The sequence below is a fragment of the Perissodus microlepis genome, chromosome 3, assembly GCF_051167445.1.
Source record: "Perissodus microlepis isolate ML-2025 ecotype Zambia chromosome 3, ASM5116744v1, whole genome shotgun sequence".
NCBI lineage: Eukaryota > Metazoa > Chordata > Actinopteri > Cichliformes > Cichlidae > Perissodus > Perissodus microlepis.
The window spans coordinates 11,477,254-11,548,848 of NC_140463.1; the positions used below are offsets into that span (position 1 = coordinate 11,477,254).

The following is a 71,595-nucleotide window of genomic DNA, read 5'->3' on the forward strand; positions in this document are numbered from 1 at the left end:
CGCTACTCTGTTTTTTGTCAGACTTGAAATAGCCGAAATACCTTCACACTACAGAACTTCTGTGGCTCTTCCGTTCGACAATCTCTCCGGCATTGGAACCATCATCGGTTTTCTCTTCGGTAACCTTCGGTCACGCTCTCGGTTGATTTTTCTCTAGTCGGCACACTCATTTCCTCCATTACCCGGGCGGCACGGCGGCTGGCTGTTTCCCAAACAAATACACATGTGCTGTACGTAACAAGTCACCTGACGTGACGCTGCGGCTGTGATTGGTTCGGCTCTGCGCTAGTTAATTTGGATTGGCTGTTTTTTTTTTTTTTTTTTTTTTTTTTTTTTTTTTTAAGAGGACAAGCGAGATGAGGCTTATCGCAATAGTTTAATTTTTCTATCGAGAAAAAGTTATTTCGCAATACATATCGTTATCGTTCTATCGCCCAGCTCATTCATTCATTCATTCATTTATATTTATATATATATATATATATATATATACATACACATACACACACACACACACACACACATATATACATACATACATACATACATACATATATATAAACCTCAAACACTCTTCTGATCATCAAGATCGAGAAATTATGCAGTCAAAGAAAAGTTTTAATACATTTACACTTTACTCTTAATTTAAGGTTAGCAGCCTTTTAGAGCACCAGTCAACATGAGCTTGTACTTGTATATTATTTACTGTGATGTGCCCTCATGGAAAACTATGACACTGTTTTTGTTTCAGTAATGCTGCCTTGTGTTTATGTTCCATAGTGCACACAACAATGAGACAAGCTCAAGGTATTTCTTTGAGCTTTGTGGCAGCTTCCTGTGACAGTTTAGTAATTAAACATTGAGCTACTTTATCAGCCTCTAACACGGTGCAGTACTTTTCAAAATTTGCAATAAAACTATTCCTGCTTAAGGTGGAAACAACAAATTGTGTTTCACCAATTAAAACCAAACATCAAGTACAACCAGGATACATGGAGGGGAAATGCTTGTGATATACGACCAAAATGTAAATGACTCCACCAAATATCGCTGTAACACTCCTAGATCCATATAACAGGAAAAGAATGGAAATTACTGATGTGATTGTGTGGTTGAAAAGCAGTGCTTAAGCAGCTATAGTGCAATATTATAGTAACACAGTTACGTGTTCAGTAATACAGGAAAACACCACCTAGACTAGTTTATACATTTGGTTCATCTCTTTGGAAAATAACAATGGAAAATTCCCTTCATTTACTCATAAATGCTGCTGCCTGCATGAATAAAATTGCATTCACTACTTTTTTTTTTATTTTATCATAAAATAATTATCACATTTTTTGAGAAATATTATGATATAATTTTGAGGCTGTATCATGAATTTACCTTCATACAATAAGTATTTTCATAGTTACAGTCCGTTTAAGTAAACAGAGGGCTGGGCCTGTCCTTATACACAGTGGTTACAGCTGAGTCTCGTCATGCTTAATGGATATATGTAATGGATATTTAGTAGATTTATTTAGTAACTTAATAGTAACTAATAATAATAAAAAGGAAATGTTTTACGTTTAGTTTCTATTGAAAACTAAAACCCCTGATTTAATTAATTGTCCTTGTTTCAACAAAGACCTCTTCTTTCATTTGTTAAATTGTTAAAGTTGATTTCTTCTATTATACGACACAGCCTGTTTGTATATATTTGTTAGATCTTTTAATGCATGAATTTTTAAAGGAAAGCTTGAATTTAAATGGTAAATGTAATTCAAGTGCCTGTATTTGTATAGCGCTTTACTAGTCCCTAAGGACCCCAAAGCGCTTTACACATCCAGTCATCCACCCATTCACACACACATTCACACACTGGTGATGGAAAGCTACATTGTAGCCACAGCCACCCTGGGGCGCACTGACAGAGGCGAAAGTCAAAGTCACACTCCATGTTGTTGGTGAGTATTGTCCCAGCAAAACCTTGACATTATCCCTTGGTCAAAACTGTTTGCAGTACAGCAGCAAAAAACCTTAACTGCAGATGCTGAAATTTAAATACAGAAAAGAGGTTTAATCACACTGTCTGTAGTGACATTAATCCAGTCAGGGAATTAAAAAAAACAACAATAAAAAACAAACAAAAAAACAAACAAACCCAAAAGCAAACGTAATTTGGGTTACTTTGAGTATTACAGGGGATTTTTTTTAATATACAATGCTGTTGCATGGTGAATTTCATGTGTTACAAACATCTCCCCTCTGTGTCCTGGTGATAACATTTTAACTCCTGTGATAAAAGGTTTGAGTGTGTAAACAGTTAGCTGCTGAGTCAGAGGTCATGGGTTCAGCCATCAGTTATTCACTATTCACATGTTTTATGGCATTAGTTGTTGACTTTGATATAAAACTTCATGAAGTCAAGGACTGCAAAATGCATATCTGACTTCAGCCCAGTGTGTACTCGCTGTGTTGTTTTGTGTAGGTCAGAACAGACAACATTCAATACAATACAAGGCCAAAACTATAGCAAACCTAAACTACATCATCTGCCTGACTGTTATCTTGATCAGTTGGTCTGATGGTCACGTTTACTATGAAGATTTATATTAACTCATCTCCTTTCATAAACAGTGGTTCAGAGAAGAAGATAATAAAGTCATGTAAAGTAAAGTACTGGAGCTTTTGTTTTCAGTATTTAGAGAACGCAGCCAGCTCAACTTTGATCACGGCTGCAGATAGTTCACATTCTGGTCTGTCATTACGACGGTGTAGAAGAGACAAAGACGAGCTCATTAACATAAAAAAACCCCACTTATTATATTTTCACTTTATAAGAGAAAGTTTGGCTTTGTTATGCACAGAAACGGCGTCAGCATTAGTCCGTCTGCAGTTCTGCGTTTCCAGGCGTATCAAGAATAGTTTCGATCACAGAGATTAGCGCCAGTGTTTCAAACATGATCGGTATGGATAGTATTTAAATAATGTATTATTAAATAACTCTGGCTCATGCCTCCCTATGTTAAAGAGGAATGTTGTTTTTGTTTCTCACCTGCAGACACAAACACGACGACACAGAAAGCACCAAACCAGAAGAAGGGCGTAGATGTTAGAGCAGCCATTTCCGTATATCCGTGTATTCCATGCCCGGAAAACCCGAGTTGTCTTGCGGAGGCGCATGTGTGTGTGTAACCAAGAACTAAGATAACTCCCCCTATAGGACATGGCCTTTACTAAAACTTTGATGATGATGATGATGACGTTTTTACTACAACATGCTGATTTCATCGAGCTGTCAAATATGACACTGAGGTTTCTAAGGCTCAATTTAACAGAAGGCTCTAAGCTGATATGCTGCCTAATTTCTGGAATCATATGGTCAGGAGCAACAATTAAAGTTTCTCTTTAATCAGAGTTTAGCTGGAGGAAGTTGTTGTTTAAAAATTGCTTGATTTTTGTCAGGAAATTACTTAAACCAGACAATTTATAAAAATTAGAGACTGAAAAAACAGTATAACTAAATGCCATCAGCATAGAGATGATAGGAGATATTATTGTTGCGCCTAATAATTTGGCCTAGGGGGAATATATAGAGTACAAAGAGAATTGGACCCAGGACAGATCCCCGAGGTACCCCACATGGCAGAACAATTGATTACTTGATTTATACGAACAGAAAAAGTCCTTTAGATAAATAGGACACGAACCATTTTCAAACAACACCCGTAATCCCGAAATATCCTTAAGCTTGTTTATTATGATACTGTGATCTCCAGTATCAAAAGCAGTGGTGAGATCTAACAGAACTAGAACTGTGTACTCTCTGGAGTCTGCTGCCATCAAAATGTCACTAGATACTTTAAGTAAAGCCGTTTTAGTAGAGTGCCAATTGTGGAATCCAGACTGGAAAACATCCATGACATCATTTTCTCCAGGAAATAGTTCAGTTGTTCTGCTACGGTTTCTTTCCAAGATCTTTGATATAAAAAGCAATTTGGAAATTGGCCTGTAACTGTTTGAAAAGGATGGATCCAGATTAGGTTTCTTTAATATTGGCTCAAACACAGCTTGTTTAAAGAAAAGAAACTGGGAACTGAGCCAGTAAGAAGAGAAATATTTATCATTTCCAAAATACAGGGGCCAATAGAGTCAAACACACTAATGAAAAATGGGGCAGGAAGGACATCAAGATGTCCTGTAATGTAATAGGAGTAAAGGCGGACCAAGTATCACAGGTAAGCAAATTGTAAGCTTGATACTGAGAAGATGATGGAGAGATATTTGACCTGATGGCAGTGAGCTTATTTGTGAAATAATTCAAAACTCGTTAATATCAGATGTTGAGTAAACTGGTGCATGAGGAACAGAGGGAGAAACAGTCTTAATTGTGTTAAACAACAGTTTAGGATTTTTCTTTTATGAAGCTATAAGGTGTGAAAAATACTCTATTCTGGCATTTTTCCACATGTCATTTAGTAAGAAAATTGATTCTTTAAGATGTAACCTGTGAACCTCAAGCTTGGAAGCCTTCCACAAACGTTCTAGCTGCAAAAATTGCGAATAAAAATGCTGCCAAAAGTTAAAAGACTCCGTGATAGTGAAGAATTCAGTAGCTATGTTACAGGATGCATCATCGATATGAATCTCCCAGCATTACATCTTCTCCAATTAATTAATGGATGTCAGAAGGTCGTTAAATTCAGTTAGACAGACCCCAGAAGGTCCGGGAGTTTGGTTAATTAAAATTCAATAAAGGGTTCGCAAAGAACCAACCTTAATCATCTGCAGCTCAAACGAAGAAAAGGAGTCCGAGTTCATCAGCCTGCATGTGAATCCGAGTCCTCCGTCACGGCCCGAAAGATGTGGAGTTCCGATGACGGCGCTTCCAGCCAAGTAGATTTCTTTCAAGTGAATATAATCCATGCTTTGCTGCCACGTCTAAGTTTAACACATAAAGTTTAGAGATTCCTTCACAAAGTGATCGTTTAAAATAAACGATTTGAACGAGCAGGGAAAACCGGATTGATGACGCTCGGTTGGCACTCAACAGCTGAGTGCTGTGGCACTTGAATTAAACCCCTGTGCGCACCCGTGCGCGTACCTGCCGCGATGGGCGGTGACTCCAAGGCTAGGCGAAGCTAACATCCATGGTTGTCTATCGCTACTGCCAGCAAAGCGGCGGACAGATGACTGACGAAAGGTGAGCATGCTGCCATCAAGCCATGAATACTGGGCTGCAGACTGAGGAGTAGCGTCCCCAGGTGACAATAAATAGACTAGTCGCAGTAACCTGGAATCTCCCCACAGCAAGAAGCTAACCTTCGATACTTCCCCGTCTCACCTTGACACCAGCCCTGGTTCCCCTCCTTCATTTCTGCGGGTTGAATCCCACCGGTATGTACAGTAGCGTGCATTCAGGTGAGGAACATATAAAAGGAGGAGGAAAAGTTTTTCTGTAACTGTCCCATCTGTAGCTCTCCATTTAATCTTTAATGTGCAACAGCGTGCCCTGATCGTAAATTCTAGCAGCAGAAACAAAGTTTAGACACAAAAGAGTAAAAATAATATTGCAAGCGACAATAGCTGCACTGTAAAATATAACTTGTTTCAACTTAAAAATATCAGGTAAAGGGCTGCCTTAAAATTTTAAGTTAAGTCAAGAAATAGAGTTTGTTCTTGTAACACAACCAAATGTTATGTTGATGAAAAATCACATGTTGTCTAAACTTTCGTCTTAGTTTAGTTGACTGAGATTTGTTAGTCAGTTCAACTCCTTTAATTGTCATTTTTACTTGGGAAAATCCTTTCAGCTAAATTAAAATAATCTATTGTTTAAACTCTTGTCCTAGTTCAGTTGACTTGGGTTTTTTAGTTAATTCAAATACTTTAGTAGTTCTTTTAACTTAGGAATCTATTTTAGCTTTACTAACATAATCTGTTAGCTAAGTTGATTTAAGTTTATTAATTAACTGAGCTCCTTAAGGTAGCTGAGTGAACTCGTAAATCAGTTTCATTTTAATTATCAGAGTTGATTGACTGGATGTAAAGAAAAATGTGTATTGAACATCTTAAGTTTTGTTTTGTTTTTTTTAAGCTTTCTAACATCCATTTCAGCAAAACTACCCGTTAGGTTTATCTTAGATCTCAGGTTTAAATATCTACATTCCTTTAAATTTTCTGTTGTTTACAGAAAAAAAAAAAAAAAAAAAAAAAAAAAAAGATTCCATTAAAGTGTATCTGATCATTTCAGGCAGAAAGTTTGTTTTAAGAACATGACAAGACAATTACTCATGAGCACCCAACATTCACCATTTATTGTGCCATCTTAGTCGTCTGAGAAACAGAAAAATCAGTGACGTAGCTCATCAGGCTCACAATCCATCAAAACTCAAAAGTTGCTCCCTGTGAAACAATAAATTTGAACTTGGTCTTGAGCCCAGTTTGGGTAAAGATTAAATTCTGAGCAATACTCTAGGAGCAGTAGTGATTCTTGTGAAGTAATAACATAAAGTCTGCATTAATGTAATGTATCAACGGGACACTTGCTATTTTAGAAAAGTTATTCTTTACATTTGCAAAATTTTTAAACTTCATTGTGCTCAGTCACACCTGTTAGCATAAAACTTGAAATATTAAAATAGTACAAAACCTTTGATAAGTGACAGTAAAGATCAGTTTATAACAACCAAGACATCAAACTCTTGTATTTGTCTTCGTTTACAATTGCAACAAATTCCACAGAACCAATATCTCTGAAAATGAGTGCATGCTTCTGAAACATTTGATAATATGAATATTTCAGAGACATTAGTTTGAGTCTGCTCAACTGCAAAACAAAGGAAAAACTACTGACTTGCATGAGACAAGCATCTGCAGAGTCCACCATTATATTGTTGTTCACATAAGTTTCTTAAACCATGAACAAATGAGTAATTGTCTAATCTGGAATGTAAAGTGTAGTCATTTAGTGACATACAAAAGTGAGAATGAGAACTTGCAAGAATAAAAAAAACAAACAATAAAATAAAAACTGTCCTTAACACTAAGGCAATTGTATGCTGTAAGCATACAATTACAGTTCTGCATGGCGTTCTGCAAGAGTCTGTTTCTTAGACCATGCACTAGTGAGATGCACTGCCTTCCACCAATGTTCATTAGGACGTTCTGAATGACTTCAAAGATGCCCTTAAGTTCTGTTGGATAGTCTATGTTGAGGTCAAAAAGAAGACCCATCAGCATGGAAATGGCACTTGAGACATCCCTCACATTAGACAGGATTACTGCCGCCTCAAGGACAACCAACACATCGATGATGTCTTCTTCTTTCACCATCACAATGCCAACTTTCATCCTCTTAGAAAACGTGTCTTCAATACTTGTCGGCTATAAAAGGGTTCAAAGACAAAAAAAGAAAAGAAAATTACACAATTACACAATATCCCTTGTGCTTAAGAATTCATGTCTTTCCAAAGAAGAGCCATACTGATGCCTTGGATGATGGTGATTGGCTTTGGGTAACACTTATTAGTTGTTAAAGTTTTTTCAGAATGAGATATGCACCCCCATGTTACAAATCCATTTCTTGCTTTAAACAAAGACCGTGTTCATAAATAACTGAGCATGTCTTCAATTGCAGAATTCAAACAATTTTCAATTAAAATGGCCTGTATTTGTATAGCGCTTTATTAGTACCCTAAGGACTGCAAAGCGCTTTACACATTCAGTCATTCACACACATGGGTGGATGACTGAATCGTGGCTCAAGAGTTGACAGTTCGTCTTATAATTGGAAGGTTGCCGGTTCGAGCCCTGGCTCCGACAGTTTCAGTCGTTGTGTCCTTGGGAAAGACTTCACCTGTTGCCTATTGGTGGTGGTCAGAGGGCCCGGTGGTGCCAGTGTCTGGCAGCCTCGCCTCTGTCAGTGCACCCCAGGGTGGCTGTGGCTACAATGTAGCTTGCCATCATCAGCAGTGTTGGGAAGGTTACTTTTAAAATGTATTCCATTACAGAATACATGCCCTAAAATGTATTCTGTAACGTATTCCGTTACGTTACTCAATGAGAGTAACGTATTCTGAATACTTTGGATTACTTAACATATTATCATGCATTTTACAACTACGTGAATGTACTATTGCTGTGTGATTTATTACTATTACTGAAGGTCCGTGGCTCCAAACCGTAGTAAAGGGACCTCTGACTAATAGGGGTTCGGTGTCGGGCTCGTAGCCGAAAAATAGCTTTACTTTGTTGTGTGGGTCAACTCTGCTTGCCAGAGACAGAGAGAGGCGTTGAAAGGCTGCTCCAACAGAACTTATTGTTTCGGAGGAAAACACGAACAAAGCCTACAGTCGAGTTTTAATAGCTTACTTACAACTGGGCTTGTCAGGCACTCTTCTTGGCTGCAGTGGTTATTATTATATTTACATGCGTCCAGCTCCCGTTTTTGCTCGATGACAACTCGTACTTTTCGACTCTCCTTTTTCTCCCACCTCGCGCTCACAGACACAGAATGAGTATGGCAGTCCATTCTCCCTGCAGCAGGGACTACACTGCCCATGATGCTACATTCTGCATTCTGCCTATTAGCTTAGCACAACAACAACAAAAAAAAGGCGCTCTCTCACCCAGGAAACACGCAGAACGAGAGCATCACCCTGTAACCATGGCAACCGCAACGCTGCCGCAACGCTGCCGCCTGCAACAACAGAACGTAGCTGTCAAACAAAACCGAAACAGTCCTGACCCGCCACAATATGAAACAGGAAAGTACCGCCGTGTAATCCATTTATTTCAACAAAGTAACTGCATTCTAAATACCACCTTTTTAAATGGTACCTGTAACGGAATACAGTTACTCATATTTTGTATTTTAAATACGTAACGGCGGTACATGTATTCCGTTACTCCCCAACACTGATCATCAGTGTGTGTAAATTTAAATCTACTTATGCTACATATTGGCTGTGCTCTAAACCAAATCTGGCTGAGAATACATGAAATGTGCAAACTGCAGCTACACTACAGGATCAGATTGTGGCTCCATAGACAATGCTTCTTTAATCAGTTTATTGATTAAAGTTTATTTTTCCCCCTATATTAACAGCATAAAAAAAGAGCATATAGAGATGGCTGAACAGGTTGCATAATTGGCACTGAATATCAACATCCACCTTTACCCAGCTGCCCAATGACTCTGGGCCAGTAACCTTTAATTGCTTACCCAGTCTACACAGTCTCTTTTCCAGGGTCCAGGACATCTCACCAAAGTATTGCCCCCCACAGCTGTAGCAGCCACTGCAGCCCCTTAAATATCCTAATATCTCTGCCATTACAATATACAATGTGAGAAATCAAACGTAAAGCTGAAGTGAACAGTACAACAGCGAAATGTCAAAGACCCTGGTGAAGATATGAATAAACACAAGACACTAATTGTCATGAATCGCTGTGCGGCAGGCAGGAGTTGGACCCAAAATGCAGGACTCACAGACTCAGGGGATGAACTCAAAATCACAGCTTTATTTGCTGGTCACAGAAAACGAGCATACAAAACTAAACTAAACTAAACTAAACTGGGAAAATGTAAACTCACACTTTGCAGAGAGGCACACGAGGACACACACAGCTTGAGGGACAACACGACACACTGACTCAGAGAAACACAGGGTTTAAATACACTGGGAAGTAACGAGGGGAATGAGACACAGAAGGAGAGCACAGCTGGGGGAAATCAGAACTGACGAGACAAGGAAGCGTAAACTGAACACATTCACATAAGACACGGACCTTCAGAGTAAAACAGGAAGTATGACACAGAGACGCGAACGTGACACGGTGGAGACAGCAACTAAGAAACACAGAGGGCAGCTACTAAATACTCAGAGAACTAAACAGAATACAAGAAAACCAAACTAAGACACTACACTAAAGAATAAGCTGGGACAACAAAGAGAACTAAGAACATAATACAAAAAACTCAGAGGCACAAGAAACTCAAAACACTGGGTCACTGACCCAGGACCGTGACACTAATAATATCAATGCTAGCTTGCCAGTTAGTTTCTCTGAAACCTAGACCAAATCCAGTGTCAAAGATCTTATAATAATACATTTGGTGAGGAAGAAGTACACATGTTATCATGTGGCATCTATTGTTTCATAGATGCCACATGTTTAATTTAAATTAGATTCTTTAGATTCTTTGAGACCCAAATTTAAGCAAACCGTCATCTGAGGCCCATTAGAGAAAACACAAACACACAAAAGCAAACAAACAAAAAGATGCACTTTACCTGCCGTTCAGCGAACAAGGAAGTTCAGAGAACAATAAGCTCTGTCTTGAAATCTTTTAAAGTAGAATGATTGTGTGATGTAAAACTTTAGTAAACGTGCGATTAAAAGAACACTGAGTAAAAGGACAAGTAACAATTTCCTTATTCCTCAGATGTTTAGCTTGATGAGCAATACTGTTTTAGTCCAACTGCCTCATTAAAGTTACACAACAGGCTTTTTACGTTAAAGCCAGCAAGTCCATTACATACTCCCTTTTTATATCTGAAATACTGTGCACATTCTGTGCATATGTAGTGGACAGCAATTTACCCAAAAGAGTGCAAAGTTTGCAAGTCCACCTCATTTAAATGACAAAGTCAGATGTGATCATCTAGACCTGTGAAAATAAATTAATGACAAACCTGCAGTTATGGATGTTATTACAACCACAAGAACCTAAACAGTCTGCTCCATTGCTTTTGTTAATGACTCATTTGTTGGTAGCACGTCTGAATATTTAGTTTATGCCACCTGCATGCGATCATCAATAGTGCAATATTACTTCTTAAGAAGTACCCTGACACTACAATCTTTATATCATTTGTTCTACAGAGCTATTAAGTTACAATATAATCTGTGGTGTTTCCAATATGACAAAATGCACAAATTGTAACTTACCATTTGACTCCACTGACAAAAATAAATCCCCAGCATCAAGTTTGGCTTCACAGACCTAAAATAAGTAAAATAAAAATATATGTTATAATTAGATTGTTTTCGCCATTTATTCATGTTTGCTAATTTTCTGACATATAAACAATGTTAGTTTTGTTACAATACAGGGAATGCAGTTTAATTAAAAGGTAAATTATGCAAAAAAAAAAAAAACTTCTGCAGTATACCATGCCAAAAATCAGTGTCTCTTATGCCAATTATTTTATCACTACAGCTCTTTTAGTATGGAAACTCACACAATCTAGTCATACTGATCACAAGAGTTCAAAAATAAGTTAAAATAGTGAGCTGTTGTTAAGCATAAAGCATTTCAGGGTAACAAATAACTGCACAATATAATTAAAGCAAAAAATAAACACACTGGAGGACTATCTGATAAAAACTAATATAATGCTGGTTTGTAGACCATATTTTGTCTCAATCCTCAGTGCACTCTTGCAGCTTAGCATGCAGCAGTTAATAACAACTTAAGTGATTACATAGGGGTAAACAGATGACAACAAGCATTGGAGTCCTGCCAAAAAGTTCTTTTTGAACCCAGTCAGTTATTGGAAATATTGCCAAAATGAACTTCCACCAAAATACAAAAGTGTGTGGTGATGCCCAACTAGCTGCTGCACAAATATCAGCTACAGGCACCCCTTTAAAACGAGCCCATGAGGTTGCCATCCCCCTGGTGGAATGAGCTCTCACCCCGTGGGGCAAAGCAAGACCTCTGGTGCCGTATGCCAGTGAGATAGCTTCTATAATCCAGTGGGACAGCCTCTGTTTGGACAGAGCTCTACCTCTATTTGGATTAGCGAAGCAGACAAACAGCTGGTCACATAAACGCACATTCTGAGTGCGCTCAATGTAGGTGCATAGCTCACGCACTGGACAAAGAGAATGCATCCTCCTCTGCTCCTCAGATGCAAAAGGAGGGGAGCAAAAGCTCAGCAACTCAAACTCCATTGAGCTATAAGATGCAGGCATGATCTTGGGAAAATAGGCAGCATTTGGACGCAATATGACCTTGTGGCCATCAGGAGAGAACTGTGTGCAGGAGGGATGCACAGACAGCGCATGAAGGTCACCCACTCGCTTTGCCGAAGCCAAAGCACGAAGTAATGCAGTCTTATATGAAAGAAATTTCATATCCACAGACTCAATGGGTTCAAACGGGGGCTACAAAAGACCTCCAGCACCAAAGACAAGTCCCAAGCAGGGACACTGGACTTAAGCACGGGCCTCAGCCGGCGAACTCCTTTCAGAAAACGTATGGCGAGGGGATGTGCACCTGGTGTCACCCCGTCAAAGCCAATATGACAAGCAGATATAGCTCCTAAATAAACCTTAACCCTTTAAGACCTACCATAGAACCAAGTCCGCCAGAGCTTACTTTATATTTTTACATGCTGTAGAGCCATTTTTGGGAGCATTTCAAGTTGCTATACATCAATACAACTGTTATAGCCCATATTTTAATAATATGTATGCATTAAGTCCATAGTAACTACATTAATTGCAAAAAAGTGCAATAAACTACAAAAGAATTGAAAATCGTTTTTGTTTGTTTCTTTTACATATATTTCTACTTAGAGAAATTTAAGAGGTTTATCCCTCAAAACTTTAAATACAAAAAAGTTGCAAAAAATAGTTTACAACAACAGGAAATTTATTTTGAGTGTCTTCATAGTTTTATTTTTGAGATACACCAATTTTTATATATTGCAGGAAAAACGAAAAACAATCCTATGATGCAAATTTGCAAAGAAAACAGCATGTGCATCAAAATAAACTATTTCCAGCAGTGCAATTCGACTTCTAAGCATCCCAGAAACTATTCAGAAAAGCATAAAGTCAAACATGACTTATAAAAACACCAGTATATGCTTTTAAGGCCTACAAGTAAAAAACTAAATTTTCCGCGAAAATGATGTCACTTCCGGTTTTGGACAGGAAATGGTGGACATGCGATCGTTCGCACTGACGTCTCTTTCAATGTGGGAAGTGTTATGAACAGCTGATCGGATCGGCAAAGCGTGTTTCTGGAATATTATGTTTTTGTTCCTGCAAGCGCTTTTATGCAATTTTTGCAAAGCTATATGTGGAAGGAAACCTTGACCTAGGACAAGCTGATGGCATAAGATGTCAGCACAATTCCTCCGGTTTCATATGCAAAAAAAATTAATGCGCTAGCTTACGTGGATGCAGTGCTACCGGGATTTAAAAATAGTTACGCAAAACGGAGCGTGCCCGCTCTGACCGGCTTTAAAGGGTTAATTGTCAAAAATTAAAGGCCCTTATCCAGCAGCTCCTGCAGGAATGTTAAAAGATCCACAATAGAGCACTGAAATGGGAGAGTGTGGCGGTCCTGGCACCATTGCTCGAAGGCTCGCCATTTGTAAGCGTACAAGCCTCTAGTAGATGAGGCCCTAGCGCTCTGAATTGTCGCTATCACACTAGGCAATCAAGTTTAACCTCTCAGCAGGTAAGCATGAAGACGCCACAGATCTGGGCGCGGATGAAACACTTCTCCTCCCGCCTGAGAGAGGAGATCCCTGCGAAGAGGGAGCTGCCAAGGACTCGCTGCTAGCAGGCTGATTATCTCTGCATACCACAACTTTGTGGGCCACCAAGGGGCCACTAGAATCAGAGAGAGGGAATACGACGCACTCTCTCTAGAACTGGAGATATCATTTCCACTGGGGGAAATGCATACAGTAGCACGTCTGGCCATTGGTGCGCTAGCGCGTCCAAGCCCAAGGGTGCATCGTGGTCGATTATGGAGAAGAACAGGGGGCAGTGAGTATTTACCCTGGAAGCAACAAGATCTATTTGCGCCTTGCCAAATAGATCCCAAATCTGAGCCACTATTAAAGGGTGTAACCCCCTGGAGAGAAGTTCTGGCCCCAGGTTCAGACGGAAATACTTTAGAGCTAAGAACACTGCTAACAGCTCTAAGTGGATGATGTGCAGCTGGCGCTGGGCTGCGGACCAGATCCCTCTCACTGATGCACACTCGCACAGCGCTCCCCACCCTCTTAGGGAAGCATCTGTGGACACCACCTGGCGAAACAACACCCTCCCATTCCGAGAGCCCTGATGCAGCAGCCTGGGCTCCCTCCAAGGACGGAGAGCTAGTATGCAAGACGCGGTTACCGGCAGCCTCCTCCGGAGGTGAAGCGATGCACACAAACGGTGAGAGAGAGTCCAGCGTTGAAACGCTCTCATTTTTAACAGTCCAAGTGGCACTACGGCGATCATAGATGCCATCATGCCCAACAACCTTAATATCGTCTGGAAACGCAGTCTGCGTCCCAGCTGAAACTGAGCGAGGCAGCGATGAAACGCGGCCACTCTGTGTTCCGACAAACGTGCGTGGCTGGAAAGCGAGCATATTTCCAAACCGAGAAAAGTAATCTGCTGACTCGGGATTAGCGAGCTCTTTTGAAAGTTCAGAGAACCCCAGTGTCTGAATGTGTGACAGAACCAGCGACAGCTGTGTCTCCGCCTGCTCTCTGGAGCAAGCTACGAGAGCCCATTCGTCTAGGTAGGCTAAGTTGCGGATGCCTCTCTCTGAGGGGCGCTAGCGCTGCCTCGGCACATTTCGTAAAGGTGCGAGGAGCGAGCGACAGCCCGAACGGCAGCACTAGGTATTCGTAGGCTACGCCCTCGAATGCAAACCTCAGAAACTGCCTGTGTTTCGGGTGTATAACCACATGAAAATAAGCATCTGTTAGATCGATTGTTGCAAACCAATCTCCCGGGCCGACTGCATTCAAGAGCTGTCTGAGTGTTAGCATCTTGAACCTGTACGTTTGTAGATACGTGTTCAAGACTTGCAGGTCGAGGATGGGACGAAGCCCTCCCCCTTTTTTTCGGAACAACAAAATAACGGCTGTACCAACCTTTGTCTGTCTCCGAAGCGGGGACCACTCGTATTGTTCTTTTCTGCAATAGCGCCTTTATTTCCTCTCTGAGTATCATGGCCGCCTCGGTGTTGACAGTCGTGTTTACGACTGCAACCAGTAACCCATGGCAACGGTTTGCAGCACCCACGGAGAGGGGGGCACAAGCGCGCCACTGAGGGAAGTGGGCAGCCAGCTGGCTGACCTGCAGCACCGTCGGCGGGGCGTTGTCGCCCCCCAGTGTGTCTGCAGGGGACTGCATCACCTGCCTGACCTGGCTCATTCGGCTGAGCATTTGTGATTGTTTGAGAATAAACAACACTCTTTATTGATTGTAACATTGAAACATGTACATTCATACATTTTGTTGGAGGCACCTTTTCTGGGGCACAACAATGAAAAACAGCGGGAACACTCGATGTGGTCACCTGAACATTTAACACACCTGAACAGGGAGTTACCTGAGGCATTTTGTGTGCAGGGGTTTTGTGCTTGGGAGACAGTGTTAGGAAAGTGCAGCGCCTTCTAGGGCTGACAACCTGAACAGAACTTAAGCGGCACCTCTTGGGCGGCAACAGAGGGGTAAAAGCAGCGTCTCTCTGCTGCTGGACCCCTTCTCCACTCGAAACCACAGCTAGGAGGGCTGAGGCTTCTTCCTCCTGGGCATCGGGTCCCGCCGGGGGCCCGAGGGTGGGTCTTTGCTCCAGGCCGACTGGCGTGGAGCTCGGGCCGGAGGATGTGCTTTCGCTGGCGGCACACCCACTTCAGCAGTGGGCGCCGGTCTCTTGCCAGTCGGCAGAGGAGCGGCGGGCCTGTGAGAGCTAGCTGCGGGCTTGGGTTTCGGCTGACGTCTGGGGATGATGTCGCGCAGAGCTTTTGTCTGCTTCTTCCTCAGATCGAATCTAGCCTAAATGGCTTCAAGTGAATGTCCGAATAACCCAGCCGCAGACACTGATGCGTCCAGATATACAGCTCTGTCCCTATCCGGGACGTCAGAGAGGGTCAGCCACAGATGCCTCTGCGCCACTACTGTCGAAGCCATCCCTCTGCCCAGGGAGAGCGCTGCACAGCGAGACGCACGGAGGATGTAATCTGTGGCGACTCTGACCTCGTTAAGAAGAGGTGCCAGCGGGCTGTCATCAGGAACCAGCGATCCGAGCTCCACCAGGCACATTGCCTGGTACGTCTGGAGCATGGTGACGGAGCTCATGGCGCGAGTAGTGCCGGCCCGAACCCAATAAATCTTCTCCAGCTGCGAAGCAGAGAATCTGCAGTGCTTGGACGGCAGAGTTGCGGGGCCGCCGACACAATGGTTATGGGACGGGGCCAGATAAGCAGCCAGAGACGGCTCCATAGGGGGTGGGTTTGCTAAGCCAGCCCCCTCGGCGCCGTCCAATTCCATGTGCTGTCCATAGCCGGGCACAGTGACGCAGGTAGACAGAGGTTTGTCCCATGATTCTGTTAGCTCGCAGAGAAAGTCTGGGAACAGGGGAAGGCAGTTTTTGACCGTTGCGGGCTCCGGTGGGAGGAAAAACCCCGCGAACCGCGACGGCTTCTGAGCTGACGGAGGAGAGGGCCAGTCCACCTGCAGCTTCTCAGCAGCACGGCGAAACAGGGAAAAAAGAGAGGTGTCATCGTGGCCGACCGGCGCAGCAGCGGCGGCACATTGGGCCGACAATGAGCTCTCCTGCTCATCCTCTGACAAACCATGGATGTCCAGGCCGATGTCCAGCACGTCATCGTCCTGGGGAGCGCTGGCGGGCTTCAACCCAGGCTGAAGCCCGTCAGCGCTCCTGCATGGTTCCGGCTCGTCATCGGCTAACCCGTCAACATATTCCAAGTGGTCAGCCCAGCTAATTGCGGGGACATCGACCGGAAAATCCTCGTCGGGGCCGGGGCTCCAGACTCGGAAAGGAGAGGGTCATGCCGTGCGACAGCCGAGCGTCCCAGCACTTTTTCCACAAACGTCACCCGTCTTTCCAGGGTCGAGCGCCGGAGTTGGCGGCAAAACGCACAGACAAAGCAAAACGCTGCACGGGAAAACTTGAAATTAGCGCTCTGCGGGCAGCCTACACACCAACTGCGCGGTGGAGGCTAACACCAACAGGGGCAGTTAAGCTAAGTTCAAGTCGGCAGACAACGGAGCTAACAAGCAGCAGCTAGCTAGCCCAACTCAGCAGAGGTGTTCTCAGCGAGGTGAAGCGCATAAGAACTGAGGGATGACTGTGAGGACAGCGGCTATATGTGCAGGCGGGGCCATGCGCGTGTCATCACACGTCATCTGCCTTAAAGGCGTGAATAAACGCTTCTTCAGCCAGGACACGCGAGGGCGTGACATCCCATACTTATGTGTTGTACCGAGTGAATCGACTGAAAGGGAACTTGTTACAGCATGTAAAGATGTGCCATCCTCTGATGTGCCTGTGTAACCTAAACATGCTGAAACTAACAGGCATGTTATCGATAAACACATGTTAAATGCAGCTGAAGTGTTATTATGCTTATATCCATGTAGAAGTCAAACATCCCCCTCTAGTGGCGTTTGAATTAGCGTTCTGTCTGTCTGTCTTTAGTGTGTCTCTGCACAGCTGGAAGACTTTTTTTTTTTTTTTTTTAAAAAGACATACCGTAAAAATGCCTTTGAACCAATAGAAAAGCTGGTGCTCAGAGGAAGAGGGCGGGCTTTACTTGGTGTCAGTGACAGAAATGAAAAAAAGCTCAAATGAGTGAGAAGGACGATGAAGGAAACATCTGTGCTGTGTCTGCTCTGTAAGTAGAATTTCTGTGTTTGTTTGAATTTTTGTACTTTGACTGTCTGCTCTCCTGATAACTGATGATGGAGGAGAAGACATGAAAAACAAATCAGGCTGAGTTCAAGTTCAAAACACCATGAGGACCAACTGCAGGTCTGAACTGACTCTTTATCTTTGCTCAGGAGTCGAGGAAACACAGCAGGCAGTGAAAAGATCAAATCATTCACTCATTATATCAACACAGCTGGACAGTGGACACATAACTTTACTGTGTTATTTAAATGCAGTGGATATTTTGCACATGATCATTTAAGTGCAGCTTTTTGGATAAAAACTTGTTTGAAGACTTACTCTTCTACCAGCTGGGGTTTTTTCACATGAAAATGAGCAGATATATCAAAGAGACGAGTTTGTGTGTTTGTCGGCTGTTTGTGTGGAGTTCTTTATCTTCAGCTCAAATCAACCTGAGTGTCATTTCTCTTTAGTTCTGATCTCACTGCTGAGCTGCACAACAAACCAAGGTCAGTAACCTTCTTCTGTCACAGTTTAAACCTGATAAATGCTCACTGATATGACCTGATTGGGTTCATGTTTCACAGTGGAGCTCAGTTCTGAAAAAAAAAAAAGTACAGTGGAACCCCGATTTACGAAATTAATTAGTTCCTGAGGGTCTTTCGTAAGTCGAAAACCCATCGCGCCTTTTGAGTGAACGATGAGCTATAGGCTAATTGCTAACTGCAACAAAAATACGTTGTTCAAGTGGAACAGCAAAGCGCAAGTACAAAAGCCAAGGGGGTTGTCACATGATTCGGAAGGCATTGTATACATAGGCATTCTGGGCTCAGCCAATCAGAGCCTGCGGATTTCGTATACCGGGCATTTTGCCGTAACAGGGGCAGAAATATTGCCGTTAAGTGCCTTCGTAACTTGAATTTTTCGTTAAATGGGGTATTCGTAAGTTGAGGTTCCACTGTATAACAAATCATCAGTTTTTAATTTTAACCCTCACAGCTCGTCTGACTGTGAGTCCCAGCAGCTCTCAGTTCTTTGAAGGAGACTTTGTGTCTCTGAGCTGTGAGGAGGACGACAGCTCTGCTGGATGGACTCTGAGGAGAAACACAAGCAAACAACAGAAGAGTCAGTGTAGAGATGGGTGGGGAAAACCAGCTGGTTCTACTTGCAACATTAGTGGTGTTCTCCAGTTGGACAGTGGAGTTTACTGGTGTGAGTCCAGAGAGGGCCCCATCAGTAACATGGTTAACCTGACAGTCACTGGTAAGCTGAGTGTGTGGAGTTAGTGTTGATGAAGCTGTGTGTAAATGGATGAAATGCTGTAGTTTGTCTCTGTGTTGAGGTGGATCAGTGATCCTGCAGAGTCCTGTCCTCCCTGTGATGGAGGGAGATGACGTCACTCTGCTCTGTAAAACAAAGACCACTCCCTCCAACCTCCCAGCTGCTTTCTATAAAGATGGCTCCCTCATCAGGAAGCAGCCTACAGGTCACATGACCATCCAGCATGTTTCCAGGTCTGATGAAGGCGTCTACAAGTGTGACATCAGCGGTCATGGAGAGTCTCCATCCAGCTGGATCACTGTCACAGGTGACACACTCACCTGTCTGTGTTTCTGCAGGTTTCAACATTCACAATGTGACGACAACTTAATGACTGTGTTTGCTTTATTTTAGACGAACACACCACCACACCTCCACCTACATCCTCTGCTCCTAGCTCCACCTCCATCACTCTTTCTCCATCACTCTTTCATCCTGTAATTCCCGTGTTGTCATCAGTCTGTGTTGTGGTTCTACTGGTGTTACTTGTTCTGATGGTGAGACGATGTGTTCACAGGAAACCTGAAGGTGAGACTCAGACTTCCTGAACTTTCAGGTTTGAGTTTGTTTAGTAGAATAAAGTTCACATTCATTATGATCACAGTAACAACTTTTATTAAATTTAATTTCTGTTTATATATTTAATTTATATTGTTGTTCATTTTGCATAATTTCAGCAGATCAAGCAGAAGTTGGAGAAGATGACATCATCACTCATGTCATGTACAACACTGTCAAGATAACAAAAGCCAATCTGATGAAGCAGAGGTAATATTTGAGTTTACATATTTTCTTCAAGCCATTTGTAATGTAGTAAAGTTAGTTAGTGTTCTATTTTTAATCACTAAAGTGAACTAATTCTGTTAGTCTTTGGGGGCTGACTCACTATTGATGCTTCAAGAGGATAATAGAGGAACTGCATCTGCTTATTTTTGAGATTTGTAAATCTTTACTTCAGCAGAAATTATATTTAAATTACTGTTGAATTGCCACTAAATAAATACATCTCAATGGAAGCTGTATAACGCACTACTTCACACAGATTAGGGATGTAATTTCCAAAAACATAGTGAGTAATAAGAGTTACTTCTAGAAGGACTTCAGTGCAGTTTCCCAGTTTGGAAGTGAGGCCATACATGTACATTGTGATGACAGTCTTTATTATGAAGATGTTTTCTCTGACATTTTCTGCTTCTTGTATCTTAAACTGAATTTAATATGAGTGCAGAATCAGATGTAGGTTTTTGAAGCCTGATCTTGACTTTAATTATATGATTAATGATTTTAAGGTCACTATAGAGTATGTGAGGGATGATCAGAAGTATATAGTGATGTATAGTAAATGTGGATTCTAGGAAAAGTAAATGGACATTTTCCTGATTTAGTGTTATCAAAACTGGAATTCACAATGTTCAAGTTTTTATTTTTTGTGATATTTGATCTTTTTCAGATTTAATCATGTGTTTAACTCTGTGCTTACTGATTGTTGTTCACTGTGAGCTGGACTGTGTGTTTGTGGTCTGTGGTTAACTGAAGCTAACAGCTCTGCAGTCGTCCAGCATCCTGTTTCTGATAGAAAGAAAGAAAAAAAAACACTTCAGAAACTCAGTCTAAGAGATTTGAAAAGATTAAGTTTAAAGAGGATTGTGAACCTAAGAGCAGGCACTGACAACTTACTGAGTGAGGGTTTTTTTTATAGTGGAAAGCAACATATAAACCAAGCCAGGAAATGGCTATAACTTAAACTAAGAAAAACCTAAACTGGGAAAGCTAACAAGGAACATGCAACCAGCGACAAAGAGCCAAGAAAAACTTGAAACACAGAGGGACCAACAGGGGAAGACAAGCAGACAAACCAGCAACAAGCAGAGGAAAACACAGGGCTTAAATACACAGGCAGGACAACCAGAGCATGGGGAACCAGTGGGAACACAGCTGGAATTGATCTGCCATAACGAGACAAAGGAAGCAGAGCAGAATACATTGACATAGGACAAGGACTATCAAAATAAAACAGGAAGCACAAGACATTCAGAAAGACGCAGACTCAGTCATGACATATAGAGACATATAATATGCACAGAAAACCAGCAAGAAACCAAAGCCATGAATCACAAATAATCAAGCAATATAAATTAAGCAAACACAAAACACTGGGTCATAGACCCAGTACCGTGGCAGAGACACATAACACTTGTTACATGGTTTTAATTTATTTAAACACCCTCACTCATACTTTCCTTAAATGCTATCCTGTTTTAAAGCTGTTTATTTAAAAATAAAAAAGGGAAAGAAGATGTTCACAGAGTATAATTCTAGCTTTTTGCTTGTGTTTAATGGTAGCATGAGGTGGTCCCTGCAGCCCATTCTGGTAGTCGAGCACCTTCAGGAGGGTAGATTCACATGTGCTGTAACAAGGTTTGCTTTGTTCAGTGTTATTTATATAGTGCCAAATCATAACAAAGGCTCACAGACTCCAGTAGGTAAAATACCTGGAGATGAGACAAAGCATCAGCCCAGCAGCAGTACTGACTTTGCTCCTTTGTGTTCCTACCAGAAACCTACTAAACTCTCACTGGTATCAGGTGCTGACATTATTTCAGTGGGACCTGTGCTCACAACCCAGCACTGTGCAGATCAGAGTTCAGAAGTTGTCTGAACAGTGACAAGAACAGCAGGAAAAAGCAAAACTGAGAAACATCAGTCAGACATCAGAAGAGAGCAATGATCTGTGAGAACCACTGACTAAACCATTCACCTTTTTGAGTTTAACTTCTTGTTGTGTCTCCACTGCTGACACCTTGATTTGCACTGAAGCAGCTGAAATAGACACACAATGGTTTCGTTTTCCTCACTGGATAGTTTGACATCCCTGAAGTGTAACTGATTTTGTGTTATAAAGTTTAAAACTGTTTAGTGGTTCCTTTTTTTCTGTTACAGTGTATCTTAAACCAAGAACACTTCCTGTTTCTCTGCTCTGTGGCTCCCGCTGAACACATAAAACTTTATTTTACAACCACAATTAATTAGTTTTCCTAAACCAGCTGATCTAGATTTAGAGACAGAGGGTCAGACAGAAAATACTTAGTAAAAATAATTTGTTAAACTTTTTACTTCATTCCTATTTATGTTCACAGAAATGCATCAACATATCTGCCAGTTTACCAGTGGGACTCACTGCTGTGTTTTATGGAGAATAAAACATAAGATGGCATTTATTAGTTCCAGACTTGGTATATTCACATAGTTACAGCAGGAGAATAAACACGGTAGGAATATAAATAGATGAAAGATGTGTGCAGAGACCACACAGGACATTCAATAATGTTAGAAATAACCGATAATCACTAAAAGCAGCTCAGATGTGTCTGTAATCTGTCTGTCCTGACACTAGCTGTTAGCTTTATTATCAGGAATAATTTACTTTTATTATAAGACATAAACAGAGAGACTGAAAAGACAGATCATTAAAGAAAGAGCATTAACTATTCATTTCGATCCTCTCAAACTGTTCTTCAAAGCATGAATCATTTTTAAAGTTCTGCATGTAAAACCACAGCAGCTACTTCCTTCTGTCAGTCTGATCAGTACTTCATTGCAGTGTGTGCTGGTTTGGCTAATAATATTATTCATACTGTGAGAAAGTGTTTGCTTTGTGCTCTGTGGTGAAGTATCTCAGGCTGCACTGAAACAAGATGGCAGCTTTGTGGTCGTCCAGCTTCTTTTTCTCAGAAATGCCCATATAATCTCTGTTTAGATATTTAATTTATATTATTCTTCATTTTGGAAAATTTCAGCAGATCAATTGAATGCTGGACAGGATGACATCATCACTCATGTCATGTACAAAGCTGTCAAGAAAAGAACCACAGCCAGTCTGGCAAAGCAGAGGTAGTATTTGAGTTCACATATTTTCTTTAAGATTTTTGCTCCTTTGTGTTCCTACCAGAATGTTTCTAAACTCTCACTGGTATCAGGTCCTGGCATTGTTTCAGTGGGACCTTTGCTCACAACCCCGCACCGTGCAGCTCAGAGTTCAGAGGTTGTCTGAATAGTGACAAGAACACCACACATCCCAGACTACGAATAAATAAATAGATAAAAAATATAGATCAGACTGTAATGTGTGCAGAGACCTGACAGAACATTCAGTAATGTTAGAACTAACCAATGATCAGTAAAAGCAGCTCAGATGTGTCTGTAATCTGTCTGTGCTGACACTAGCTGTTAGCTTTATTATCAGGAATAACTGACTTTTACTATGAGACATAAACAGAGAGATGAAAAGACAGATTAGTAAAGAAAGAACATTAACTGTTCATTTCCAGCCTCTCAAACTGTCCTTCAAAGCATGAATCATTTTTAAAGTTCTGCATGTAAAACCACAGCAGCTACTTCCTGCTGTCAGTCTGATCAGACCTCTCACTGCAGTGTGTTCTGCTTTGTTAATAATATTATTCATGCTGTGAGAAAGTGTTTGCTTTGTGCTCTGTGGTGAAGTATCTCAGGCTGCACTGAAACAAGATGGCAGCTTTGTGGTCGTCCAGCTTCTTTTTCTCAGAAATGCCCCCCAGTGCTTTGTGGTCAGCAGCAGGTGTTTAGAGGAGGAAACTCTGAAAAGCTGATGCAGTTTGTAAACATCATCACTTAATTGTTTCTTAATGCTGCAGAAAGTAAATTAAGTGTTGCTATAGCTGTGTGTGATAATAGTATAGATTTGCAGTTGTTGTACCTCACTAAATTAAATGTATGTTATTGTGTAGTGACTGATTCAGTGGACTCAGCAGTGAGACCTGAAAACATCAGTTATGGGCAAACAATCATCAGAACAAGGAGGCCCAGGTACAGCTGATCTTTATCTTTAATTTTGAATACAGACAAGCTCGCTGCTCAACCAGTTTCCAGTTATTATGCTAGGCTAAACAAATTATATTCCTTTTTCCTAAAGCACATAGTTAGGGCTGGATCAGGTGACCCTGAATCCTCCCTTAGTTATGCTGCAATAGGTGTAGACAGCTGGATGGATTCCCTGATGGTTTGTGGACATGAATTCCCATGTTGCGCTGAGTGTTTCGTCTTCAGTCACCTTTCTTACTCAATGAAGCAAGTTTAATAACGAATGGCCTCTCACATCCCTCAGCTCTGAGGTGCTGCCTGCTGAATCTAAGCTGTATCACTTCCACTTCCCCACCCTGTCAAACTGTTTGTGTCATCTAGTCCAATCACCTTCTCCAGGCCAATCAGCATTTATGCCGCGTACTTTAAATCTTACTGCACATTGGTCATTCTCCTTTGCAGACGCCTTTATAGCACCCACCTCCTCCCCATCTCCACCTCTCATTACTCAAGCTCCATTCAAGCCACCTGGATCTCCACCACAAGCATCTAGACTCCGGGGGGGTTCTGCTCTAATCCCTTTCACAGCTGGGGTTCCATTCTGCCAAGACAAGCCATCAGAGTCTAATCACCAAACATTTATCTATATTCTCTTAATCAATAAATCATGTTAATTCTTTCTAATGATCTGTCCTTACTGAACCGTGTGTTAATAGACCTCTCTGCATTGAATCATATCTGTTATTAACCTCTGTCTCTCTTCCACACCATGTCTTTTATCCTGTCTTCCTTCTCCCACCCTAACCGGTCGCAGCAGATGGCCCCGCCCCTCCCTGAGTCTGGTTCTGCCAGAGTTTTCTTCCTGTTAAAAGGGAGTTTTTCCTTCCCACTGTCGCTTGCTCATAGGGGGTCATTTGACTGTTGTGTTTTTCTCTGTATGTATTACTGTAGAGTCTACCTTACAATATAAAGCGCCGTGTGGTGACTCTTTTTGTGATTTGGTGCTATATAAAAAAATTAATTCATGCTGTTAGTAAAGTTTTAATTAATTCAAATGCTTCCTACAACAATGCAGCAAAGGTTATTATAGTATACATTGGAATATAGTATATACATTTTATACATAAATTTGAAGCCAGTTAGTGCAGTGTTGTTGTGGATTATGTGACAGTTAGTCACATTCAAAGTGATGAGTCACAACTTCTGAAAGTTATTCTCAGCAGAAACTCCTCTTTAATTATCTGACCTATTTTCCTGCAGCCATATATGAATTTAAGGTTATATATTTGTTGTTTGTCTCATGTTACCACAGGGCTCATTAAGGCATAACCCGTTCAACATGTGGGTAGTAGAGAAGGTGAACAGATTCACCTTTTGTGTTCAGTATGACTCTGAGTCGGTCTGAAAAGAAGGTGCTGTCAACATTCATGTGTTACTTGTCTTTTTTTTTTTTTTTTTTTAAATTGCCAGAAAAATAAAATTCATTTTTGGAACTGGGCTCTTTATTGAACTTTACGACAAACACACAAATACCTAAATATCAAAAACAACATTTTTTACACTATCGAGGACTTTTGTAAAATTTAGAATATGAGAATTTTCTTTTGCAAATAATGTAACATACAGTTGAAAGATGCCTGGGAAGTGAACAGTAAACTAGATTCCATCATCTTCACGGGCCATTCAAAGTATGCAGGGAAGGATCAAGGCTGAAAAACCTGGACTGATTATATTTAGGCATCCAGGCCCCCAGGCAACGTTGCATTAAAAACAGTCCTGATTGCATGGTGGAAATCATGCCATGTTATCAAAAATATTGAATGTATTATAGACATATCTGAGAAAAAGGGCCACTGGTTTTACTAATAAAGATCTGCACTGGTAAAAAGTTTCAATAAAGTTAAAATTCAGACTTTCTGAACAATATGAATGCACACACAGTAAATCCTGCATCATTCAGGCCTAAGAGCTCAGGTATGAAATACGGAGCCTGAGGAGGGTTTTCATGGCTCCACCCATTTGTTACCATGCAAATATAACAAGCAAAAACGGAACAAGTGTCATGACATTCAGACACTTTCAGCTGTATTTAAAAACGTTAGCTTAATGTAGACATAAATTAAACCCAGATATTTAGTTATTGTGCAATATTGCCAGCATTTGAAAGTCTTCATACTTTCAGATGAAGAGGAAATGCCTGCTTTAACCTCTGTATTACTCTGCTGCACTTTATTCTCTGTCTGCTTCCTGTTTATCTCTGCAGGTAAGATTACATTTTAAAGACAACTGGGTTTCCTGATTTACAAAATAACTGATTTATAAAATAACATCACTAAGAATTCTCTTCATACTGATGTTTTAAAGTGTGTTTAAGGGGGCTGTGTGACCTGCCAGGTCAGGAAAGCTCCGCGGGCGAACTGTGTCTGAGGATGCTTATCAGTAATCATTATTCAACTTGTAACATTGTCTGCGAGGGCCCTTTGTTACAGCCCTCTGTTACAGTGGTTATCGGCAGAAGTTAACATGCTTTACAAACATTAAAATGTAGCAGTCAGTAATCAGTGTAAGGGTGGAGACAGTGATCTTTGGGCATGGTGGATCTGTTTGGAATATATTAGCCTACTGTAGCTGTCACAGTTTACATAAAAGTAGTCCAGTAAACCTTTAGACCAGGATTCTCAAACCTCATTTATTTTTTTTTTATTTCAAACATTGTATAACAAGACAAAACTGAAAACATTTTTTCTTTTCATATTTAACAAAATGAAAATGCAGACATAAATGTACACATTAGGTACCCATATGTGGGTATGTTGATTCTTACTGCCCTGCATCCAGTAAAGTCGCTACGGCCAGTTTATGACATCCTGAGTCTGGTAGGGAAGTTTTCATGCTACCGTGACTGACACAAGATTAGTCATAGAATCTAAAAAGTGATATCATTTCATGAGAAAGACACAATAGAAGATCGTCGTTAATGACACAAACGTGCTCCCATGAAGTGTATGGAACAAGTGGGTGTTTCTCCTGCTGATGATGTCCGATCCAGGTACTGATGTGACTGTATGAGCACCAAGTCCCCTTCAGAGGACTCTGTCCATTCCAACAGAACATCCCAAGTAAACCGGGGAACTATGAGATAAAAACATGGGCAGCATGTGATGCCAGGTACAGCTGTACATGGAACATGCTAGTGTACGATGGCAAACCGTCTGTCCTGCAGTCAGGGTACGCGAGTTGTCCCTAACATTGCAGAAGGTCTCCAAATGAAAATGATACCTGTAAAAACTTGTTTACTGTATATGACCCTTGGCCTGCAACTGCAGAAAGAAAGCTGTCCATGATGGAACCAGTACAGAGGAATAAACCTGAGCTTCCTCCTGCATTGTGTCAAATATGGACACACCTTTGATCTCATGAAAGTTTGCCTTCACTAAGACCCATGCCCTGGTGTTCCTACCATGCCAAAACACAGAAAAATGTCAGGTAATGAGTTGGAATAAAGTTGAATAAAACTTTGAAACAAAGAGATGGATATTATCTTATACCCTATTCTTTATAAATAGTCAAACCAGACACGTTCATTTTTGACCCCAGAGAAAAATAGATGTGATTATTCGCTGCCAGTAAAAAACCTGAAGTGGTTTAAAAACAGCTTTCTAAATCAACTTTGGCATATACGCGTCTGTGATAATCTGCTAAAGCAACAGACTCTGATTGTTAACGATAATCACAATAACTGATGATTTACTTTTTACCCAAACAAAGTTGTCACGGTTCTGGGTCGGTTCGACCCAGCATTCTGAGTTTATTATGTTTTGGGTTTATTTTTGCATTATGGGGTATTTTGGGGTTCTCTGGTGTTTTGATTATTTACGATAGATTTTATTACTGTGGTTCTGGTTTGGGGTTTTGTTCACAGGGTTTGTGTTCTCATGTTTTGTGTGGGTTTAGTTCTGTGTCTGGTCTGCGTCCTTGTGTAGTGTTCTTGTTTCCTGTTTTATTGTGAAGGCCTGCGTCTCATGTGAGTGTGTTCAGTTTTACCTCTGTCTCGTCTTGTTGATTACTCCCAGCTGTGTCCCCCACCTGTGTGTAATCTCCCTGTGTTTCTCTGTGTGTATTTAAGTCGCGTCTTCTGTCTTTGTAGTTGCTGGTCTGTCTGTGTATCCACCCTGCTTCATCTGTGTGTTTCCCTGCTGTCTACCGTCATCCGCCTCTGCTCGCTGTCTTTCATGTTCATGTTCATGTTCATGTTCATGTTCATGTTCATGTTCATGTTCATGTTCATGTTCTGGTTCCTGCTCCGTAGTTTAGTTGTTTCCAGTATAGTTTAGTTTCTCTCTGTTTGTCATTTTTTCCCTGTGCCGTGTATTTCAATAAACCACCTTCTCACCTTTACAAAGTGCCTGCATTTGGATCCAACTTCATTATCTCCACACGGCTCATCTCACTCACCGTGACAAAAGTAAAAGTTAATTTAAATGAGGTTTTATCAGACTTAAATTTGAATAAAGAAATAGTGTCAAAATGTTTGAATTAAGCTTTAATTAAAAAATTTTAATGCTTAAAAAAACCCATTCTCACTAAAGTTTAACATATAGCACTCTGTGGTTAGTCAAAATGATCTAAACATTTACATATTTTGTTGTCTCATTTTATTTCCACTCAAAAACAGGGTATACTTTATATCTATGGCAACCGAGAGGACATTACATGGGCTGAAGAACTTGTTTTAACTTTGGACTCAACAAACAAATCGACCTTAACAAAAAAAAGTAACTTCAAGGGCCAAATTGCATTATATTTCTTCATGTCAATATATGGGCCTCCAGTAGGGGTGACATTGGCTCCAAGTGGCCTTGAGTTTGAGACCCCTGCTTTAAACACTCCTTTGTCACAACATCACATTTTGTGGAATACAGAGTTCATATGTTTAACAAATTAAGATAAAGTTGGTAAATTGTGTAAAAAGTAAATAAATAAATACAAATCAAATTCAAAATGTGACATAAAGTCATATCATATCACACAAATAGAGTAGAATATCACAGGCATTACATATTTATAGGATTTTTTAAAAAAATGGACGAAAAAAATGGTTTGCTTATACATTCATAGGAGAACCTTTGACCTTTTTTTATTAGTCCTTTATTTATCCAGTTTAAAAAATCTCATTGAGATTAAAATCGCATTTCCAAGAGAGACCTGGCTTTTGACCACCCATTTCTTAATTTATTCCCAAAAAAGACAAAAATAAAAAACCCAGCTGCACTTTGAAACCTCTCTGAAACACAAAAGGTTAATTAAAAGTTAGTCAGCAAAGCCCCCTACAACCCACTTCTATGGGCTCATAGAAAGTCTTCCAGCCCCTTCCCCTGTACTCCTGCACTAGTTCCTGGTACTTTCCTCGTTTCCTTTCATTGGCCTCCTCAATCCACTCTTCCCAGGGCACTGTGAGTTCCAGCATGATCAGCTGTTTTGAGGCCTCAGAAATAATTATCATGTCTGGCCGGAGTGATGTTTTTGCAATGTTCTGAGGGAACTTTAGTTGTTTACCCAGGTCAGCTTGTAGCTGCCAATCAAAGGCTGTGTTGAGGAGGCCAGTTGTCAAATGTGGGCGCACCTGGGGTTTCTCTCCAGCCTTAATAAAAGAGATTGCCTTCCTCGGAGCATGATGATGCTTGCTGGTGCTGATTGCTGAGGCGATCTTTTCAGCAACTACTCTGAGCACCTGGTCGTGCCGCCAACGCTACCGACCATCGGCCAGGGCCCTTGGGCAGCTGCTAAGGAGGTGTTCTAGGGTGCCTCTTCCAGAGCACAGGGGACAGGCAGGTGTCTCGCTCTTTACCCACAGATGGAGGTTTGCTGGGCTTGGCAGAGTGTCGTATACTGCCTGCACTAGGAATCGGATCCGGTGGAAGTCTGCCTGCATGATGTTTGCCCAGGTGACCTTGCGCTGCAAGGTGCTCTCACACCTTGTCCATGCTCCCTGCCGCTTAAGGCCTACAGCTCTACTTACTCGCTCCTCCTCCACACCTGCTCGGACCTCTTCCTGGAGTAGCTGGTGTTTCTCCTTTCCCTGTGCCCTACTGACCTGGGCCTTTGGGAAGTACCCTAAGCCTGCTCCCCCTGTTGCTAAGACCCCCACCAGTGTTTTCTGCCTTAGGCGTGACTCCGCCACCTCAACTGCCTTCTCAGCCTTCCACTTTCTTCCTGTCCTTACCAGAATACCTGCTGATGCCACCTTGCAGTCTTTAGAATCTCTGTACTGTAGGGCTTCTCGTGTGCGAGCCACCTTGAACTCTTCTGTGAGACCACTGAAGGGTAACTGCACGCTGTTGCTTGCCCCATACAAGGCAGCACTGGTGAGACTGTGGGGAAGTCCCAGCCACTTACGAAGAAAGCCACTGATCTTCCTTTCAAGGGATTCCACAGTAGTTATTGGAACTGTACAGACAAGCAAGGGCCACAGGATTCGGGGCAGGATGGACTGCTGGTAGATCCAGGCTTTAAATCTTCCAGGCAGGCTGGACTTATCCACCTTAATGAGCCACGCTCCCAGCTCCTCATTTGCCTTCTGAATGGCAGTAGAGTCTTTCAGGCTGGAGTCAAAGAGTTTCCCCAAGCTCTTAACTGGTTGTTCCGTTATGGATGGAATAATGGTTCCTGAAATTGAGAACCGGAACTTGTCCGTCACCTTGCCCTTCTTCAGTACCATCGATCTTGACTTGGAAGGTTTAAAACTCATCCTTGCCCATGAGATGAGTCTCTCAAGACCTTGCAAGATCCACCTACCCCCGGGAACTGATGATGTTGTAATGGTGAGGTCATCCATATAGGCTCTGATAGGGGGCTGACGAACACCTGACCTTGTTAACGGCCCTCTGCACTCCACCTCCGCAGCCTTTACCACCATGTTCATTGCCAGGGCAAAGAGCATAACTGAGATGGTACAGCCTGTTATTATACCTTTCCCGAGTCTGTGCCAGTCTGAAGTAACTGCCCTAGAAGTGACCCTAAGCCTGAAATTGGCGTAATAGTCCAGGATCAGGTCCTTGATCTTGCTGGGGACATGGTGGAGGTGTAAAGCATGCTCAACCAGTTTGTGTGGGATCGACCCATATGCATTAGTCAGGTCCAGCCACAATACAGCTAGGTCGCCTCTGTTCTCATGGGCTTCTCTTATAAGGTGTGTAACTACACCAGTGTGTTCTAGGCAACCAGGAACTCCTGGGATCCCCCCCTTCTGAACTGATGGATCAATGTAATTGTTTCTAAGGAGAAACTCAATTTACTACAATTTTCATTGAAGTATTTCATAGCTTTAAACTTTACTGATAGGAGGGGGGAAAGATAATATTGTAGTTGCTGCCATTGTGCTCTTGCTATTCACCTCTGTTTTCACCTTAAACTAATTAGTTGAATCATGGTGAGACAAGAGAGTGAAAGGTAAAAAATATATTTTTATCTGATTTTAATCCTCTTTTTTCTCCATTTTAAAGTTAATTTATTAATGGGCTTTAGCCTAAAAAGAAACGTATTTTTTTATGGTTAATAAAAAAGAACACAAATAGTTAAGCTGGTGAACTCCTTCAGTGATCTCTAGAATCTCTGAACACACAAACACACACAGTCCAAAGAACAGGAAGACGATAAGCAGCTCTGCAGTAAGACTAAACTTGTCTTTAGAAGTTATGTTTACATCCAATTAAATTACTACAAAAACTGTTTTTGATTTTCATCGTAGTGAAGCAATCAATACATGTACTAGACCACAGCAGGCAAAATATTACAAAGGCTCTTTTTGGAAATTACTTTTTGACACAAGGTATAGCTTCTCTCTCCTTCATTCCCCCCTTAAGTGAGAGAGGCAGATATGAGCTGAAACACAGGAATCAAACCAGGGACGCTGCTGTTATGGAGCTGAACTGGAACCATTCAGACACTGAGGCCCTCTGAACACATTTTAATTACAGCTGTGCAGAGACACACTGATGACTGACTGGAACACTATGATTCACATTATACATTAACACCATCCTCACACATGGTTTATATATGGCCACTAGAGGGAGATGTTGGACTTCAAATGCCACACTATGATACTTTCTTCGTTTGTTGTAAAAAAAAAAATGCTGTGCAGTTTCTGATACAATGGCAGTATTATATTTCACTGTGATTAAAGATTAACTTCACACAAATATATAGTTTGCTGAAACAGACAGTGGAAACAGGTTTAAGGAGTCTGTTGGCTTCCTCATTAGGCTGTAATACTTCTAATGCTAGTTTCAGTCATTATGGAAATTATTGTTTATAAGGTTATTGTTTATAAGGTTGGGGAAATGTGCAGTCAGCTGAGATAGAAGAAGTCACTTGGATGATGAAATGTTTCTCCTGCTGAAAACGCTACGTCCAGATGGACAGAATCAACTTTTGGGAATTTCACAATATGAAACAAAACATGTCACATGTACAGGCCCAGTATCTGATTTAAAAACACAAGGACTTCATGTAAGTTTTAAATTTCCAGTTTATCCCACTGAGTAGTCCTTCCCTTTAAATCCAACCTGTCTTCTTCCTCTCATGTGTTTTTTCTGATTTTTCTCCATCTCTGAGTAAAGTTAGCTCTCTTTCTTTTGTCTCCCTCTGAAGTACAGCAACTGGGCCTTTAGCTAGCAACACACTGTGCCACATACTGCACACAAACAGTTTGTGTGTTTGCTCATGTTTGTAGAGCTTAAAAAACTGCTTATTGTCTTTGCAAAACAAACAGGTGTAGGAGCGACTCTTCCATGGTAACACCCTCTGAGTTTCAGCAGCTGAGAGCCGAGAGGAAGGGGTGAGTGAGTCCTTAGCCCTGAATGAGGCGGAGGAACTGAGTGATTAGTTCATGCTACGATTCTGCACAAGGAGGGGGTGAGTAACTCAAATGTGCTGTTAGCATGTTAGCAGAGCGATGCTACTGTGAACTGAGGAGCTATTGTCTTGATGCCAGCTTCTACTCCAATTCAGAGCAGAAATGTTTCTGTTAAGAAACTGGCTGTTGTTTCCCCCCCACCCACAATTTTAATTATAAGCTAGATATATTTCTGCTAATGAAATTCGTTTGCTAACAGTAACAGGGACGAGTCAGTGAATGAGTGAGTTGGGCTTGTGAATCATGATTCACGAGTCAGTAAAGTGACTCTGGAGTATTGAACGATTCATTTATGACTCGCACATCACTACATGATAGTATATACTGCCAGCAAAACGGCGGACAGATGCCGGATGCAAGGTGAACTTGCTGCCATCAAGCCTTGGATCCCGGGCTGCACACTGAATGGTAGTGTGCAGGAATCTCCCCACAACCAAGAAGCTAACCATCGGTACTTTCTCAGTCTCACCGGCCCTGGTTCCCCCTTTTCTTTTCGTCTGATTGAATCCCACCGGTATGTACAGTAGCATGCACTCAGGTGAGGAACATATAAAAGGTAACTGAAACTGAAGCTGCTGAAACTCAGAGGGTGTTACCATGGAAGAGTCGCTCCTACACCTGTTTGTTTTGCAAAGACAACTGTCCCATCTGTAGCTCTCCATGTAATCTTTAATGTGCAAGCGCGTGCCCTGATCGGAAATTCTAGCAGCAGAAACAAAGTCTAGACACAAAAGAATTAAAATAATATTGCAAACAACAATAGCTGCCAGTGTAAAACTATACCAGCGAGCTGCACAAGCGGCGGAGCCAAACACGGCCCCATCTTGTCCGACATCTGTAGCTGCTAAAAGTTATTTATCAGATCTCTGGCAGTGTCTCTGTTCACCCTCACACTGTCTGTCCTGAATCCAATCTACAGCCCTGTTCGTGTGTCCTCTTGTAAGAGTCCATCTCTTTTTTCCAAACACTTGAGATTGTTCTGTGAGACGCAGCAAAACTTGTTACACCATGTATAGATGTGCCATCATCTGAAGTGGCTGTGTAACCGAAATGTGCTGTACCTACCAGCCATGTGATCTATAAACACATGTTAAATGCAGCTGAAGTGTTATTATGCTTATATCCATGTAGAAGTCAAACATCCCCCTCTAGTGGCGTTTGAATTAGCGTTCTGTCTGTCTGTCTTTAGTGTGTCTCTGCACAGCTGAAAGATGTTTTTAAAGACATACAGTGAAAATGATTGTATCACTTTGTGTCTTTCCACAAACAAAAAAAGTGAGTCCCCAACCATTGTCTTTGAACCAATAGAAAGCTGGTGCTCAGAGGAAGAGGGCGGGCTTTACTTGGTGTCAGTGACAGAAATGAAAAAAAGCTCAAATGAGTGAGAAGGACGATGAAGGAAACATCTGTGCTGTGTCTGCTCTGTAAGTAGAATCTCTGTGTTTGTTTGAATTCTTGTACTTTGACTGTCTGCTCTCCTGATAACTGATGATGGAGGAGAAGACATGAAAAACAAATCAGGCTGAATTCAAGTTCAAAACACCATGAGGACCAACTGCAGGTCTGAACTGACTCTTTATCTTTGCTCAGGAGTCGAGGAAACACAGCAGGCAGTGAAAAGATCAAATCATTCACTCATTATATCAACACAGCTGGACAGTGGACACATGACTTTATTGTCTTATTTAAATGCAGTGGACATTTTGCACATGATCATTTAAGTGCAGCTTTTTGGATGAAAACTTGTTTGAAGACTTACTCTTCTACCAGCTGGGGTTTTTTCCACATGAAAAAGAGACGAGTTTGTGTGTTTGTCAGCTGTTTGTGTGGAGTTGTTCTTTATGTTCACCTCAAATCAACCTGAGTGTCATTTCTCTTTAGTTCTGATCTCACTGCTGAGCTGCACAACAAACCAAGGTCAGTAACCTTCTTCTGTCACAGTTTAAACCTGAGAAATGCTCACTGATATGACCTGATTGGGTTCATGTTTGCAGAAACTCTCTTTGACAAATGTCTGACAGATCATCAGTTTTTCATTTTAACCCTCACAGCTCGTCTAACTGTGAGTCCCAGCAGCTCTCAGTTCTTTGAATATGACTTTGTGTCTCTGAGCTGTGAGGAGGACGACAGCTCTGCTGGATGGACTCTCAGGAGAAACACAAGCAAACGACAGAGGACTCAGTGTGGAGATGGGTGGGGAAAACAAAGTAATTCAGCAAATTCTTCCTGTAACATCATCTACATTTACACATCAGACAGTGGAGTTTACTGGTGTGAGTCCAGAGAGGGTCCCATCAGTAACATGGTTAACCTGACAGTCACTGGTAAGCTGAGTGTGTGGAGTTAGTGTTGATGAAGCTGTGTGTTAATGGATGAAATGCTGTAGTTTGTCTCTGTGTTGAGGTGGATCAGTGATCCTGCAGAGTCCTGTCCTCCCTGTGATGGAGGGAGATGACGTCACTCTGCTCTGTAAAACAAAGACCACTCCCTCCAACCTCCCAGCTGCTTTCTATAAAGATGGCTCCCTCATCAGGAAGCAGCCTACAGGTCACATGACCATCCAGCATGTTTCCAGGTCTGATGAAGGCCTCTACAAGTGTGACATCAGCGGTCATGGAGAGTCTCCATCCAGCTGGATCACTGTCACAGGTGACACACTCACCTGTCTGTGTTTCTGCAGGTTTCAACATTCACAATGTGACGACAACTTAATGACTGTGTTTGCTTTATTTTAGACAAACACACCACCACACCTCCACCTACATCCACACCTCCACCTACATCTACACCACCTCCTGGTTCCACCTCCATCACTCTTCCTCCATCACTCTCTCCTGCTGTTCTCTCTGTGTTGTCATTTGTTGGATCAGTCTGTGTTGTGGTTCTACTGGTGTTACTGGTTCTGCTGGTGAGACGATGTGTTCACAGGAAACCTGAAGGTGAGACTCAGACTTCCTGATCTTTCGTATCTGAGTTTGTTCAGTAGAATAAAGTTCACATTCATTATGATCACAGTAACAACTTTCTTAAATATAATCTCTGTTTAGATATTTAATTTATATTATTCTTCATTTTGGAAAATTTCAGCAGATCAATTGAATGCTGGACAGGATGACATCATCACTCATGTCATGTACAAAGCTGTCAAGAAAAGAACCACAGCCAGTCTGGCAAAGCAGAGGTAGTATTTGAGTTCACATATTTTCTTTAAGATTTTTTGCTCCTTTGTGTTCCTACCAGAATGTTTCTAAACTCTCACTGGTATCAGGTCCTGGCATTGTTTCAGTGGGACCTTTGCTCACAACCCAGCACCGTGCAGCTCAGAGTTCAGAGGTTGTCTGAATAGTGACAAGAACACCACACATCCCAGACTACGAATAAATAAATAGATAAAAGATATAGATCAGACTGTAATGTGTGCAGAGACCTGACAGAACATTCAGTAATGTTAGAACTAACCAATGATCAGTAAAAGCAGCTCAGATGTGTCTGTAATCTGTCTGTGCTGACACTAGCTGTTAGCTTTATTATCAGGAATAACTGACTTTTACTATGAGACATAAACAGAGAGATGAAAAGACAGATTAGTAAAGAAAGAACATTAACTGTTCATTTCCAGCCTCTCAAACTGTCCTTCAAAGCATGAATCATTTTTAAAGTTCTGCATGTAAAACCACAGCAGCTACTTCCTGCTGTCAGTCTGATCAGACCTCTCACTGCAGTGTGTTCTGCTTTGTTAATAATATTATTCATGCTGTGAGAAAGTGTTTGCTTTGTGCTCTGTGGTGAAGTATCTCAGGCTGCACTGAAACAAGATGGCAGCTTTGTGGTCGTCCAGCTTCTTTTTCTCAGAAATGCCCCCCAGTGCTTTGTGGTCAGCAGCAGGTGTTTAGAGGAGGAAACTCTGAAAAGCTGATGCAGTTTGTAAACATCATCACTTAATTGTTTCTTAATGCTGCAGAAAATAAATTAATAGTTCCTATAGCTGTGTGTGATAATACAGTACTGTTGCAGTTGTTGTACATGCAGTAATTTAAATGTATTTTATTATGCAGAAACTGATTCAGCTGACTCAGCAGTGAGAACTGAAGACGTCAGTTATGGAAAATCAACCATCAGAACAAGAAGGCCCAGGTACAGCTGCTCTTTATCTTTTACTTTACACAAATACAAGCTCGCTGCTCACTTTGTTTCCAGCTGCCATGCTAAGCTAAGCTAACCAAAAAATATCCTGACCAATGTCAGACTTGTGAACTCTGACAGTAAGTTTTACTAATGGCCAATATACAGCATTTAGGTTTGTAATATTTGTACTTGACTAATTAGGTTAAAACAAATGTGAAATAATCTGCAGACTGGAAAAAGAACCTGATTTTTTTTTTTTTTTTTTTTTTTTTTTTTTGTAATTCAGGTGTGGCAAAGAAAAAGCTGGTTTACAATGGACCTGTTTTGCTTTTCCTAATTTCCTGTCATATGTTTTTTTTGTTTTGTTTTTTTCATTTGTGGACTGATTTTAAATTCAGATTTAAAAAAAAGAGGGTTTTGTCCTGCCCTAAAAATCGTAGAAATATGGTATCTAACCAGATTCTTACTCTGGATGGCATTACCTTGGCCTGAAATCAAAATCCTCCTTCTCACATACAGTCTTTAATAATCAGGCCGCATCTTATGTTAATCACCTTATAGAACCTAACGCCCAATAAAATACTGAGGTCAGTGTATGTCCAAGTAATTGCTGTGAGCTAAAAGCTCTGGCTGCAGACTGCCCTAAACACTCAGTTTGTTCAAAGTTTTACACCCTTGCATTTTTATGATGCCAGAGAGAGAAGATGGCTGATATTATCATATTAGCCGCAGGAGCTCCTCTCAAATGCAGTTCAAACCTTGTGTTGGAGAGGGAGAGCCAATCAGAGGAAAGGTGTCTTAGAGGGGGAGGGGCTAAAACTGTTTGTTTCACAGAGAGGATGAGCTGAGGTGCTGCACCAAGGCCTAGTATGAGATACAGAATGATTATTTTAAACTGTGTGTTTTTGTTCAGATCTTAAAAAAGTGCCTGACGTCATCTGCTCTTCAGTCCACCAGTCCAACTGACGTCCAGCTGCTGGTCTCTAACTGGTCCCCCAAACACTTTAGACCAGAGGACGTCAACACTGATCTTTATGTTTCATTTTTTTTTCTCACTAAGTCAGAAAAAAATAACATCCTGCTTTAATTTGACTTTTTAAAAAGTGACAATGACTTTTCTTGCAAATTCAGCTCTGGTAAAATAAATATGTAATTTATTTATGTCCTCAATAACTTTACTGTTATTTGTATGTTCTGTGTTTGTTGAATAAACCCTTGTTGTCATGTGCGTTTCACATGTGGTTCTGTGGGTTTCACGAAAGTATCAGGTAGAAAATCTGAGTTGTTATTGTTTAGTTGTGGCACAAAAGCTTCACTACAAGATTTTTGTATTTGAGACTGAAGAGGGTTGTTTTTTGTGTTTTTTGTTTTTTAAGCCAAAAATGTAGAAAATTATGAAACTTACATTTTACAATTATGGTTCATGATATTATGTAAGTATAGAAGTGAATAAACCTGGTGCTGTCAGTAATGATCATTGTTTGACTGACTGATTTTTAATGTATTGTTCCTTCCACTGGGAAACATTCAGTGTCAAAATATATAGTTTAAGATGAAAACAGAGATTATTTATTGTATTTAGTGTCTGATGAACTAAAGACTCATGAACATGTGACTTAGACTGGACTTCCTTCTGGATCACGTCTCCTGGACCAGCTCAGATATCCTCCTCTTAACCCTCTGACTGAAGCTTGAAATGAACGATTGGACTTTAATGTCTTCTGCCATCTACTGGTGAAGTTGGGTATTACAGCACAGCAGCTGCTTTTTATACGACAACAGTTTAATTCTACAAAGCTGCTCAGACTTCTGCTTTACCTTCCTGTTGTGTTAGGGTCAGCACCGACCCATTTTAAATTTTAAATGCATAAAAAAACCCACATTTGTTTATTGTATCAAGGCTTTTTGACTTTGTCAGCAACCTCTATTTCTACAAAATAAAACAAAAACAAAATCTTTTCACTAAATTATAAAATGCTCTAATTGAAATTATGACCTTTGTGTTGTTAGGGTCAGTTTCGACCCAGTTATAATATGTGTACAAAGAAATAATTAGAGCCAAAACTGAAATCATAAGTGCACTGTCAGCTGACACGCTGACAGCCAGCTCCTCTCCTAATCATATGAACTTTAGGGGATTCTCATTTTGCGTGGTTAGGGTTAGTATACCTGCATGAAAACAAAACTAAGAAAGACGGGCATGTCAAGGCATGTGATGTGAATTCACTCATTTGAGTAACCATTTGACTTCCAGAGTGCACATTTACATTTTGCAGCTTACAAAAATGAGAAGAAGATTTACAGTGAGCCAAGTTCTAGATCCTATTTTTGGTGAAAATGAAGGAGAGGACACAGAGCAGCATAGCGATGAGAAGGTTTCTAAGGAGGAAGACAATGTGGACTATCATCCAGAAGACACAGACCCATCTGATCAGAGGAGGAGGTCGCTGGTGCTGAAGCTGCTCCTGCTGAAAGATTCAAGTCCAAAACTGGTAAGATCTCATGATGTACATGGCAGGGCAGCTGCTGCAAATGTCATCAAAATGACCCCTGGAATACAAGGTTTACTCTGACCAGAGTCAGTGACATGAAGACATGTTTTGAGCTATTTATGCCATTGTCACTAAAAAGGATCATCATTACTATGATGAACCTTGAAGGAAAAAAAAGTCAATGTAGAAAGATAGTTATGAGGAATACCTGGATGCTTTCATTGGTGTTCTTCTTCTTGCTGGAGTGTACAGATGCTGCAATGAGGCCACTGATAGTTTATGGGACCCATCGTCAAGCAGGAATATTTTCCAGAGAACAGTGTCACTTCACACATTTCAAATGATATCAAGAGTCCTCGGATTTAACGACAGAGAGGCCAGAGCGAGATCTAACAAGCTTGCTCCCATCAGGGATGTCTGGGAGAGATGGGTCCAGCTTCTTCCACTGATGTTCATCCCAGGGCCAGAGGTGACAGTGGATGAACGTCTTGTTGCTTTTCGAGGAAAATGTCCCTTCCGGCAATACACACCCAGTAAGCCAGGGAAATACGCCATAAAAATCTGGGACGCCTGTGATGCAAAAACCAACTATGCCTGGAATCTACAGATTTACACAGGCAAAGCTACGAGTGGCATCGCTGAGAAGAACCAATGAAAATGTGTGGTCCTCGATATGACCACTGGACTGCAGGGTCACAGTATCAGTTGTGACACTTACCAGATATGACCTCGGACAAGAACTTTTCAAGAGGAAACTTCACAAAGACACAGCTGTATCATCAGGAAGTGACAAAAAGCCCACAATTGCCCATGACTATAACCAAAACAAAGGAGGAGTGGACTTTTTCCAGATTATATTAAAGATCTACTGCTGAAAACAAAAAATAAATTATAAAAATACTTTTTTTTGCCTTTTCTTGATGTAATGACACCATAGATGTCATTTTAGTTATTAATCTTAAAATGAAAAAAATCAATCAAACAAATTTATTTAAGAGATGTGTCCTATACCCCTCAGTATTAGTCAGGTAACACAAAAACCTTTTATTTACTAATATGATTCTCTTGAGGTTAATTTTACCATTTTTTTTTTAATTGAAATCGAGGGGTAAAGTGACAAAAAAGACCCAGAGGCCCACACCAAAAGTATTAAAACCAAGATTTTCATAGATAAGAAGCCTAACAAGGTAACCAAGAGATGAGAAACAAATTGGATGATAGCTTATTGTTTTTAGTGTATTTTATAGCTGATTTAATAGCCGGCACGTTAACATAAGAGATGATAACAGAAAGCTAACACAAGAGGAAGGTTTAGCAGCGATTACAGCACACATTACCCTGCATCATTTTCTCCATCACAGCACCCGGGAACCATCCTCTTCTTTCAAACACGTAACAGTAATTCATGTGTTTTGGTTTCTGTTATTTCCACAGCTACTTTGTTATGTTATTGTCATTCCAAGAATACTTCAGTTGTGTTTTATGAGATTTAGGTTTATTATACCTCTATTGTGTTTTATTTAACTTACAGTGTGTTTTGTGTGCTTTTGCAGTGTTTTTTTCCTTCTATTTGCTGTTTTAGTTGACCTCTCGGGTTCACTCCTCTGCAGTTTGTTTGCTGTACACACAGTCTGAGAACAGAAACAAAAACAAAAAAATTAATAAAAGAAATTAGCTCTACAAAGAAGAAGGTAGATGATGACACTGACCTTTACCTGGTTCCAGCACTTGGTCTGCCCTGGCGCAGCCAGTTCGTGGCTGAGCCTGTGGGCTCTTTGTCACTGCAGCCCACTGTGGCTGCTGGGCTCTTCTCAGCTCTTTTCTAGGTGGGAGGTGTGACTGTCCCTGCGGTGGTCCTCATTGGGCTCTCAGTGGGGCCTCTATATGTTTGGGGCCTGGATCTCCTCCATGCCAGCTTTAGGTCCTGGGGGCAGGGCTGTGGCTCCCCACACCCACTATTAGATAGTTACATGAAGAAACCTTATGAACACAAGCACACTCACCCACACTAGTGTATAAAGAGGTGCTCACAAATGCACACTATTTTGGTTGGCCACTGCCTCTAAACATATGATGCATTATTGGTACTGTATGCTGCTCAGTAACATTTTATGTTTATTATTTACTGTTACTTTTGCATATGTTGGTTGTTGCTGTGGTTTCTCTATTGTGTTGTTTTTTGCATGTTGTTTTCAGCAGGTGTTGAAGCAGATTTGCAGTGTCTTTTCTCTCTATTCCTCTTCTCCACTATTTTTCCCCTCTCCTTGTGTTAATTTCTTCCTTAACTTCTCTTTCCTTTTTTTTCTCTTTCTTGTCCCCAGCCCTGTCTGCTCTGATTGTAATAAGTGAAAATAAATAAATCCTAATAAAAATCTAATAAGCTGTGAGAATCAAGTGGACCAGTATAGCGAACGCTGTAATGATCCACTTGGGAAAGTAAATCTGTTGGCATTTTTCTGGTCCTACAGACAATAATTGTGATTGCTACACTGCTGGATAGGACAGGTGGGGAAAAAAAAAGGGGGGGGGGAAGAAAAGGGGGGGAAAAGAAAATTACATGTCATTAAATGTGATACTGAAAATAATATGAAGGACCTAAAGTGACCATGTAACCAGCAACTTGCTGGTGCTTAGTTGCTGCACATTAACTTTTCTGGTGCTGTTTGACCTGTAAGCTCAAAATAGCTGCTGGCTCTTCATATTAAATATATTCACCTACTCAGTGTATATTACAGCCCTAACCATAGGTCTACTATGAAATGAGAGTAATGGGTTATGGAGCTGTGTTGTGCTTAATGTTAGTTTTATGTGTGTTTCTTCACTTATTCTTTTAGTTACAGCAAGTTTTTAACTGCAATATAGGTTTCCTGCCTGGGGAATACGTTTTATATGTGAGTTTCTTTTGAATGTATATTTCTAAATAACTCGTGAATAAACCCAGTTGTAATGTTACAGGAGTGCATTCTGACTCGAATTAGAATGTGTTAGTTTTGTGAATGGAGAGAAATATAAATGTTGTTACACTTGATTTTAATCTGTTGCTAAGTCTCTTTTGCTTTGCTGGAAATGCAGCTACTGTAACACAGCACACACCACGAATAACTCTTCAGTTAATTATTTTTGCTTTGATCTTTTTACAAACTGAGGTCATTTCCACTTCTCTGTTATTAGGCTGTGGGAAAGAAGCTTCAGTGTTTAAATGGATCCACCTGCTCCTCCATGAACAATCAGTCAGCTATGAAACTTCAAGGGGCAGAAAGTAAAAACAGCAAAAATTTCTTTGCATATTAAATTAAAAACTTAAATGGACATTTACACAGATGGATCAACAGACATGATAGATGTATGGTCATGTTAAAACATCATTTGCATTACTGAATAACAGAATCAAAAGAGTTGCAGATCATTTGGCAGTTCACACAGAGAAATTGCAGTGATATTAATGACCGTCCCACAAACAGGGAACTCACAGGATAGAAAAAGTTCAGTGCTCACTAGTTTACATAACTTAATAGGTTAAACATTTGACCAGTTGAACAGATTTACAGATTTACTCAATGAACTCTTACGCAGTATTCTTGCCTGGTAAATAAGGAGAAGGTATTGAATTGTATTTGGGTAGCATGTTGGTATCAGGAGAAAGGACATGGTGCTAAACAACCATTTAAACAGGACAGGGTGGAGGCGGACATGGCAAGGTGGGCCCTGGCTAATAGGCCAACAGACAGCTTAAACTTTGTGTGACAGAGCAGATAGAGCGTAAGACACCCCTGAAGACTCTAACTCCCAGAAAGCTTAAAAGTTAACCAAACACGTCTAGACTTACCCAACCCAATGAAGCCTACTCAGTCTCAATATCCCAATGAACACACATATATTTTATTTTTACTCAGTAGACTTTATTTTATCAACAGGTGTTTTGCTCATAATTATTCATAGTTTGGTATGATAAACAGCCTTGTTCGAAATTGCGTAATGCCTGGGTGCGTCACTGTTTTACAGAACAGACCTGCCAGATGTGACGATGGCATAAATTTGCCAGTAGATGTCAGCGTGGAGATGTTTGTCGTTGTTTTGAAACTTGTATTGTTTTGATACAATTCCAGTACAATTGCCTCAAACGTGTTTCAAAAAACCTCTGTATTTTTTTTTCCATCATAAAAATGTAGCAGTTTTGAAGTCGTGCATGGATTCTTTATGGGACGGCAACTCTTGTTTGTTTGTATTCTGTAACGCGGAAGTGCCAACATCGGTAACATCGGACTTCAGGTGAAGACTTCTACATTCTACCTCAAAGGAGCTTGCAAAGAAAAGCGTCTGGACTTCTTTAAGTTACTTGAAGACGTTTCACCTCTCATCCGAGAAGCTTCTTCAGTTCTAAGGTCAAATGGTGGAGAGTCCCAGATATAAACCTAGTGGGACTATCCCCCCACAGAGGGACAAAAGGACCCCCTGATGATCCTCTAATCGCCTGAGCCAAGGTGTGAAACTCAGGCTCAGGCGATTAGAGGATCATCAGGGGGTCCTTTTGTCCCTCTGTGGGGGGATACTCCCACTAGGTTTATATCTGGGACTCTCCACCATTTGACCTTAGAACTGAAGAAGCTTCTCGGATGAGAGGTGAAACGTCTTCAAGTAACTTAAAGAAGTCCAGACGCTTTTCTTTGCAAGCTCCTTTGACTACAATGACCTGGATGACTGAGAACCTTCACAGACATACATTCTACCTCACAACCAGAAAAACCCAGAAGAAGCCAGAATCTTCTGGAAAACAAAGGTTATATAAACTACGCCTGCACAATGATTTCTTCATTTTTTTATGCAGCTTTTGCCTGACCATGAAGTTGTAAGGGAAACGATAGCCGTTCTTTTATTTTCACCGATCGCTTTAAATTGGTTTTGCTAATAATAAATAATTTGATTCAGTCAATTTAATTTATTTGTCGGAGTTTTATTTAATTTTTTATTTAAGTTTTAACCAAGTGAAAATGGTTGGAATATCTCTGCTATCAGTGCTATTTGTCATGCAGATGACATCGTCCTCTGCGGGTAAGAAAATTCGTTTAAAGTTCAAAGTAACGTTCACGGAGCGCGTGTGTGTGTAAATGACCGTGGGTTTAAGTCAAAAGTTGTTGTCCGGATTTTTGTTTTTACTTTCGTTATCCTTAAAGGAAAAACTCAGAGACCGACTACTTAAACTAAAATCAGTCTTTATTAGGAGGTTGGATATTTGAAACGACACACCGCTGGGCTTTCAAGGCATCATGTAGAGCCCCGAGTCACACAGATAAATAACTTTTATAATATGTGAAAAACAGTGTACTGTTGTCATTGGTTGCCTCTTAGGTATTTCCTTATAAGGAATGGTTAATGTGGCACCCTGGGTATTTTAAGCGTTAAAAACATTAGCATTCAATATGAAATTGTGTGTTGTTAATAAGTTTTCTGTTTAACTTAAATTCTAAAACACTGCAGCTGCTTTTTGTGATGTCGAGTTTCCGAAGCACAGATGGTTTTAGAGAGAGCGTACAGTCAAATGATCTTAAGAGGAGAGAGCCGGAACTGCTTTCAGGGAGAAAATAAAACAGGAAGAAGTTTTCAGCTCAGAATTGTACCGTGAAAATAAAATTAATTTTTTTTTAAGGAAAGAAAACGCATTCAGTAGTTTTAAGTTAAATATTTACTTTTGAATTATCTGAAAAATAAGAAAAAGCTTGTAGTTTTGTTTGTTCCAGTGTGTCGAAATAAACCTGACCACACAAACTCCCAGGAAGATTAAAAGTCAACCAAGCTCATCAAAACTTCTTTTTCTTTGCATTTTATTGTACAGACTGGTTCATTGTGCATTGCGCTGAATTACTAAATAACTGAAATAGCCTCACAAATGTTACAAAAAAATTGAATATTATTTGCTTATTTTGGGATTAATACACCCCCATCCCCTCAGATTTTTGAAGTGAGCCCTGAAATGAAGCTGGATGGTTCCTCTGTTCTTTAGTCCCGTGGACATGACGTTCACATTTTCCAAAGAGATCTTAAACCTTCTGACCATAGGATGGTTTTTCACTTTCCCTGAGCTGATGCATTGATTCCCATGACAGGGTCATGCCTGTTTTTCATGCACAGCTACCTGAGGCCTCAAATATCAGAGGCTTACAACATTGATTTTTAGCTTGTACCTTGCCTCCAGGTGCTCAGAATCTTCTGATGATAACATGTTCTGTAAATGATGAGACATTCAAAACCCTTACCATTTTATTGTGACAAACTTTTCTTAAAACTTCCAATATTTGTAGAATCTGTTTTTTGTGGACTGGTGAATCTCTGCCTGTCTGTACTTGTTTGAAACTCTGCTTTTCTCTAAGATCTCTAAATAGTTAGACATCTCAGTTTAACCATTTTGATATGTTTTCTATGTTCTGTGTCTTTTCAACCAGAGTAGCTTTAAAGTTCTGGAGCTACAAATAAATAATTTATTAGTTAATTTAAAAAAATGCTTTTACTTTCTGCATTCATATATTTGTTTGTATCTGTATCTTTTTGTATCTTTGTTTTAAAAAATCAGAGCCAAGAGGGGGAGCAACTGATGGTGGGCAAAAGAGCTACATGAAACCTTAGAGCCACAGTTTGGAGTCTCCTGATCTAAGAGTTGGTTGGGAAGGAGCTAGTGTACAGTTTTGTGCAGCTGTCTGAATATCCTTTTACCTCCCCGGTCTGTCCAAAGGAAAAGGTGACACAAATATTTCAAAAAGGCACATTCAAGATAAACAAGGTGCTGGATGTTGCCTTACTACAGTCCCTGTCACCCACACATGTTCCCTAGATGTAGGTGACATGAGCTTGTGTGCACGCTGAAGCTTGTTGGCACATTCTCCCATGTGATGACACCTGCACTTGCATAATATGATGGGTTATACACAGTGTTGGGACTAACGCGTTATTAAGTAACGCGTTACAGTAACTACGTTATTATTGTGGTAACGAGCACGGTAACTAGTTATTATGCCAAAACCAGGAACGCGTTACTCGTTACTGGGATTTAAATAGGCTCGTTATTCGTTACTTCGTGTGGTGGCATCGCGGAGCTTCCACAGATTCAATAACATTAGCAAGTGGTGGAAGCCAGCAGGTGGATGAAGGAAAAGGGGGCCAAGAGGAGAGACCCGAAGCAGCCGCTGGTCCGAGAGTGTCAGGTTAACTGAACTTCAGGTAAGAAGTTATAACCTGCAGTGTATCTGAGTCACATATAAATCAAGTTTAGGTGGAGTTTATTTTCGTTATGCTGACTTTTTCGTACTGCGTACTAGCTAGCATGACGGAGTTTCTATACAGCTGGGTGGGTGCTATGTTACTGATGTTGAACTTTATTTTGTTCATACGGTTAATTATTAGAGTTGCCAACTGTCCCGTAAAAACAGAAACGTCTCGTATTCAGAGAAAATATTACGGGTTTCGTATTGAGGTGAAAAGGAACATTTTGTCCCGGACTTCAGCTACAATGAAAAAGACACAAAGCTGGAGTTATTCTGTTTACGCTGCACAGCTGCCTCTTCTCCTCTCATTCTCTCCCCCTCCCTCTCCTGTTTCTACTTCAATCATGAAACTGATCAATGATCAGCTGATCGGCTTTTCTCTCTTGTTTGTTTATCGCCCACTTTGCGCCAGAAAGAAGAAACCAGCGGGTGTCGCGCTAAACAACAGCAGCATGTTTAAGCTTGATCAGCTGTTGTTAGAATTTATTTAATATTACTTTCTACTATCAGCTGATGTTTGCTGGAGCCACAGCTGTAAAGCTGCTGGTCATGATGTCGGTTTGGATATGTGGAGAGATGGAAACATGAAGATGAAACCAGGAGATGTCCTTACTGAATCATCAGAGCTGAACAGGTGATGGAGAAACAGGTTTACCTTTTAGGTGACATGAATGAGTTGAAGGGAAGTTATGAACTGTTTCTGAGAGACAAATAACACCAGGATCCTTTTTTTACTTAGCTGACAGCTGGTAACTGTGCAGGAGCGGGTCTAGCAAAGTGTTGCCAGGGGGGCAGGTAGGGCATTAACAGGGAGAGGGGGGCACAAGGAAATACTTTTCTTTCTTATTCTCATTTAAAATGTCTCGCTTTAAAAAAAAAATAATTATCTGAGTCTTACAACAAACGATTGATAGATTGATACATATATACCATCAGAACAGTGTACATCACTGTCACAACAGCGTTTGTTTTCATTCAAAGGCTTTATGATTTTTCCTATAATGGTGGGCCGGTCTCTAGTCAAATTCCCCGGGACGATTTTTTTTTTGTCCCAGTCCAGCTCTGTAAGCAGCTCATCTGCAGTCTGGTGTTACCTACATCTTCCTATTCAGAAGGCAGAATTTCCGAGTTCTGAGTCCAATCGAAAGCACCACGACTGCAGTTTTTGTGTTGGATGTAAAAAGCAGGCTAGAATCATGCGGCGGTCAACGACGGTCCAGGCGTGGGAATTTCTCTCGTGGAAGTGTGCACATTATTTTTTTCCTTTCTATTGGTAGGTGGCACAGTGCACTTGTGGCAAGTAAGCAAGCTAGAAGACTGGCAATCTTGCTGGGTATCCAGTTACGGAAGCAACACATTGACAAGAGAATTCTGAGTAAAACCAAAGTTACTTTCCCTAGTAACTAGTTACTCTGAAAGTAACGAGTAACTTGAAGTAACTGAGTTACTTTTGATAGAAGTAACTAGTAATGTAACTAAGTTACTAATTTAAAGTAACTTACCCAACACTGGTTATACACACTGTGGGATCATGATCACATGCCCTTAACCTGGAGGTAGCAGTAGAGACTGACATTTTACCCCCTGAGAATTTTGACCTATTGCTCTTAAAACCTTAGGCATACCTATTTACAACTCTATGAGTCTCCCACAGGTCCATGTGAGTCCCAAGACTTCTTTCTACTCCCAATTATATTTCTGACCTGCTAACACTTTGGTGTCCTACTTTGAATCTTACACATGCAAGACAGCTGTCGGTTTGCTCTTCCATTAGGGCAATAAATCCTCTTCATCACCTTCCATCTTCTTCAAGAGTGAGTCTTAAAGAAGTGAGTGAAGGTTTTCTCTTTCTGCAAACTGTGGTGTGAGCTCTGCTTGCTTGTTTGTCATTTTCATGACACTACATAGCTCACGTTTATTAACCGGCTCAACATTTCTCTGACTGCTGCTGTCTTGTGTGCATCCCACTTCAGTTTTTGAGATTAACTATGAATTTAACTTATCAACTATCTAACATTTTTGTTTCATGAGTTCTATAAGAATTTTCTGCCAATGATAGTAAAGAGGAAATGTGATCACTTTTATTAATTTTATTGGTCATTTCATTCAAATTCACCTTTTCAAAATAAACTGGGTGATGGCCGGTCTGCCAGATAATGTGCTCCATCTGGTTCGGTTCAGGAGAGCTCAGCAGTCTCTTTGTCATCCTCACTCAGATTAGCTGCTGTATATGTGAACATTTGTACTTTTAACCTCTCTGCTCTGTGTTGTTTCATCTTTCAGATCACAGAAACATCACATCTGGACAAAAGAACGTCACTCTGACATGTCGAGCTCCTAACAACAACACCATTATTATTGTAGAGTGGAGCAGAGCTGACCTGGGAGATAAATATGTGCTTTTGTACCGGAATGAACGCTTTGATCCAGAAAACCAGCATCCATCATTTAAGAACCGGGTGGATCTGCAGGACAGACAGATGAAGGATGGAGACGTGTCTTTGATTCTGAAGGATGTGATGATTAATGACGCTGGGACATACGAGTGTCGTGTCAAGAACGAGCTAGACAGTATGAAGCTCATCAACAGCATCGACCTGATTGTTGATCCTCCAGGTGAGTGAGTAGAGTTGAGTGTGTGTGTGATCAGAGGTGAAGCTGCTTCCTGGTTGTTGATGTTTGTTTCTAAAGATGTTGTTGATGAGACTTTGTAGAAAGCAGCTGGTCTGAGTGATGTGATCAGAGTGCAGTAGATAATGTCTGACAGCAGTTTGAAGAGGAAATGGATTCTGTTCTGTTCTTCACTCATCACCTACCTGACAGCTGACACCTCACACCTGTTTCTCACCTGCAGGTCAGACAGGAGGACTCAGAAAATATGGGGGGAAGAAGGATGGAGTCAATAGACATCCTGGACTGGTAGCTGTTATATCAGTTGTTGTGCAATTTGCCTGCTGTTGTGATGACTATAAAACTGATAAAGAATTCTCGCCTATGTCCAGTGATGAAGAGCAGGGAAAGAAAGCAATATATTTATATTTCACTTGTCACAGTGAAAAAAAAAAACAGCAGCAGTACAGACTAGAGATGGCACGATACCACTTTTTTTTGTCCGATACCGATATCATAAACTTGGATATCTGCCGATACCGATATGAATCTGATATAGTATATTTATAGTATATTATATTATAGTATATTTATACTCGACAAAATTGTTTTTTTAATATCTTGCTGCATTTTGTATAAGTTCATAGTCAAGTTTTAAAAAAACAAGAGACTGAAGCCATTCTGTTATACCTGTATCCAAAAAATACAAAAACAAACTTCAAAGTAGCGCTACGCGTTCAGCGGGAGGCGTGGATGATGAGCGGCGATAAACTTGCGAAAAGCAAGTTATGCTCAACTCCACCGGTGGATTCTGACAGCGTGGAAAAGTGTGAAAACATCCACGATCACCAACGGATTTCGAAGGGCTGGACTGCTGCATGATGGAGAGGAGGACACCGCCACGGCCCTTCAGAGGGTGTTCGACTCCAACACTGACAACGAGGATTTGTTTGGTTTTGAAAGTGACAACGAAGGAAAGAAGCTGTGAGTGGATGACGAAGCCATCCTGAGCCTGTTCGTATCCGACACTGGAGAAGAGGACTTTGGTGGTTTTAGTGCGCAGGAAGAAGAGAAAGATGGTGGTGAATGACTGACTTTTCTTCTTGTTAAAGCCGTGTCACTGCACCTGAGCCTAAAAGGTAGTCCGAATCTATTTTTCTGGTGTGCTGTAGGTTATTGTTATTTGTTACTCGTTTATGAAGCACAGTACATGTTTCGTACTTGTAATTACCGCTACTTGTACATATACCTAAAAAGTTATGCAAATATGTACCCATAACTTGTTTTTCAAAATATTAATAAAAGGGGTGTGTCTCCAAACAGCCATCTCTTTCCTGACAATTCCCTTTGTGCATATTCTCTTACATATGATAAGTCAACATTGAAACACCTGCGGCTTTTAGTCAGGTGCGGCTAATGTATGTACAAAACAGGATTTTCCCCTGATTTTAGCTTGTGCGGCTAATATTCAGGTGCGCTTTGTAGTCCGGGAAATACGGTATATACAGTAATGGATTTCTATACATTTTATCTCAGATTAAAAGTTTGGTTGTAAGATTCAGACAATTAATTTTTAAAAGCTAGACATTTTTAAATGAGAATAAGAAAGAAAAGTATTTCTTTGTGCCCCCCTTTTCCCTGTTAATGCCCTACCTGCCCCCCTGGGAAAACTTTGCTAGATCCGCCCCTGCACAGTTACCAGCTGTCAGCTACGTAGAAAAGGATCCTGGTGTAGAAAGTAATATTAAATAAATTCTAACAACAGATTATCAAGCTTAAACGTGCTGCTGTTGTTTAGCCGCTGGTTTCCTCTTTCTGGCGCAAAGTTGACCGAAAACAAAGAAGAGAGAAAAGTCGATCAGCTGATCATTGATCAGTTTCATGATTGAAGTAGCAGCAGGAAGGGGAGCGAGAGAGAGAGAGGCAGTCGCTCCATATAACGGTTGTTAAGCTTAACGTGGGAATGCTTTACAAACATTCAGAGATGAACTTACACACTTGCTTTACTTCTCTCTGGGATAACTTTCTCGGAGATGAAATGCCGGTCTGGTAGCGAGGCTCCAAATGCTCAACCAGACCGCCAACAGGTCTCGCACGCCACAGCCGCTCTATCACGTGACGCATACTGCTCCGATGTGCTAAGGTTATGAGCTGGGTTATGCCATGTCACAAGTTTTGTGAGGTGCTTTTGTGATATTTAATGGATCAGATTACATTTTTTATTTCTCTGCGATATCCGATCCAGTAATTTAGGTCAGTATCAGACCGATACTGATACGTAATATCGGATCGGTCTATCTCTAGTGCAGACATGTCTGAACACTCGTGGAAATTCATCTTAACAAAACAAACAGAATCAAGATTCTCAGGTTATGTCTGCATCTGTCATGTTACCCCCTTCAATTTCCTTCCTGTTGTGGTGGAGGGGTTTGTGGACTCCTGGGAGATTTGCTTTCTGGAGAATTACTTGCAATTGTCACACATAACTGCCAACTCAAATATTACTGCATTGTTTACAGATGCTTCAACATTGTACAGACTCGTAATGGACAATAATGGCACATTACTGTAATATCAGCTGACTGAGCCCAGCAAGTATGTATTTATGTTTAGCCATAAGGGGATGCTTTGAGTACATCTTTTTTTTGATATAGCTGGAAATGTAATTCTTAAAAGTGATTTGCTTCATGGCTGTAAAGCTTGTTTATTTATTTTTTATGTTATTGTTTTTATATATTTGTATTTTTATGAAGGGTTTTGGTTTGGTTTTTGTGTTTTTATGTATATGGAGGAGGTTATAGATTTAACTTAGTCTTAATAATACTATGACCAAGGTGTTATTGTATATTTCAGGAATGCCAAGAACAGCTCACACAGTGTGATACACATCAACATCAACACAGAGGTCATGGAGTTAGTCCCCAGTTTCAGATTCCCCAAATTGCACAACAACCTGCCACGACTGTAACATATCTGTGATTGGCATGGAACTTCACAGACAAGCAACCTGTGTTAGGACGCCTGTCAAAGTGACCGCAAGCTATGAGTTATGAATAAGCTGTAAAGGAAAAAAATCCACCACCCTCTGTTTTCATAATGCTGAAGGAAAAAACTATCCACAGAGACCAAAGCTTTTTTTTAAAGCTATTTTTATGTTTTGGAGCCGACCTCAAGAGGACATTAGAAGAGCTGCAGGTGTGGATGCTTCAATTTTTCAGTTCTTCTGGCCGATGCTTAGGGTACGACATTAGAGCCGCCAAATAACAAAGCTGTTTGCTGTATAGTACGAACTTCTCTGCAACATTTGCTGTGTGAGAAGGGATGAAAAAGTAATTAAAGGGTAAACACTATGCACACTATTTCACTGCATAAACATGAAATGTGTGTCCAACAGCTGATCTGTGCCATTTATTGAAAACTAAAACTAAACAGTGTTCTCTGGCAGACCAAGGCTGTGTTAGTGACATTACTCTTTTTGTGCCACTTTTGTATTTCCTCTCCTTAGGCTGTGAGGCTGCAGGTAATATCAAAGTCATTTCATATGTTGTATACAGTAACACTCTAACATTAATGTAAAACTTTTCAGATCTCCACGAGTTGCATTAATTGTTGCTTAATGACCTTTCAGTTTGATATGTAACAGATCTGATAGCAGGGGGAACTTAGAAGATGCATATTTTTATGGCTCATCCACTCTGCTTTGTTTCATTAACATATCAATATTATTGTGGAGCTTGGCTCTGAATAATCAGGCAGAGGAATTACAGGACAGACCAAAGTCAAGTCTCACTTAATTTGATTCATATAATTATGCATTCATGTTAAATTAGTAAATAGAAGATTGAGTGCTAAAAACATTACCAAGCACTGTTTGTGTAGTTTCTTTATATACAAAAACATTATTGTCCTTTTGTCTTTATGTGCTACATTTTGAGTCAAACAGTCATCTCTGTTTTCATCCTAAACCGAGTTGAATCACGGTGAGACAAAGATGATTAAAAAATGTTCAGCTATATTCTATTTAATTTCAATCCTTTTTACCCTCCAATTTACAGGGTATTTGTTAAAGTGTTTTACATAAAACATGTTATTTTCTGGTTTTGTGAATATAAGCTTAGAAAAAAAGAACACAGACTTAAGCTAATGTCCTCAGGTCTGATTGCTGGTGAACACCAGAAACTGGGTTCCAGTGGTTGGACTGGGGAGTTTTCAAACATGTATCAGACCACAGCAGGTAACATACTATTAAAGGCTCTTTTTGGGGCATGTTCATATAAAAGGGTTTTTATTTCTAAACTCGTGTCTCTGAACATCTTGCAGAACATTCATTTCACACATATACTGTCATAGTCACAAAAGTGTAGCAGTCAAACCTTCATAAGTGAGCTTTTAATGTGATAGAAAAAAGCAGGAAGTGCTTACTAATTTGTGTCAAAGGAGAGAAAAGTCTCAGTACAGTGGTGACTGTCACTGATGGATCAGAGCAGCCTCTGTGTGTAACTGTGTTTCTGTTTTAGAGAAGAAATGTGCAGATGTTGATTCCAGCTGTTTTTCTGTAGAAACCATCATACAACTGCTGCATGGGGATGGATTCATGTGACAAACATTAATTTGCTCAGGTTTTGTCCATTATTTATTATTTCTAGTTCATCTAGACTTAGATGAACCTTTGCCTTACAAGCAAGAGATCCCTAGTTTTATTCTAAAAGGAGAATCACTTTGTCAGGAAATGCATCTGGTGTAGGAATTAAAAAAAATGTGCAAAAGCAAACATGCAGAGATCTCCCTGTGATGACCCCTGATGGGAGCAGCTTTGAGTCATTTTTAGTAATACCTTAATGTAAATCTCGCAGCAAGCCAATGCAGAGAAACCAGTATAGAGCTGATATGATGCTGTCTGCTAAAAACAGTAAGGAGACGATCTGCTGAACCTGTTGGATTTTGCTGTCACCTTGCTTAACATTTTTGTATAAAGGACCAATTCTGAGATGTTTACAGGATTGAAGAACAGGATTCCTGATTTCTAGGAACTGACTTGCAGAATTTTTATGACATTTAACATCAGGTAGAAAGTTTAAAAGAACAACTAGTTCTTTACATTCACTGGGTCTCATGGAAAGTTGTCAGTGTGTCATCATTTTAGAATGTAAAAGAGGTGATATGAGTTTAAAAATATATATGTTATCAGATGATATATTAATTTTAATATCAAAAAGTCGAAGCATCACACAGGACTGAGTTAATCTTTATCTACAGTAAATGTAACCATTTCATTAGAACTGCCCATGCTGATTTTGTTCATTCTTTAACAAACTATGAAAGCTCATTGGGGATCTGCTTGTATCCATGTTAGTGTTTAAAGTCCAACATCTCCCTCTAGTGGCCATATATGAACCATGTGTGAGGATGGTGTTAATGTAAAATGTGAATCATAGTGTTCCAGTCAGTCATCAGTGTGTCTCTGCACAGCTGTAATTAAAATGTGTTCATTCAGTGTCTGAATGGTTCCAGTCCAGCTCCATAACAGCAGCGTCCCTGGTTTCAGCTCATATCTGCCTCTCTCACTGAGGGGGACGTCCACTACATGGACATGTACATTTTTTTATATGTTGTTGTGTGTCTGTGCTTGTACTTGTACTAGAGATGGACCGATCCAATATAACGTCTCGGTATCGGTCGATACTGACCTAAATTACTGGATCGGATATCGGAGAGAAATAAAAAATAAAATAAAATAAAAAATGTAATCCGTTCACAAAATCACCTCACAAAACGCGCAACTTGACGTAACCCAGTCCAAAAGATTCAGTAAGCTACATCAGTGTCTACTGTTTACTATCATAGCCAAGTGACACTTCACTATCCCTACTAATTGATGTTATCTCGTTATATCTCTGTTGTGGTCAGTGCTATTCTCTATGCTGTTGCATGCTGGGGCAGCAGGTTGAGGGTCACAGATGCCAACAGACTAAATTAACTGATCCACAAGGCCAGTAATGTTGTGGGGACGGAGCTGGACTCCGTTAGGGTGGTATCTGAGAGGCAGATGTTTTCCAAGATAAAGACATTGTTGGATAACACCTCCCACCCACTCTATGACATGAGATGCTGGCTAGTCACATGAGCATGTTCAGTGAGTGACTGAGATTACCAAAAAGCACCACTGACCGACAGAAGAAATGATTCCTGCTTGTGGCCATCTCCCTGTACAACTCCTCCATCTAACACACTGTAAATGTCACGAGGGAACAGGGAGGACTCGGCGCAGACTGAAATCACAGAAAACAGAATTTTATTTACACACTCCCGGTGCACTATATACAGGTGAAGGAGAGGGGGCCAAGGTTCCCAGGGGTACAGGGAAGAATCAGGAAAAGTGTCCTCTCTTGCTCCGCTCCACACGAACAGAACAATGCACTTGGAAAGGCCCTTTCCTCACACACGCCACTCTCACTGCGGCACTCACGAACAGGCTTCGGTGTCCAAACTTCCAAACCGAGCACGAAGAATCTGCATACAGAGATCAGGAATTAACACGGAAAACTTTCACGAAGAGAGCTCAAAACTGGCTTAGGCTAAAGTAGCACTGACGAGCGTTACTCAATAGTCCAGCGGTGAGGTGCTCTCAGTCACTGCCTTAAGTAGCGAGAGCAAACAAGGTGAGGAGCCACAGGTGATTGCTTGTAGGTGGTGAAGGCCAGGGGCGGGAGCCCACAATGAGCTCCGCCCAGGCAGCAAGTAGAGAGAGAGAGGAGAGAGAGAGCGAGACAAAAGCAACACACATGTAGCCACACAGGGCCAGCCGGGCAGGCACCGGGACCAGTAAACACTGCAATAGTTACACCCGTTTTACACGCGCTCTTTCTACTCCGAAATATTCTTGTCAATCTTCTTGATATTTATTCATAATCACCTCTGTTAATCCTTGATATTTAGAACTGAGTGATCTGTATATATTAGTGCTATTTCTTAAATGTGTAAAATCTGTAACATAATGTTACATAATGTTTGGAGTTTAGTCTGTTACAGGCTAACCTGGGTAAACACCTAAAGTTCCCTCTGAACATTGCAAAAACATCCCTCCGGCCAGACATGATCATTATTTCTGAGGCCTCAAAACAGCTGATCATGCTGGAACTCACAGTGCCCTGGGAAGAGCGGATCGAGGAGGCCAATGAAAGGAAACGAGGAAAGTACCAGGAACTAGTGCAGGAGTGCAGGGGAAAGGGCTGGAAGACTTTCTATGAGCTCATAGAAGTGGGTTGTAGGGGCTTTGCAGGACAATCACTCTGCAAAGTCCTAGGCCGGCTGGGCGTGGCTGGGGCAGCCAAGAAGAGGGCCATCCAGGCTGTGAGTGAAGTGGCAGAGAAAGCCACAAGGTGGCTGTGGATCAAGAGGGCTGATCCGTGGGTAGCTACTGGTAAGCAAGTCGGGGCCTGATCACCCCCGGCTGGGTCGCCTGGGCGAGGGTGTATGATGTTGTGAGACCCGAAACACCTGATGACCCCAGGATACATCACTGAAGATGCGTACCAGTGCATCCAGGAGATGTGTCTTTTATAGTTATAGTGTTACTGTTACTATTTTTACCATTTCTTCTTGGTGCAACTGTAACCCACATTATTTCCTTAGGGATTAATAAAGTATTCTGATTCTGATTGTTTCAGGGTGACCTGCCATTATCCAATGACACATCTGCCTACCTGTATCTTTTGCTCGTTTCTCCTCTTCTTTTCTCTTTTTTCTAAACTGACCACCTGATGGCTTTGAACTTTTCTTGTCCATCTTCCATTGGTTTTAATTTTGCACTCCAGTATAAACACAAATCCCCCAACCCGAGGATCACCACAACATAACCTAATAGACCTACACCTTAGTTCACAGATTCACTTTGTCTAGGGTTTATTTTGTGGATGGGCTTGGATTTATGAACATTATGAATGAAATGTGTTTTATCTGGAAGCAGCCGGGTTGTGTGTGCGTCTTTAGAGGAGTTGGAAAGAGATACCTTGAATACTAATAGTTTGAATTGTATAATTTAAAAGGTAAATGGTTACATCATCAACATAATATGTTGAAATATGATAAAAAAAAGGTTTGCATTACTTACAGCTTACTGTAGTCTTTGTTTTCAGGTCGTTAAGTTCACCCTCCAAATCAGCGATCTGTTTCTCTTTTTCTGTGATCTTTTCTATTTGTGCATATGTAAATGTTTCAGTTGTGTAGCTGCACAATTTGCCTTTTTTCTGAGTAATCTTTTCTACACTGCTTAACACATTTTGCTTGTCCTTCATGTTGAGAACAAGAAATCTTCCTCCACAGCTCTCACAGAGATCATGGATATGCTTGTCTTCCATTAGAAAGTTCACAACAGTTGGAGCTGTAGGATCTGAGTCCACAGTGAACAGAATCATGGTGAAGTCATCGACTCTAGAGCTGAATGTGTTCTGTATGGTCTCTAACTCTCCCTTGTCTTCATCAGTGAGGGGACCCACAGGTAGGATCAGGATGAAGGCATGGACACCCTCAGGATCACAGAGGGAGATACATCGAAGTGATTTTTCCATCACTTCCTTCTGAGGTTTTCCATACAAGGCAGGCAGAGCTACAAGGGAAACCAAACGTCCACACACCTCTCCCTGATGTTTAACACATTCTGATGTGTTGGCAGGTGGATCAAACTTTCTTTGTCCCAGAATAGCATTGATTACTGAGGTCTTCTGAACTTCGTTTGTACCACACAACACCAGGTTCAGAAGTTCTGCCTCTTCATTTAAAGTTAAATATCCTTCTCTATTCTCACTCAGGATTTTTTCAATTTTCTCCATCAGTTCTTGTCTCTCTTTTTTTAAATTGTTTTTATCAATACCAAATCTGTGCACCCTTTCTTTGCAATCTCGGATTAGTCTTTGCACTGTGTTATTCTCTTCATCATTATGTCCCAAGACAACCATTGAATGTTTAAAGGCGTCTTGACCAAACAAACTCAGGATGAACTGGAGAGTTTTTCTGTTCTCTTCAGAGAAGTCCGAAGGTTTCACTAACAGCAGGACATTTGGTCCAGGAGGACAAAGACTCACGCACTTCTTCAGCTCTCGTCTCACAGATTCCACAGATAGCCTGAACAAGTCTGGACATTTCACTACTGTTATTGGGTTTCTGTTCCATTCACCACTGGCTGCCAGAAAGTCTTTAGTTAGACTGCTTTTAATGCCAGACTCTTTTTTTTCAGTGATAATATTTCCCAGACGTCTTTTTTTGTCTTCTGTCTTTCCGACCAGCATGATCCTCATTGCGTGTGCTGTAATAAATGACCAAATAAATGAAAGGTAAAATTTCCATTTAAAATTACTAAGCACACTTTTACTGAAATTTACAAATTGTTCAGTAGGCGATCCAAACAAGTTATAAACGTTCTTATGTTTGGTTTTAATATGTAGTCTCCTTTATCCTTCTGGATTGGCAGCAAATGTAACAAATTTATAAATGTATACATTTCTGTAAATTGATAACCTCTTGTTTTTCTTCTTCTGGCTGTTCCTTTTTCAAGTCGCAACAGTGAATCATTTGCCTTTTTCCTCACCCTATTTCCTCATCCTCCTATGTCATACCAGCACTCTGCATGTCCTCTTTCACTGTATCCATCAATCCTCTTATTAGTCTTTCTATTTTCCTCCTGCCTCGCAGCTCCATCTTCAGAATCCTTTGTCCAGTATATCTACTATCCCTCCTCCATACATGTCCAAACAATCTCAAATCTCTAACTTTATCTCCAAACTACAACCTGAGGTATCCCTCTGATTTACTGATTTCTCACAATATACAGGGTGGGCCATTTATATGGATAAAATGGGAATCGTTGGTGATATTAAAGTCCTGTTTGTGGCACATTAGTATATGTGAGGGGGCAAACTCCTCAAGATGGGTGGTGACCATGGTGGCCATTTAGAAGTCGGCCATCATGGATACAACTTTTGTTTTTTCAATAGGAAGAGGGTCATGTGACACATCAAACTTATTGGTAATGTCGCAAGAAAAACAATGGTGTGCTTGGTTTCAACGTAACTACGTTTCAACGTACTTTGCCAAATAGATCATCACGGCCTTGCCGTATTGGTCCATTTGATGTACCTTTGTTGTTATTATTTATTTTATTTTATTTTCAGTTGTTACAGACGGGACAGACATGACTGAGGGATAGGAAAGGGAGAAAGAAAGAGGAAGGAAAAGAAAAACAGAAGGGAAGAGGGACAGTGAGAAAGGGCACTTAAAAAGAGAAAGAAGAGAAAAAAAATCTCCTGGATCACCTGTTGAGAGAAAAAGAAGAGAAAACAAGCAAAAAAAACAAACAAAAAAAAAACAGAGCAACATACTAAACACAACACCATCGCATTAATCTAGCTAAGTGTAAACAGCAGTAAATACTAAATATTGAATGTTGTTGTGTAGCAAGCAGGACCGACAGCGCACAATGTGCTTGGAAATAGCAGCCAATAAAGGTGTAGTTTATGTCTATGAACAGTGAACACCCGTGTGCACACCTGTGTGGATCAGCGCGCTTGTATTCAAAAGGTTTCCCCATGTAATGGTCTGCTAGAGGATGTAGAGAGCCACAGCCCTGTCCCCCAGGGCATGAAGCAGGCATGGAGGAGATCCAGGCTCCAGACATCCAGAGGCCCCAGAGTGTGAGAGCCCAAGGAGGACCACCGGAGGGGCATTGTGCCACCCTCCTGGGAAGAGCTGAGGAGAGCCCCAGATGAGGGGTCCGAGGCCCGAGGGCCTCCTTTGCCCCGGAAGAGGCCTGACCGGGCAACAGGCACCAGGCCCCGCCAAGTAGTCACCAGGAGTGAGCTGGTACATACCTGAGCGCCCAGCCCCGGACACCAAGAACCACCAATGCACCGACCCCTGAGGGCATCAGTTACCGGCAGGGAGTGTTCCCTCTGTTTTTAAACATGCTATAGTGCAACCTGCTCTTAAAAAAAGCTGTCTTGATCATTGTGATTTTGTTAATTATAGGCCGATCTCCAAACTTCCGTTCCTCTCCAAAATCCTAGAGAAGATAGTTCTCTCGCAACTCCAGGCTTAACTGGATGCCCATGACATCTGTGATAAATTTCAATCTGGTTTTAAACCACGCCACAGCACTGAAACAGCTTTGCTGAGAGTCCTTAATGATCTTCTCTTAATTACTGATTCAGGGCATTCTGCTTTATTAGTCTTATTGGATTTGTCCTCAGCCTTTGACATGGTTGACCATAATATTTTATTAACAAGGTTAGAATGCACTGTGGGCATTCGGGGTGAAGCCCTTAACTGGTTCAAATCATAAGTTTTGAACAGGTCTTTCTCCGTTACCTTGGGTACTTATTCTTCCTCAACTGCATCCTTGTGCTGTGGTGTGCCCCAAAGCTCTGTGCTTGGCCCAATGTTATTCTCATTATATATGCTCCCCCTAGGCTTAATCTTTGAAAAATATAACATTGCTTATCACCTCTATGCCGATGATATACAAATATATTTTCAATTAGATGATGACGACATTGCTCCTTCGTTGCACTGCTTCCTCAAGTGCATGAGAGAAGTCAGAGAATGGCTTTCAGGCAATTCCCTTATCCTGAATGATAAGAAAACGGATATTGTGGTGTTTGGCAACCATATCCCTAGGGGCCTTTTAGCTGATACCTTTGGTTCCTTTGCCACTTCTTTCTCTGACTCAGTTAGTGACCTAGGTGTCCTGCTGGATAGCTCTTTCAAATTTAACAAACAAGTGTCTTCAGTAATCAAATCTAGCTTTAACAAACTGCGCCTTCCTGCTAAGGCTAAGCACTATGTCCCTCATAAAGATCTTGTAAAGCTCATTCATGCTTTTGTGACTTCTAGATTGGATTACTGTAATTCCCTCTACTTTGGTCTTCACTCCGCTCTCCTTCACAGACTTCAGCTTGTCCAGAATGCTGCGGCTCGCCTTCTGACTGGCACTAGAAAGCATGCCTCTATCACCCCAGTTCTTATTGATTTGCATTGGTTACCCATAAAATATCGCATTGAATTTAAAATATTGTTGCTCACCTTTAAAATTATAAATAATTTAGCCCCTCGTTATCTTGTCGATCTTCTTAGTCTATATGTCCCTGGGCGAGCCCTCAGGTCTTCAGCCCAATAACTCTTGGCTCAGCCTAGATCTAGACTTAATTCTAGGGGTGACCGAGCTTTTGCCCTGGTTGCACCTAATCTGTGGAACAACCTTCCTATTGCTATCTGTGCGTCAGACTCCATTTTATCTCTTAAATCCCGTTTAAAAACTCACTTATTCAACATAGCTTTTCCATCTAGTTAGTGTCCCTATTTTATATTTGATTCAATTTTTTATGTATGTACTTTATCTTTTAGCTATATCTGTTCTTAGTAACTTTGTTCTTATATTCCCTTCTATTGCCGTATAATTAGTGCCCTCAACCTGATGACATATGTGGTAATTTGTTAATAGTCTTTTATTTAATCATGTCTTAATTTTCCTGTTTTTATTGTAAAGCACTTTGGTGTACCGCTGGTCTTTTAAACGTGCTATACAGATAAAGTTGTATTGTATAACTTCCCTTCAACTCATTCATGTCACCTAAAAGGTAAACCTGTTTCTCCATCATCTGCTCAGCTCTGATGATTCAGTAAGGACATCTCCTGGTTTCATCTTCATGTTTCCCTCTCACCAGATATCCAAACGGATATCATGACCAGCAGCTTTTACAGATGTGGCTCCAGCAAACATCAGCTGATACTAGAAAGTAATATTAAATACATTCTAACAACAGCTTATCATGCTTAAACGTGCTGCTGTTGTTTATCTGCTGGTCTCGTCTTTCTAGCGCAAAGTGGGCAATAAACAAACAAGAAAGATGGAACTTGCGGCAGAAAAGCCGATCAGCTGATCATTGATCAGTTTCATGTTTGAAGTAATAACAGGAGAGGAATGGGGAGTGAATGAGAGAAGTAGATGCAACTGCGCACCAAAGACAGAATAACTCCAGCTTTGTGTCTATTTTTTAATTCTAGCTGAAGTACGGGACAAATCGCTTCCTTTTCATCTCAGTATGGAACTCCGATGGCCAGTCCAGCTGTGGCTCAATATATCAGTTGTTAAGCTTAACGTAGAAATAGTATGCAAACATTCAGGGATGAACTTACACACTTGCTTTACTTCTCTGGGATAGTTTTGAAATGATAGAGATGAAATGCTGCGGTTAGGAAGCATGTAGCGTGGCTCCAAATGCTCCAACAGATCGCGGACAGGTCTGGCAGACAACAGCTGCTCCATCACGTGACACATACTGCTCCGATGCGCCGAGCTGGGTTACGCCAAGTAGCGTGTTTTGTGAGGTGATTGTGTGATACTTCGGATCAGATCACATTTTTTATGTGTTTTTATACTCCGATATCCGATCCAGTAATTTAGGTCAGTATCGGGCCGATACCGATACGTAATATCGGATTGGTCCATCTCTAAACTAAACCCACACATATTCCAAGAGCACTGATTTAGAGGGGAGCTGTTGCAATGGATGTCACTGGTAGTACCTGATAGGACTAGGCCTTCAAGGCTACTCAGGATCAGAGGTGGCAAAGTACCAACATTCAGAACAAATCGGTTCAGTATAAATTGGTTCAAATCGGTTAGAGGTTTGAAGGCTTGCAGTGTGAAATAATAACTCAAATTTGTAAAACCTAAAATAATGAGCCTTTTTTGAAAATGTAAGGAGTAGAAAGTATAGATGTTTGTTTAAAAATGTAGTAAAACTAAAGCGTTGTCAGGAAGAAAAACTAGTCAAGTACGGATACCTGAAAATTATGCTTAAGTACAGTAACAAAGTATTTGTATTTCGTTAGTTCCCACCTATGCTCAGCACTACCATTTTTTTTATCAGAGTAGGCAGGGTAGACATCCAGAGCATAGAATTGTTTGACTCACCTCACCCCTCAGCTCGACCTATGCTCTGCATTGCTTACTGGATAATACTCTTAGGATCAGAGATTGGGACTATTGTAACAGAGAACCCATTCAGATTTCCTGTACTAGAGTGCTGGTTCCACAGATCAACACTTGGCGCCCAATATGTTTGGATCCTGGTCCCTTTTGGCATCGCTACATGCTTATGGGCTTGAACAGATCATCTTTTAGCACCTGATAAGCCCGGAGTCAGAGACCTTTCAAGAAGGAAGACCCCAAAAAGGTGGTGGAAATCAGCTACAGCCTAGAGAAGGTGTGTAGTGGCAGGATGTCAACTAGAATATCAGGATGCAGCTGGCGCTGGCAAGGCTGGCAGCCTTAACCCAATTTTCCTCGGGATGAATAAAGTATTATCAATCAATCAATCAGCTAGGAAGACAAGAGGACTTCAGCCCGAGCAACAGATTGAGGCAACAAACCCAGGAGGTGTATTTGCCTATCCCACCAAGCTGCTGGTATAGTACAGGGTGGGAACAGCATGCCAAGGAAGAAGTGAAAACCTACATGTGTGGTAGCCAAACCAGCTGACAACTCATCCCTTGGGTGCTATGAGAGGCTTTCACAGGTCAGTGACTGGAGATGAGAAAGACTGCAGCCAGAAGTGACACCCAGAAGGATGGCTTCTGTAGAAGTAGGACTCCTCCCAGGAAAAGGGGGTCCAGCTCAGCTTAAATTATAGAAAGTGAGATTCCTCTCATCATTTGAGGATTAGGAAAAATAACACAGAAACACAGAAGTTTTAGAGGGTACCATTACATCTGTCACAGAACCAATCCAGGGCAGGAATGGAGTTATTTAAGATGTCAATGTGGAGACTGGGGCAGGTCAATACATGACACACTAGGCTTTGTGGTCAGCAAGTCAACACAGAGAGGCCATGGGGAAAAGCAGCAGCTCTAGATAGTAGATAGCTTTGTAGATAGCTTTGTAGATAGCTCTTTGGCCTTTGTAAGAGAAATCAAATAGAATGCTATGGAATTAGAAGCTCATTCAGTTAAGAAAACACGTTGTGTTCATTGGGCATAATTATAGTTTGAGACAATCCTGTTCAGATTGAAAGAGGAGATGTGTATGTCAGGAGTAACTGTGCTGGAACTGTTTTTTGGTGAGTTTAGCTAAGTCAGTTATCATGGCTAACTAGTCTTATAGCCATATTATTTATTCATATGTTAGCATTGCAGCCTCTAGTTTCCTTTGCAGATATATGAACTTGACTTTACATTATATTTGCTGTTGTTATAGTTATTTTTAACCTTTTGCTTTTTTCTGCTTTGATAAATGTATATTTTAAATATGAATTGTCCCTTTGCTTGTTTTTGAAGCTGAGTTACTTCAGTCCAATGTAATTAGTACGATAAATATGACTACTACATATGTGCATCTAAAAATATAACCCTAGATGCACCAATTGATGTACACTTGTAAAAAGTTAGAAATACTGAAGGTATTGCTGTAACAAAAATAGTGCTGTAGCAGTATTTGAAGGTTTTTTTTTTCTTTATGGACATTATATTTGGTATTTAATGCTGGGGTTTTAATATTCTATGGAAATGCCCACATATTTGTGATTCTCTTTGATGATGAAGAGGCATCTTAACCTGATTATCTTCTTTCCCAGAAGAGCTCTGTTTTTTCAATGAATGAGAAGGAGACCATCCAGTATTTATTTAATTTAAGCCCAGTTCACCTGGGTGAAAGAACAGCACCAGATTCCCTCACTATTTTATTTAATTCAGGAGGTCTGAACTAAACCTAACTGGGCACTGATTTGTCTCACTAAAGCTAGCTGACAGACTACAAATAAGAGGAAAGTCAAACCTCATGAATTAACTAAAGGAATTCCAAACTGTGAATCATTCCAGAGACATTATCAGTTTATTATGATGGGAACTTTGATCACGATGTTTAAACAGACAGATTCACAGAGACAGATGTTTTTGAATCTCTGTGAAATATTTACTGTTGTTTTGTGATAACCTTATTCATATTTCATGTTAAATGAAGACACTTTTATAGGGTTTAATTAAGCTACCCTGTGACTCCAACTACTCAGTTTTCTTTCAATTTGAAATCCCCTCCAACAAACTCTGGTATAGTCCTCACTTTGGATGTAATACTTAACTAGTAACTGGCTGAATCAATCATGAATTAAAATATGAAATAAGCTCTATTAACAAATTAATGAGCTCATATTTTAATAATTTATTTATAAATGTGTATCTAAATAGTTTTGTTAGTTGTGTACTTATACTTTCTAAAGACCTTGATGTACCTGCAGCTGCATGACATTTCTCCCGTGAGTATCAACCCAGTCAAAAGACACTCAACAATCATATTAAGGCTCAACAAATGTCCCATAATAGAATAATTAATACATTTTCTACCACCCATCAGCATATTAAATAACTTGAAATTGAAATATGGTAATTTTGTCTTTATTACATTATGAAATATATTCTTGTACTTACCAGTAACCTTAACAGGATTCAAGCTCTCACCGACTAGCCCTCCTTGATTTAATTTTCTCCTTGCTTGATGCTCACTCAGAATGCCACTTGTTGGTTCTTTGTAAATATCCAAACTGAGATAATCTCCATTGTTCTCCTTCACTATGCTGCCCATGGCTGACAACAGCTGTTGTTGTAGAAGGTTCTCCTCCCACAACAATGTGGCTCTACATTTTTCAACAGTGTCTCTTAACAGTAGGTTTTGCTGAAATGTCTTTGTTGAATGTGATTTTTCTGCTTGGAGTTTTATAACTGCTAGTGAATGTTTAAATTGTTGATCACAGAAATTTTCAAAAAATGATTCCAGCTTCTTTTTATGTTTCTCTGTAAAGTTTTCAGGCTTTAGAACCAGCAGGAACACATGCGGTCCAGGAAAAGAGAATTCTATACAATTTTCTACGTGTTCTTTTTGGGTCATGTTAGGATGAAGAAGATCTGGAGTGTTAACAAGAACTATTTCTGTCTCCTTAAACTTTCTTTTGAATCTCCAAAAGATGTTGAGTTCTTCTTCAGTGGAAAAAATGGTCTCTCCCAGTAGTAAGTTCCCCAGCAAACTCTTGTCAGACCAGCTGTTCCCCAGCAAAGCAACTCTCAGCTCAGGCACTGAAAAGACATTTTGTTAACATTAACATTGTAATAACACTAAAATAACTTAATCTGGCTCCAGACTGAAGCTCAAGACTGTTAAATTTTTTTGCCGTCCAAAATAATGTTAAAAATTTAAAAAATAACTAAAGGTAGACTTTAAAAAAAAAAACAAGATCTCAGTGGAAAAAAAAGATAATGCTTGGTATTTATATCCAGTGTTGGGACTAACGCGTTATTAAGTAACGCGTTACAGTAACTACGTTATTATTGTGGTAACGTGCACGGTAACTAGTTATTATGCCAAAACCAGGAACGCGTTACTCGTCACTGGGATTTAGATAGGCTCGTTATTCGTTACTTCGTGTGGTGGCTATCGCGGAGCTTCCACAGATTCAATAACATTAGCAAGTGGTGGAGGCCAGCAGGTGGATGAAGGAAAAGGGAGGAAAGAGGAGAGACCCGAAGCAGCCGCTGGTCCGAGAGTGTCAGGTGAACTGAACTTCAGGTAAGAAGTTATGACCTGCAGTGTATCTGAGTCACATATAAATCAAGTTTAGGTGGAGTTTATTTTCGTTATGCTGACTTTTTCGTACTGCGTACTAGCTAGCATGACGGAGTTTCTATACAGCTGGGTGGTGCTATGTTACTGATGTTGAACTTTATTTTGTTCATACGGTTAATTATTAGAGTTGCCAACCGTCCCGTAAAAAACGGAAACGTCTCGTATTCAGAGAAAATATTACGGGTTTCGTATTGAGGTGAAAAGGAACATTTTGTCCCGGACTTCAGCTACAATGAAAAAGACACAAAGCTGGATTTATTCTGTTTACGCTGCACAGCTGCCTCTTCTCCTCTCATTCTCTCCCCCTCCCTCTCCTGTTTCTACTTCAATCATGAAACTGATCAATGATCAGCTGATCGGCTTTTCTCTCTTGTTTGTTTATCGCCTACTTTGCGCCAGAAAGAGGAAACCAGCGGGTGTCGCGTTAAACAACAGCAGCACGTTTAAGCTTGATCAGCTGTTGTTAGAATTTATTTAATATTACTTTCTACTATCAGCTGATGTTTGCTGGAGCCACAGCTGTAAAGCTGCTGGTCATGATGTCGGTTTGGATATGTGGTGAGATGGAAACATGAAGATGAAACCAGGAGATGTCGTTACTGAATCATCAGAGCTGAACAGGTGATGGAGAAACAGGTTTACCTTTTAGGTGACATGAATGAGTTGAAGGGAAGTTATGAACTGTTTCTGAGAGACAAATAACACCAGGATCCTTTTTTTACTTAGCTGACAGCTGGTAACTGTGCAGGAGCGGGTCTAGCAAAGTGTTGCCAGGGGGGCAGGTAGGGCATTAACAGGGAGAGGGGGGCACAAGGAAATACTTTTCTTTCTTATTCTCATTTAAAATGTCTCGCTTTAAAAAAAAATAATTATCTGAGTCTTACAACAAACGATTGATAGATTGATACATATATACCATCAGAACAGTGTACATCACTGTCACAACAGCGTTTGTTTTCATTCAAAGGCTTTATGATTTTTCCTATAATGGTGGGCCGGTCTCTAGTCAAATTCCCCGGGACGATTTTTTTTTGTCCCAGTCCAGCTCTGTAAGCAGCTCATCTGCAGTCTGGTGTTACCTGCATCTTCCTATTCAGAAGGCAGAATTTCCGAGTTCTGAGTCCAATCGAAAGCACCACGACTGCAGTTTTTGTGTTGGATGTAAAAAGCAGGCTAGAATCATGCGGCGGTCAACGACGGTCCAGGCGTGGGATTTCTCTCGTGGAAATATGCACATTATTTTTTTCCTTTCTATTGGTAGTTGGCACAGTGCACTTGTGGCAAGTAAGCAAGCCAGAAGACTGGCAGTCTGGCTGGGTATCCAATTACGGAAGCAACACATTAACAAGAGAATTCTGAGTAAAACCAAAGTTACTTTCCCTAGTAACTAGTTACTCTGAAAGTAACGAGTAACTTGAAGTAACTGAGTTACTTTTGATAGAAGTAACTAGTAATGTAACTAAGTAACTAATTTAAAGTAACTTACCCAACACTGTTTATATCAATATGGACTGGATAATGCTGGGAATGAAAAGATGCCATATCTTTTGATGAAAATAAAAATGGTCAACACCAGTGTCCGGTTGGAGATAACTTGTAGCTCTTGCAGTCCTGATCCTGCTCCTTCTGGCACAAAGGAGCAGATACTGGTGATATTGAATTGTGAAATAGATGGAGGGAACAAATGTCAGTGTCGTCCAACTGTAAAATCATTCCTGTTTTTTTTGGGGGGGCGGGGTCTCATTGTTGCCCATCTAGTGCAACAGTTGTTAATTTAATTAAAAAAAAAAACAAAGCAGTTAAAACTGATCAACAACCCGTCTGCTACTTAACTGACTAGATCAATACTATACTTTGATTAAACAGTGTCATATATAAAAAGTGTGATATATTTATTTATTTTTATTTATTTTGAGCAGTGTAGAGATGCCTTTTAATAGGAATTAACCCCACTTGACTACCTAGACAGCAAATCAAAGTGAAATGACAATCATTACAACACAGTTAAATGGGTGACCAGCCTGAAAGAAGTCAACCCGTAGATGTCATCATTAAAATTATAAATCATCAAAGCACAAAATTAAACAATAATTTTTGCACCTTTCAAAATACCAATTAAAAACAAAGTAAAAAAGAATTTTTGGAATTGGTTCAGTTTGACTCTCTGTCAGTTGGCAGAATTTCACAGCTTCTGCTGAGGTTTATGGGACCACTTGTAACTATAAAGACAGAAAGCTACAGATTCATGCTTTCTTTTTCCTGCGTTACACATAATCTGTAATACAGTTCTCCGAGTCATACATGACACAAAACCTTTACTGATTAAACATTTATAACAATCACTAATGAACTGCTAGTTTTAACAAATAGCTATTAGGGCAATCCCAAAAGTAAGGTCTCCAAAGTGGTGGGAACATAGAGAAACTGTTCCTATGGCTGTTGGCCACACTGTTGTGATCGGTGCTTCCTCCACTCCCAAACAAGCATGTGAGGCTTCACTGGGATGCTCAATCTTGGGTTGGCAGCCCTTGAAAATACAGCTCAAATTGAATGCTACCACCAAGTGCCAAGTTCACGCAGTGCCAAGTTGAATTTTGGACTGCAAAAGGCGTTAAACCAGTTGAAATTCATTGCCAACTGACTGTGTATGTGTATGGGCAGTCGTGCATGGATGTCAAAAACCTTCGCAAGTGGTGTAGACAGTTTACAGCCAGCTGAAAGGCGATTCTGCTCTGGCAAAGAGGTGAAAGATGAGGTTCAACACTTCCTGAAGGAAATGGCGCTGAGCTGGTATGGCACAGGCATTGTAAAACTGCCACAGCATCTAAAATAATGCATCGACTGAAATAGCGATAATGTAGAAAAATAAATAATTTGGCTTGCCCTCATAATAATCTCCATCACATCACATCACATCAGTTTGTTAGAAATCTCATCACATTTTACCATGTACAGTCTCAATAGCCTATACATGCTAAATGTTTTGTTTTATGTTTTGTAATACTGTATATTTTTATTAAAGCTGAAACATGCTACTTCAGTTGTGACTGTTTGGTCTAACAGAGTGATTTTTATATTAATCATATAATCATATATTAATTTGTATTATCTTCTCTTTTTGGCAGTGTTATAGGTCAGTTAAGAAATAGAGAGATATTTTTTAATGTGTATTTGCTCATTAGATTGTTTTATGTATAAAAGAAGGCCAGCTTTGAGACTAGGTTGCAGGCTGACCAGAAACTGCATGTTTTTTGTAGAATATGAGGAACCGACAGAGTGAGACTAAGTCTAGACAGGTTGCCCTGGCAACAGACCTTAGAAAGGGGACGTTATTGCAAGCTGCACAGGAACTGAGACACAAAGAAAAGAGGAACTGAGTAGAAGGAGTTCGTCTGTAATGAAACTGTGTGACGTGTGTGACGTCTGAAGTACAGAAATAACACGCAACTGGCGTTTGGGCTGTGCAGGGGTCTCTCTCTTCCGGAAGATGATTGAATAAAAAGAAATATAAAATGTTTTGACCACTATGAGTCGGGTTTTCTCTGTTCTATCACGGGGACAAAAGAATCGGGGTTTAATAGCAGTTACAGACACCTTAAGAAAGCCAGACTGCTTTCAGAACTAGATTATAGATGAGCCCTGTGTGCAGAAACTTGTTTCTGAGAAGCACTGACTTTCTTGAATCTTACATCTATAAACTAAGTCAAGCATTTAAGGTTGTTGCATTGGCACACAATCCCAACATAACTTTTAAGATCGCCCCCCTTAAGTGCAGTGGGGGTGGAGATTATTTTGTATGTCAAAACTCCTTTGTGCTATTTTGAACTCCAACTTCCAACTTTTTTTTAATTAGGCTATCTCTACTACTGATACTACTGGTTTAACTTTTTAAAATGTAAATCCTTAAAACAAAACTAATAAACGATAATCAAAAACTAAAGAGATGTGCACCTAGATTTCTTAGTACCTTTGCACAGCCATAATTCTATGTTATCAATGATAATAAAGTTAATAAAAAGGTCAGTGATGAGGGACAATCAAACAGAATAAGAAATAGGCAAGACTCACACAAAGGAGTGTACAGTAAAGTCCAGTTAATGAGTTAACAAATGTGTCAGAGTTAGAGTTTTTTGTGTCACAAAAGTGACTCTTGTTTTAATGTGTAATAGAGACAAAGGATTCCATTCCATTACCTGGATTTTAGTGTTTTATTAGTTATAAAGGATAAAATAAAATATATTTATGATTTTGGGATTTCCTTTTTGGGTTTTTAATGTTTATTAAGTTTTGACATTTTGAGTAGTATTATTTAGCTGTCAATTTATGAAAGCTGAAGAAACTGAGGGGGGCAGGTCATGTTAACTGTCCTAAAAAGAAAACTTCAGTCAGAACTGTTCACAACCTATATTTTGTGTAAACTTCAAATCTGTGTTGTATAAGAAAAAGGAGTAGGTGTTAATTAGCGATAGCATGCACTGTGCTGATTATAAAATTCATCTAATATTTTAAAGATTCAAATAGATTATAGAATTCATTTATTTTTACATTATCGTGATTTAAATGGAATGCAGTTTGTAGATAAACAGTCAAGAAAATGGCAAATTTTATAAATAAATAAAAGTAATAGATGAAGTTTGTGAGTTTGTTGGTGTTCGCTATAAATATTCAAGTTTTGCTTTGAACTTAATGGACTAGGTTTAAGTTATATGAACAATTTCTGTTTTTTT

At 40.5% G+C, this 71,595-nt stretch overlaps 5 protein-coding genes and 1 pseudogene across 9 annotated transcripts in view; 2 read left to right on the forward strand and 4 right to left on the reverse strand.

Moving 5' to 3' along the window:
* LOC146389902 (V-set domain-containing T-cell activation inhibitor 1-like) overlaps window positions 1–3,187 on the reverse strand; it is a 5,920-nt gene extending 2,733 nt beyond the window's left edge. The window contains exon 1 of the mRNA XM_084913826.1: window positions 3,041–3,187. Coding sequence (XP_084769952.1) covers window positions 3,041–3,110 — 70 coding nt within the window. The 5' untranslated portion in view covers window positions 3,111–3,187. The remainder of the gene's footprint in view (window positions 1–3,040) is intronic.
* Window positions 3,188–17,545: 14,358 nt separating this feature from the next.
* Window positions 17,546–21,304, forward strand: LOC146389903 (Fc receptor-like protein 5). 2 transcript variants are annotated; one of them, XM_084913552.1, is made up of 6 exons: window positions 17,546–17,657; window positions 18,127–18,162; window positions 18,653–18,916; window positions 18,996–19,241; window positions 19,328–19,501; window positions 19,651–21,304. In XM_084913552.1, exons 1-6 carry the CDS (start codon window positions 17,627–17,629, stop codon window positions 19,743–19,745), a joined length of 846 nt encoding a protein of 281 aa, XP_084769678.1. In that variant the 5' UTR covers window positions 17,546–17,626; the 3' UTR covers window positions 19,746–21,304. The 2 variants fall into 2 exon arrangements, with proteins under 2 accessions (XP_084769678.1, XP_084769689.1); XM_084913563.1 differs by lacking the exon at window positions 19,651–21,304 and having other exon boundaries at window positions 19,328–19,521.
* Window positions 21,305–29,123: 7,819 nt separating this feature from the next.
* LOC146389904 (uncharacterized) lies at window positions 29,124–33,175 on the reverse strand (annotated as a pseudogene).
* Window positions 30,374–38,322, forward strand: LOC146389905 (high affinity immunoglobulin gamma Fc receptor I-like). Of its 4 annotated transcripts, none has more exons than XR_014797658.1 (8): window positions 30,374–34,150; window positions 34,608–34,643; window positions 34,778–35,050; window positions 35,130–35,375; window positions 35,597–35,665; window positions 35,814–35,907; window positions 36,782–36,860; window positions 37,765–38,322. XR_014797658.1 is itself a non-coding variant. In XM_084913446.1 (5 exons), the coding sequence occupies exons 1-5, from the start codon at window positions 34,120–34,122 to the stop codon at window positions 35,683–35,685; spliced, it is 810 nt and encodes a 269-aa protein (XP_084769572.1). In that variant the 5' UTR covers window positions 30,384–34,119; the 3' UTR covers window positions 35,686–35,807. The 4 variants fall into 4 exon arrangements, 1 of the variants encoding a protein (XP_084769572.1); XR_014797656.1 differs by having other exon boundaries at window positions 30,629–34,150; window positions 35,462–35,665; XR_014797655.1 differs by having other exon boundaries at window positions 30,387–34,643; window positions 35,462–35,665.
* Window positions 38,323–56,864: 18,542 nt separating this feature from the next.
* Window positions 56,865–58,935, reverse strand: LOC146389906 (GTPase IMAP family member 8-like). Its single transcript, XM_084913138.1, has one exon. The coding sequence runs from the start codon at window positions 58,497–58,499 to the stop codon at window positions 57,309–57,311; it is 1,191 nt and encodes a 396-aa protein (XP_084769264.1). The 5' UTR covers window positions 58,500–58,935; the 3' UTR covers window positions 56,865–57,308.
* A 6,496-nt stretch (window positions 58,936–65,431) lies between these two features.
* LOC146389907 (GTPase IMAP family member 4-like) overlaps window positions 65,432–71,595 on the reverse strand; it is an 11,986-nt gene continuing 5,822 nt past the window's right edge. Inside the window, exon 2 of the mRNA XM_084909370.1 lies at window positions 65,432–66,329. Coding sequence (XP_084765496.1) covers window positions 65,432–66,329 — 898 coding nt within the window. The remainder of the gene's footprint in view (window positions 66,330–71,595) is intronic.

Excerpts from the sequence above, each read along its gene's own strand:
- LOC146389906 (XM_084913138.1), bottom strand. The coding sequence starts at position 58,499 with ATGAGGATCATGCTGGTCGGAAAGACAGAAGACAAAAAAAGACGTCTG.
- LOC146389905 (XM_084913446.1), top strand. The coding sequence starts at position 34,120 with ATGAAGGAAACATCTGTGCTGTGTCTGCTCT. Across the intron at positions 35,051-35,129 it reads GGTTAACCTGACAGTCACTG|GTGGATCAGTGATCCTGCAG; the intron begins GTAAGCTGAGTG and ends CTCTGTGTTGAG. Across the intron at positions 35,376-35,461 it reads CAGCTGGATCACTGTCACAG|ACAAACACACCACCACACCT; the intron begins GTGACACACTCA and ends GCTTTATTTTAG.
- LOC146389903 (XM_084913552.1), top strand. The coding sequence starts at position 17,627 with ATGAAGGAAACATCTGTGCTGTGTCTGCTCT. Across the intron at positions 17,658-18,126 it reads ATCTGTGCTGTGTCTGCTCT|TTCTGATCTCACTGCTGAGC; the intron begins GTAAGTAGAATT and ends ATTTCTCTTTAG. Across the intron at positions 18,917-18,995 it reads GGTTAACCTGACAGTCACTG|GTGGATCAGTGATCCTGCAG; the intron begins GTAAGCTGAGTG and ends CTCTGTGTTGAG.